Genomic DNA, 72,089 nt, shown 5'->3' on the forward strand with positions numbered 1-72,089 from the left:
AATATAATATCTCTTAATTTTATTAAAATTTAACAAAACCCTAATTTGGCCAAAAATCCCTAATTTCATATTTGTCCTAAATTAAACCATAAATTTCCAAAATATTACCCTAACCCCAATTTTCCTAACCCTAGCCGCCTTACCTCCTTCAGCCACCAAAGTCCCTTCTCTTCTCCCAAACACAGCAACAATTCATGGGAAAAAAAAAAGAAATAAAGATAGAAAGGGATGAGAGGAGAGGGGAGCCGCGGAAAGGGAGAAGGGGGAAGAGAGGGAGACAGCGCCGGTGGTGGGCACCACTGCCACCGTCGCTGCCGATGCGCCGTCAGGAGGAAGATCCGAGGGAGAGAGAGAGCGTGGAGTTGAGGGAGCAGAGAAGCGTGCCGCCACCTCCAGACGCTGTTGCCACCGCCGTTCACGAAGAGGGAAGAGATAGTTCGCGGGTGAGAGAGGGAGCGTCGCGCCAGCCACTGACCTCGCGTTCGTCGTCATCTTTGCGGGACTCATGCCGCCGCTGTCACCTCGCCGTGAAGTCCGTCGCGGCGTCGCCGTCAGGAGTCCGAATCCGAGGGAGGAGAAGGGCTGTCGTCATTTTGTGCCGCCGCGTCCTACCACCGCTGCTGCTGGGCCGCCGTCACTATGAGGAACAGAACGCACGAGACAGAGGATAGGGAGCTTCGTGGAAGCTCCGCCACTGCCAACGCCGTTGCCAAAATTGGGCTAGATTCACCGGTAACTCTACTTCCTTTTTTTGAAAATCTGTTCTGCTCCTAGTTTGTGCCACTATTCTGATTATTGTTGGTGTCTCCGTTGCCTTAATCACATGGAGTGAGGCTAATGCCGCTAGGACGCGTGTCTAGGTCTGATTTTTGTTCTTCTGCCGCTGAGAGCCAACACCAGAGCTATTCCTAATGATTCTGTCACTGTAATTGCAATTTATATTAACACGGCTGTTGTAAGAGGCGTCGCGACTATTGCTGTTCCGTGGAGCTTATTGTTATCACTGTCGCCGTGAATTGAAAGAAAAGGAAATTATCATGATAAGTTACGTGGATTCAGCTAACTGAGGTAGGGGTTTTCTTAAAATTTACTTTATCTTACAGAGTTGTTATAAATAGATATTAATGTGAGAAACATATGTCTGTGATTATGATTGTCTTATAAATGTGGTTGTTTGCTGGACTGAATGACTGATTGCTCAATTGTTTGAGTAGTTTGTGATTGCTGAAAAGAAATTAGTTTGAAAGGTTATTTAGTTGATTATTATGAAAAGTGGCTTTCTTGGTTTTGAAGCTATTTTTGATAATACAAATGAATCGGCTCTAAAAATAATTTGAAATATGAAGCTGAATTAATTTTGGAAACGGTTTAATTTTTAGTTAGTCTGATTTTATAAATGATTTAGTATATGAGTTGGTTTGATTTTAAAGAGAATTATTATTGGCACTGATTCGCTTTGAGAACAGTTTGATATTGGAACTGGTTGAATTTTGGAAATGAATGAGATTGGGAAATGGTTGAGAAAAGATTTGAGAAATGTTTGGATGGGACCCGAAAAGGGTGGCAGAATCCGAGTTTTAGAGGAGATGCTGCCGAAATTTTATAAAATTAGAAGTTCCATTTAAAGTAGTTATTTTACAAGGTTTAATTTTAAGCGTTATATGATTTAAGATTACTTTATTTATTAAAGGAAAAGTTATGTTTTGGATTGGGAATTGTTAATGGATGGAATAGAAAGAAGGATGGTGATTTTCTTTGAAATTTGGTTTTGAAATGAACTTGGAAAAGAGATTTGGATCGATGAATGATTATGATGTTGAGATGTGAACTTTGAATTATCCACATGGCTTATGAATTTGAGATATCTGAGATACGAGGTTCCCTGGATTAAGTGCCGTGGCTTGCCACCACGTGTACCAGGTTGAAAACTCGACACTCTGTTGACCCTACGATGTAAGTGAGTGACCGGGCACTATATAAATTCCCGGGAATGTTACCCCCATTGAGTAATATTGATTATTTGAGAAAAAGCTATGCATAGACTCTTGGGGATGCACGTCGGGGGACAGTCTAAGTACAATTCAGACTTGTCGGGTTGGCTGGATAACCGACAGATGAGCCTCATCAGCCATAGGACAGGCATGCATCATATGCATTTGTATGCTTTGCTTGAGTTTGAACTTGTTTTGGTTTGCCTAATTGCTAAACTGTTCTTAACTGCTACTTGAACTATTTGCTGTAACTGCTGCCTACTTGTGCTTTCCTTGTCTGTCTTGCCTGTGTTTGTCCTGGCGTGCTACATTTGAGAATGAACCTTGATGCTGAATTAATGACTGTGTTGTTTGATTGTGTGGTTGATTTCTGATTGAGATTTGCTTATGAGAAACGAAAGACCTTGAATTTCTAAAAATGTTAAACACTGCTTCTTTGAAAAGGTTTTGAACGATTAGCTATATGATTTTAGAAGTATTCATATGACAATGATAGTCACAGAATTTGAAAACAGTTTTTTTATTGAATATCTTCTTATGACAACTTTGAAACTCCGTGGTGAGACCGTGTGGTTAGGTTCTCACCCCCCTACAGCTTTACCTTTTCAGGAACCGGATGAAGAAGCGTTAAGAAGGGTTATATTGCGTTTGGTTGATATGTTGTTGTATTAATTAGATTATTTTCTTCCCTCGTCTTTGTTATTACAAGTTTGTAAGAGGGATAGGAATTTTATGTTTTATATGTATAATATATTATGAGTTATTATGTAAGGAGTCTTGTATATGAATCTATGCCTGTTTGTAGTTTTCTTAAGGTAAAGTGTTTATTTTCGGTTTTAAAGGAAATCAGCGGTACAGAATCGAGTCACAGGCTCCTATTTTAGTATTTAGTATGTAAAGTAGTCGTAATACTCCTTGCTATCAGAGTGGCACAGCCGGAAGCGTGACTTCTGATAGTGAGGGTGTTACATTATGGTATCAGAGCGGTTTTTCCTGTAGAGCCTGAGGAATGAACCGACTATGCTTCAATTGCATACTCTGAGAGTCTGTCATGTAGTAGGTCTTGTTTGAATAACGAGAATTAGAGCTTTATGCACATGACGGTCTATTAATTAATGCCATTAGTCTCGCATTGCATAATTTCTGGTATTAAGTTTGGCCGGCTTAATACTAGTAAACTATGTATATGGAAGCACCAATGGGTTATGATAGACAATATGCGAGTCATAGATAACGCGAGTTGCGGGTTTTGGGAGCGTTAGAAATTAATTCTTGAAGTTAGTTGACATGTGATCCTTATCTGTGATAGGTGTTAGTTTTACCTTTATCATTTGCATTGGAAATCCTTGATTCAATGCTTTTCTTGAGATACGGTTTGATTCTCTGTTAAATTATATTTCTGACTATCCCCTGGATTCTTGATGTTATGGTTCTCAATTTTACGTTCTCTTATAAGAACCTTGTACTCTAATTTAATTGGAATTTGCTTCGATCAATATATTATCTTTCTTCTTCTTGTTCCTAGCAAAATTTTTGGATTTAGATTCTCTCTATGACTTGATATCTTGCCTCTATGCTTTGCACCGTATGCGTATTCTTCCCTTAACATGTGCCTACTTATTCCATAGATTCTTAACATCACAGTTTTAGGTTCTGCATTCTTCTACTTAAATGAGGTAATTTATCGATGAAATCTGAACCTGTTTTGCCGTAATACATCCTATCTTATAGAGCCCTCTTGTAATTTTTGTTTTGGGTCTTCAAAGTAATTTTGGTTCGATTCTCCTCTTGAATATTTTTCAAAATTCTTGAAAGAATATTTTTGCTCATAGCTTAATTAAGTTTATTTTATAAATTTTTCATATTTTGTTTTAATTCGAGTTGTTTTAATGTAAAACCTTATTTAAACATTTCATGTCTCTTTTGAGAAAGTGAATTCGTTTCTTTTTGAGATTATTCATTCTTTGTTAACGCTACCAATGACTTTTAGTATTATTTTCGACTTAGTTCAAATCCAGTTTAAATAAATGCACCGTTCTTCCTCTTGATCGTTCCTATCGAAGTTCTTAAATTCAAGTTTCTTTTTAAGATTAGAATTTGATTTCTACCAAGATTTTCAGTAAAATGTTTTATCCTTAGCCTAACTAATTTTTATTTCATAAATCTTGCATAATCTAGCTCGACTTGAATTTGTTTTAAACAAGATGCAATATTTATGTTTTAATTGACTTTCTTGAATTCTGTAAACAATTACCCTATTCTACCCTATGGTTTCTATTGAAGGTCTTTGAAATCAAAATTCTTTTCTATTTATACTTCGATTTTTTCTGTCCGGCACACTTTATGATTTTTGACCATTCTTGTTTGTTGGTGACTCAAACCATTTCTTCAAATACTTGTAAACATTGTCTTAAATCATTTGCAAACTTTGTATGTCCTTTATTCGGCCTAAATTTGTTTCGGCTAAATATGTTAACTTTTCTTATGATTCCTATTGAAGTTCTTTGATTCAGATCTCCTAGAAAAAAAATAATGTAAATTGACTCTCCTTCTGGAATATTTCATTGTTATTGCGCATTCTTGTTAAATTGCGATTCTATTCATCCTTTTGACTTCATGCGAGCGTTGCCCTTGTCATTTGATTTGCTCTTCCTAGGTATTTTATCCCTTTAAGTAAACTCGAGTGCTTTGGTGTCATGTGCGACCCCTAGACATGAGTAACAATACGCTAGTTTTTTTAGTACACAGCTTGTTGATGCAGGAAGTAAATTTGGTGAGTTTGAAAATATCGCAGGTTATGGCATTTAATTTTGCACTGGTGTGTGTTTGAGCATGAGTCAGGTTGCTAAGTTTTCGAACTAAGGTCGATTGTTTAGATTGCCGCATAACAATGAATGAGTTTAAAACCCTTATTGAGATTGAACTAGACTTGGAATACTGGGGATTGGTTATGGCTTCCACTTCTTGAAACTCTCCCATTCCGTTTTTAAACTTGGAAAAAAAAATGTTTTGATGAAGTATAACTGGACCTTCTTTTGACTATATGTCAGTTTTATGCATGCGTTTGGTTAGTGAAGCGCTTAAATATTTTTACTCATACCTTTTCAAACTTTACATAATCTCTTACAACCTGAAATTGTATTCGAGTAATGTCACATCTATGTTTTCGTTATTCTTTTACAAATATATTGTTGTATACTTTTTTTTTGAAATGTAAAATGATTCTCTTAAGTTCCGATTTTTGTAAACGATGCATTGGAAAGAGTTTCATTCATACTCGAATCTTGTGAATTGTCTTTGGCCTTAAATTTTCTTTTCTATAAACCTCATACTCCTTGACTCAGCTTGAATTCATATCAAACCGTTGTATTGTTTTCTAATCCTCAAGGTTGTCTCTTAAATTCTTGTGAACATCATCCTTGTCACCTGACCTCATCTCATGTCTTGTAACCTTCTAAATAACTCGGGAATTGCTTTAGAGTCACATATGACCTTTGGGCATAGCGAATGAAACGTTAGTCTCCTTAGAATGCTGCTCGTGAGCGTAAAAAGATGAAGCAGTAAGTGTGTGACGTTATAAGGGGTTGTAGTAGTTTTGTTTCCATGTGAAAATTTGTGGGTGATAGGTTTATGACCAACCTTTTTTTGGGTTGTGAAGTGATTGATGAAGTTGCAAATTGAAGTTCTGAAGTGGATACGACATTGGTGAGCGAACGTTTTACCCATTGTTTAAATACCAGTTTGCTTTGTAGCCATTTTGCCACATTAACTATAACTTTGCTTTGTGAACGCCTATCTTGTATCTCCTGCCTTATACCATACTTTACCCTTATATTTAAATTTTATAGTTATTCAGTATTTGAACATCTATATGTATAAATATGCTAAACTTTCTTGCTTATCTAAAACGCATTTAGAAAGTAAAGTACTGTTGCTTCAGACCACACTTTTCCCTTACACCTAAGTTTTACAAATTATTCGATATTTGGAAAATTAATACATAAATCTGCCAAGATCTCTGTTTTTTTTTTAAATATTCAAAACTATTTTAGAATGTTAGGTATTAAGTTAATTTTCGAGGACGAAAATTTTTATAAGTGGGGTAGGATGTAAGACCTCTAAATTTTTAAAAGTTATTAATTAATTATTTACGATGCATTATATTTATTTAAGACTGTATTTTGGAGATTTTTATATAAAAGTTGAATAAACTCTTATTTTTTTTTATTTTATTTAGAGTTCTTATAATTGAAAAAATAGTGAATATTTTATATGCCTTGATTTTAAATATTTATATTTTTAACCTTATCTATAAATGAAGGAGAATTAGTTTATTTGTCTCCAATTTTATCGGATTAGCATTTAATCGAAACTAATTTATAAATTTATAATTGAAAGGTATTTTAAAGATAGATATTTTATATTTAATTTAATATAATATCTCTTAATTTTATTAAAATTTAACAAAACCCTAATTTGGCCAAAAATCCCTAATTTCATATTTGTCCTAAATTAAACCATAAATTTCCAAAATATTACCCTAACCCCAATTTTCCTAACCCTAGCCGCCTTACCTCCTTCAGCCACCAAAGTCCCTTCTCTTCTCCCAAACACAGCAACAATTCATGGGAAAAAAAAAAGAAATAAAGATAGAAAGGGATGAGAGGAGAGGGGAGCCGCGGAAAGGGAGAAGGGGGAAGAGAGGGAGACAGCGCCGGTGGTGGGCACCACTGCCACCGTCGCTGCCGATGCGCCGTCAGGAGGAAGATCCGAGGGAGAGAGAGAGCGTGGAGTTGAGGGAGCAGAGAAGCGTGCCGCCACCTCCAGACGCTGTTGCCACCGCCGTTCACGAAGAGGGAAGAGATAGTTCGCGGGTGAGAGAGGGAGCGTCACGCCAGCCACTGACCTCGCGTTCGTCGTCATCTTTGCGGGACTCATGCCGCCGCCGTCACCTCGCCGTGAAGTCCGTCGCGGCGTCGCCGTCAGGAGTCCGAATCCGAGGGAGGAGAAGGGCTGTCGTCATTCTGTGCCGCCGCGTCCTACCACCGCTGCTGCTGGGCCGCCGTCACTATGAGGAACAGAACGCACGAGACAGAGGATAGGGAGCTTCGTAGAAGCTCCGCCACTGCCAACGCCGTTGCCAAAATTGGGCTAGATTCACCGGTAACTCTACTTCCTTTTTTTGAAAATCTGTTCTGCTCCTAGTTTGTGCCACTATTCTGATTGCTCAATTGTTTGAGTAGTTTGTGATTGCTGAAAAGAAATTAGTTTGAAAGGTTATTTAGTTGATTATTATGAAAAGTGGCTTTCTTGGTTTTGAAGCTATTTTTGATAATACAAATGAATCGGCTCTAAAAATAATTTGAAATATGAAGCTGAATTAATTTTGGAAACGGTTTAATTTTTAGTTAGTCTGATTTTATAAATGATTTAGTATATGAGTTGGTTTGATTTTAAAGAGAATTATTATTGGCACTGATTCGCTTTGAGAACAGTTTGATATTGGAACTGGTTGAATTTTGGAAATGAATGAGATTGGGAAATGGTTGAGAAAAGATTTGAGAAATGTTTGGATGGGACCCGAAAAGGGTGGCAGAATCCGAGTTTTAGAGGAGATGCTGCCGAAATTTTATAAAATTAGAAGTTCCATTTAAAGTAGTTATTTTACAAGGTTTAATTTTAAGCGTTATATGATTTAAGATTACTTTATTTATTAAGGAAAAGTTATGTTTTGGATTGGGAATTGTTAATGGATGGAATAGAAAGAAGGATGGTGATTTTCTTTGAAATTTGGTTTTGAAATGAACTTGGAAAAGAGATTTGGATCGATGAATGATTATGATGTTGAGATGTGAACTTTGAATTATCCACATGGCTTATGAATTTGAGATATCTGAGATACGAGGTTCCCTGGATTAAGTGCCGTGGCTTGCCACCACGTGTACCAGGTTGAAAACTCGACACTCTGTTGACCCTACGATGTAAATGAGTGACCGGTCACTATATAAATTCCCGGGAATGTTACCCCCATTGAGTAATATTGATTATTTGAGAAAAAGCTATACATAGACTCTTGGGGATGCACGTCGGGGGACAGTCTAAGTACAATTCAGACTTGTCGGGTTGGCTGGATAACCGACAGATGAGCCTCATCAGCCATAGGACAGGCATGCATCATATGCATTTGTATGCTTTGCTTGAGTTTGAACTTGTTTTGGTTTGCCTAATTGCTAAACTGTTCTTAACTGCTACTTGAACTATTTGCTGTAACTGCTGCCTACTTGTGCTTTCCTTGTCTGTCTTGCCTGTGTTTGTCCTGGCGTGCTACATTTGAGAATGAACCTTGATGCTGAATTAATGACTGTGTTGTTTGATTGTGTGGTTGATTTCTGATTGAGATTTGCTTATGAGAAACGAAAGACCTTGAATTTCTAAAAATGTTAAACACTGCTTCTTTGAAAAGGTTTTGAACGATTAGCTATATGATTTTAGAAGTATTCATATGACAATGATAGTCACAGAATTTGAAAACAGTTTTTTTATTGAATATCTTCTTATGACAACTTTGAAACTCCGTGGTGAGACCGTGTGGTTAGGTTCTCACCCCCCTACAGCTTTACCTTTTCAGGAACCGGATGAAGAAGCGTTAAGAAGGGTTATATTGCGTTTGGTTGATATGTTGTTGTATTAATTAGATTATTTTCTTCCCTCGTCTTTGTTATTACAAGTTTGTAAGAGGGATAGGAATTTTATGTTTTATATGTATAATATATTATGAGTTATTATGTAAGGAGTCTTGTATATGAATCTATGCCTGTTTGTAGTTTTCTTAAGGTAAAGTGTTTATTTTCGGTTTTAAAGGAAATCAGCGGTACAGAATCGAGTCACAGGCTCCTATTTTAGTATTTAGTATGTAAAGTAGTCGTAATACTCCTTGCTATCAGAGTGGCACAGCCGGAAGCGTGACTTCTGATAGTGAGGGTGTTACATATTGCCTTCTCTTTTGGCTGATTTGAGATACCCACTTTTATGGAGGGTTTATGTTGATTTCATCAATTTTGATGATGTATTTTGTTGATTGTTGAGATACCCTAGTGTCACTAGGAAGACTGTTTGTGTACCCATTATTTTGATAGTAAAATATTTTACTGGACTAGATCCCGTGGGTTTTTTGTCCCTCTTTTGAGAGTTTTTCCACGTTAAAATTTTAGTGTCTGATCATTTAGTTTTGTTCATTATATTTGGTGCTTGGAGTATCTTTGGTATTGCCTATTTAATCGTACAGGTTGTGAGAAAATTATTTTTGGTGCTTCCGCTGTTAGACAAGTTCTTGTTTGAACTTTTATTGAGTTTTTTCAATAATGATAAAGGTAACAATGATTAAAAATTGGTAAACAAAAATAATTGTGTGAAGGAATAGTGGAATGAAGCAAAATTGATGAAAGAAGAAGAAGATTCAAAGAAGAGCAGAGAAAAAAGAGAGAGATTTAAGAATTTCAGAGGAATTAATTAGTTCTATTATTGAGAATCGTTAGGGGCTTATTAGTCCCTATTTTGTAAATTATTTTCACTTAGTATTCACTCTTGACATGTCATTTAGTTATCGTTTTGCAACTGATTGCAAGTAGAGGTGTTCGCGATGCGGTTTGGATCGATTTTGAGTCAAAAACTCATTTGATCCAAATATTAGTTTTACTTGCGGTGCGGTTTGGATTGGATGCTTTTTAAAAAAAAATCGATCCGATCCGATCCAATTTCAAGCGATTTGGATTGGATTGGATTTGCGGTTTTGTAAATTAAAAAAATTAAATACATATAACAAGTCTCAACATTAAATTTTAAATAATCAATAATAACATAACAAATCTCAACAATATCTTAAAAAACCAACGATAACATAACAATGAAAATAAAATTTTAGGTTAGTTAAAATAAATAAATAAATAACATTTTGAATATAAAATATTTATTAAATAATAATAATGCATGAATAATATAAAAATGTATAATAAATTGAACATGTTATAAGTATAATTGTAAATAAAATAATAAAATAATAATATTATAACACATTGTGCAATTTGGATTGGATTGAATCGGTTATAAAAGTAGATTCGAAATCCGATCCGATCTAGCGGTTTATAAAAAATAAAATCCAATCAAATCTGAATTAATGCGGTTTTAGTCGGTTTTCAGTTTGAATTGGATTGAATGAGCGGTTTAATTTGAATCGATTTGAATTTGTTGCAGGGACTTATTAATCCAATTTATTGGATGGACGAGGATCATCAAAATATTTTGAGATGATCAATGGACACAGATAAATAATCAGCAAACAAAATGAATATTTACTTATTTTTTTAAAAAAGAATTACAAACGTTAGAAAATAAAAATATATTTTTTTATTTATAAATGAATAAATAAGATTTATTTTTTCGACGAGTAACCTTAATAATTGAAGGTTCACCTACCGTGAGAATAGAAACAAGAGAGCCAACATTTTGAGAGTAGATTAGAGTAGCAAAATAAATACAAAACAGAACAAGCTAAGCACAACTCAAGAACGAAACACAACCCCCATAGTTGCAATTAATCCCTTCATAGCTAGAAATAATATAGTCTAAATCTTGGATGGCACTTTTAAATTCAAAAAGATATAGCAAATCTAATGTTTATAAGAAGAAAATTCACATCATATTTTTGTTGGTGGAAACCACATATATCCTTTTTGGCAGACGACTGAAAGTGAACCGAGTTGAGTTGAGTTAGATCAAGTTCAAGTTTAACTCATGAAAATTAAGCTTAGCTCATGACTCGACTCGTTAACAATTGAGCCTATTTGGTAAGCTCAAGTTCGTCTCAACGAAAGTTTACGAGTTGGCTCAAGCTCATGAGCTCAAATAATAGGAACATAATCTATAATTGTATATGAATAAATTATAACTTATATATATTAAAAAATATTAAAAAATTAATATATTGTCTATCTATTAATTATAAATTTTTATTTATATCTTATATCAAAATTATATATAAAAAATAACTATAAAAGTTTAAACAATTAAAAACATTAATATATATATAAATTGTATATTACTATTTTATATATATATATATGTATGTATATCTTATATGCATTTAATCTAAACTTTTAATATTATATATATAATTGAGCCAGTTCACGAGCTAATGAGCTGAGTTTATCTAAGTTCAAGCTCGACGCATTTAATTTATGAGCTCAAATCCAAGTTCAAGTTCGGCTCACCAACTGACGAGTTTAGCTTATCGAGCTATTAACGAGTCGAGCTCAAACTAGCTCATAAGCTGACTTGACTCACTTCCAGTCCTAAGCAGAGGTAATGAGTAAAAACCTAGAATACGTGACTCTACCGCTTATGAAAAAAAATATATTTGATGTGAAAATTCACATGCAGTTATTTTCATATAAGGTTGATATTTAAGAATCGTCAGATAATTTGATAAATTTGACTTAATTATTATCTAACGATTTTTAACTATCAACTTTATATAAATGATACTGACTGTGAGTCTTTACCTTATTAAAAAGAATTGGTAGATACTTTAGTGATAGGCACTGGTACATGCAAATGCAATTAGGAAGGAAGTGGTTATAATGTTAAATGTAGAAATCAAATGCGAATATTAATATTAGCAAATTAACCGAGAGTCTGCATCGTACAATAAACTTTAGCAAAGTAATGAGGTCTTGGGTGTTATCGGATTTGAAACCTCCTCTCCTAAATCATTCTTTGTGAATGTGTTCATATCAGGGAGTATCCCAAACATGAGTTTTTCTTTGTGTCAATTTTTTGGCATTTGGTGTGTCTTCCAAACATGGTATGAAGATCCAAATATCTAGACCAAAGAAAAAGAAAAAGAAAAAAAGAAATGGATCAACACATTCAGGCCAACCTTTTTTTTTTAAAAAAAAAAATATCAAAATATGAATCCATGTGATCCTTGGTAGTGCTACCAGCCTAACATTGTTTTTTCTCATGGTATCTTTCAATTTGACATGTCAAAGACCTAATCCATCACAAATAAAAATTTTATTTAAAAAGTTATTGCTGGCCAATAAATTATTACATGCATAATACAATATTCAAATTTCTTGACACTTGCTTAAAAAGACAAATAAACTAACTGTTCCATCAAATTAAGTTGGTTAACATCCTGACATTTAGTTAAAGGAATAATGTGCAAGAGATTGTGATGTAGGCTTTTTTTTTAGATCTGATATTGTAGACATGTAAAATCTAATGTGTTGTGACTAGTGGGCTGTGAACATGGACCACATAGCCCAAAAGATTATCCGAACCAAATTAGACGCTATGGACACGGCCCAAAAAGTGGATGCTAACAGCCAAATACCACAAAAAAAAAGAGCAGTTAACACCACCAGATACCAGCATCAACGTACCACTCCGAACTCTTCGGAAAGTTGAATTAGACTTAATTTCAAGTGATTTTTCAACAATACAAACGGAATTTCAAGAGTAAATCATGTATCTTAGTCCTTGAAATTGTGGGACCAAATCAATTAGTCTTTGAAACTGAAAAATGCTTAATGTAGTTCCGGAAGTTGCAAAACGTATATCCTGTTAGTCCCTCTTCTTGTACCGTCTTTACCCCATTAGTCTGATGCTGAGTGGTTGAGTGTCATGGTGACACACTGTTTGTATGAAATTATGGTCAAATCGTCGTCTAGGATTGATTTATCAAATCTCTAGGATTGATTTATCAAATCTCTTTTTTTTTCGCCCCCATTATGCCCCCAGCCGGACAGGCTCAGTCAAAACAGTTCCATATATGCCAATTTCGTATACCAATTAAGCTACAACTTCATAGTGTCCACATCAGATAAACTATTAGAATTTAGAATGGTCCACATCAATATAAAACTAACGGGCTGAATACAATAGATATTAGATAGAAAGACTATCAAATGTCCAAAAAAAAAGAAAAAAAAGAAAAAAGAAAGACTATGGAAATTCACATTTTGTAATTTTGGAAAGACTATCCAAACTGACTTAACCATGCAGCCTCATTCACTAAAATAAGCATTTACCGAACTTTGCATGAGGAAGTAGGAATAGTTATATTTTCTGTGGGGCAAGATACATTAACAGATTTTGATATAAAGCCTAATGGATACTACCTAATCATGTGTATAAAATATTTCACCCAAATCGATGGGGACTTATCCTTTTGCAATTTTTGTTTAGGATGGCCCGAGGGGGCTTGTCAAGGTTTTCTGGAAAGAAAGACAAAAAAAAAGAAAAAAAGAAAAAAAGAAAAAAAAAAGAAATAGACAACAGATTATCTGACTTGGCTAACCAAACAAACCACTATCAATTATCAAGCTGTGCATGAGTCTGCTTAAGTCCATTGTAATAGTAGTTCATCAATTTCCATTTTAAGTTCAGTTCCTCTTTATTGTTGAACTCAGGAAATCCCAAGTCATAGAGCAGTGATATGCATATAGCAGGGGAAATCCAGCAACCATTAAATTCAAAAAGCTCACATTTAGTCAACGAAAGTGCGATCTCTACCTTGCATCAGTCAACTAAACCCTAAACTCTACATTTAGTCATTCCACCAGATGCACAGATTCACATGTTTATAACTTTTCCAAAATAGTAGTTGGTTAAATCAAGCATTTTCACTGATGCGCTAATAGATGATTAGATGTATATATAAAACTTTTAGCTTTGACAATATATACAAATTAAATCCAACTATTTAAACCTTATATAATGCACTCAAGATGGGTTTCTCAGTCATATATACAAATTAAATCCAACTATTTAAACCTTATATAATGCACTCAAGATGGGTTTTTCAGTCATATATAAAACATGTAAAATTCACATCTACTACACACATCATGCTAAAAGTGCAAACAAAGACCTATCACAAGTTGAAGAGGAACAAAATTTCATCATCACAGAAAGTAACCAAGCTGGTGATTCACCCATTATAATGGCAAGCATCTCATATCAAACAAAAAAGACAAATGAACCAGATGCAACAATATACTCAAACATTCTCCTCTACTCTACACCAGCTATATACTTTTAGCATTCGAAAATGTGATAAATCAAACAAGCAAATAAACAGTAATTAGTCAACCAAATATATATCATATATTAGTATTATTATTATCATCATCATCATCATCATCATCATCATCATCATCATCATATAGTAACGATAACGAAGCACCACATAAAACATTAGAAAAGTATCACAATAAACCATAGGTGCATTTCAAATTCCAACTCCGAGATCACACATATATATACAGATACACATAAATATGCTGAGAATCTGGGATAATAAAGTTAATTATCCATCAAATTTGAAACCTTTTTTTGTTTTTCTTGAGTACCTGAAAAACATCAATAATCTCCTCGGTAATCATAATCGTCCCTTGTAGCCATGCTTGAACTCTCAACCCTCTCAGCAATCTTGTCCTCCTCATACTTCATACCTTCTTCCAAAGCAAGCCCACCCAACGCTCCAGCAACAGCACCCACCGCAACCCCAGCACCAAGGCCCATCTTCCCAACACCACCACCACCCCCCTTGGGCTTATGCTCATAAGAGGAAGAGTAATCAAGCGGGGCAGAAGGCCCACTAGGCCCAGCATAGCCCACGGGCCGATCAATAAACGGCCTCGAAGGATACGGCGGAACCGCACCGGAGTAACCCGGGTAGTACCCAGAGTACAAATCACTATAAGAACTACCGTAAGAGGCAGAACCGTACGCAGTGTAAGGAGGAGAAGAAGGAGAAGGTGAAGGCGAGAATCCTCTGTAGTCACGCGCAGCTGGGTTAGGTACGTAACAGAACATCGGAGAATTGCTGTTATTAGGGTTAGGGTTTGGGTAGTCAGGAATTGTCTGCGATGGCGGCGGCGGCGGTAGAGGAGTTCGGCCAAGGAGTCCCAATTTGAGGTGGATCTTGCCCTGGGGGCGGCCGGAGGGTCTTGAGAGGGTGAATTTGCGGATGCGGGTGGGGTCGGAGGTTTCGTCAATGTCTTTGAGGGGGATTTTGAGGGAACCTACAAGGGGGTTAGGGGTATCAGAAGGGCGAGAGTGGAATACTTCGAGGGTGAGGAAAGTGTCGTGGAGGGGTGGGTAGGAAGGCGGAAGAGGGAGGGTGAAGCGCTCGTTCCAGATGGGTTTTGTGGAGCCGGAATCGTCGGATTTAGTGGCCAATCGGCGATCAGGGTCGACCCAGAACACGACGTAGGGTTTGAGAACGCCGTTCTTCCAGTTCACGTTTTTGAGGTGCTTGGCTGAGACGATCGTGAGGTCCAGGTCAGCCGATTTCGACGGAGGAGGCCGTGATGACGCCATTCGAGAAAAGGGGGAAAAGGGAGCTTTTTTTAGGGATTTTAGAAAATGCCGAGGCTTGTGTCGTGGTTTAGCTGTTTAAGTAAGGATAACGAGAAATTCGACTCTGCCTAACTTCCTCCTCTCCTACTCAAATTCCACTAAGTACTGTAGAGTCGACAAGGCCTGAATGCGAAGACTTACTAGGAAAAAAAAACAAAAAAACAAAAAACACACGCAGCAGTAGAACTAGAAACTAGAAACTAAAAAGCGAATTTTATAAATAGAGAATTATATGGTACAGATCTAAATCTGTACAGATTTAAAGATTTAAAGATGTGGCAAAATCTAAATTACACATCTAAAGCTACACTTTTCACTTAAAATCGTAATTCTTCACAAAGAAAAGCGTCACCTAATGGAAAAAAAAGTAAATTAGAAGATTTAAGAGAAGAAATAATTAAGTTATCAAAATTAATAGATCAAAAATTAATGATTTTAACTAATGTTAATTGTAATGACACCGAATTTTTAAAATTAATACAAAATGATTTTTCTCAAAATCTTTATTTTACTATAAATTTTATTGAAGGACTTCAAAAACCTGAAAAAACTTATTTTTCACACGGAATTTCTAAAAAATGTTACCATGGAAATGATTCCCCACATCTTTATCATACCTTCAACCCACAATTAAATTCTATAGTAGATATGCTTGAAGAAATATTAGTATCCATAAAATTTCAAAGAAATAAGGAAAAAGAGAATCCCAAAGAAGAAAAATTTCAAAATATAATCAACATAACAGACTTAAAAGTAAAACCACCATTGAAATTATGAATATTGAAGAAAAATTATAAGAAGTTACAATGCTTTTTAAACAATTAAAAATGGCTCAAGAAAATAATATTATGGAACATGGTTTTCAAATAGAAGAAGAATTAGTAAATTCTGAAAACATAGAAAATGAAGAACACATTCTAGATTATTCAAGTGACGAAGAACCAGCAATTCCAATACAAGTAAAAAATGAAGCTGGAACATCTAAGGATAATCAATCTCAATTTAAATGGGAAACAGGTTTTGATAATTATGCTTTTAAAAAAGGTTTTATAAATAAATATTCAAAATATACAAAAATACCATCAAAATACATCCCAAAAATCCAAGAAATGGAAAGAGATAGAATGCTCGATTTGGACTGTAAAAAGAATGAAAAAGAAATTTTTGAAAACTGGTTGAATTCCTTCTTATTAGAAACCTTTACTAATCCAAAACTTAGTGAATTGTCTGGAAGAGACATTTGGAATTACATAGGGTTTCATACTAAAGGACTTATAAGAGATTATATGACATCAATAGAAAACCAAATAATAGAAGAATTAGAAACAAAAACATCAGCTTATGATAAGATATTATATATAATGATGATTCTATATAAAGAATTTTTTGGAAAAAATATTATAGATCATAGACAAGAAGTCTATAATAAATAATATCAAGAAGCAAAAAATCATTTAGCTAATATTCAGATATATGATTTATGTAATGTGGAGTCTTATATATGTGAATATAGAATACATTATTACAAATTAAAAGAAGAAGATAAAAATCATTATCTTAGTATGTATATAACAAAACTTCCATATCCTGCTAATGAATTTATAATGGGAAGATTTATAAGAGAAATAAATAGAGGAACAATTGAAAATAATTTTGGTGGAGCAACATCTGCAATAAGAGAGGAAATAAAAGAACGTTGTATGCAAGAAGCAACTCAAAAAAGATTTGCAAATATAATTAAAATTTGCTGTCAGGATAATGAGGAGATACCTCAAAAATATGGTCTTAATAAAAATTTTCAAAGAAAAAGAAAATATCAATTTAGAAAAAAAAAATACTATCCAAACTGGAGAAAAAAGAGATATTTTAGAAAGGAAAATAACAATAAAAATAAAAGATAAAGAAATAACTATTGCCCGAATAAAAAGGAAAATTGTAAATGTTGGTATTGCCAAGAAGAAGGACACTATGCAAATGAATGCCCGAAAAAGAAGGATAAAAAGGATCTTACTAAACAAATAGAAATTGCTAAGTCTTGTTTCATGGAACCATTAGAAGAATCTGATGACAACTTAGACTATATTTTTGAATATGTCTCGGAAACAGACTCAAAGACTGAGTAATAATGCTACATTTATTACTATAAAAATAACAGAAAAGTTTATAAATGCTTTCATAGATTCTGGAGCAACACAATGCTTTGCTAGTTCAAATATAAAACTTGATTGGAAAAAATTAAAGAAACCATTAAGAGTTAGAATAGCTGACAAATCAATACATAAAATTGACCAAAAAGCAGAGATGGTTGAAATTTTTATTCAAAATTATAGGTTCATTATTCCATCAATATATATGTTAGATTCTGGAATGGATTTTATCATAGGAAATAACTTTTTAAAGCTATATCATCCGTTCATTCAAGAATTAACATATATAGTTTTAAAAGCTCCACACGATTCTTCAATAAATCAAAAATCAAAACGAATAAAAATACCGACTACTACTATAGATAAGATCTTAAAATTTAAAATATTCTCTATATTAGAGACATGTTATTTAAATCTATACTTTCAGATAAATATCCCAAAAAATAATCTTGAAATAAAGATAGAAGAACTTTTGGATGAAATTTGTGCTGAAAATCCTTTAGATATTAAAAATACAAATAACGAATTAGTAAGTATTAAATTAAAAGATCCTACAAAAGAGATAAATGTTCCAAATAAAATTTCTTATTCCGCAAGAGATAGAGAAGAATTTTCATTAGAATGTAGAGATCTTTTGGAAAAAGGAATTATAAGATTAAGTAAAAGTCCTCATGCGGCTCCAGTCTTTTATGTCGAAAACAATAATGAAATTAAAAGGGGAAAACGAAGAATGGTTATTAACTATAAGAAGATAAATGAAGCAACTATTGGTGATGCTCACAAACTTCCAAGAAAAAATTCTATTTTAGAAAAAATCAAAGGAGCAACTTGGTTTTCATCTCTTGATGCAAAATCAGGGTATTGGCAACTTCGTTTAGACGAAGAAACAAAGAAATTAACTGCTTTTACTTGCCCAACAAAAGAATCAACAAGTGTGTTGCTCTATGAATGGAATGTATTACCATTCGGATTAAAACAAGCCCCAGGTATTTATCAAAGATTTATGGAAGAAAATCTAAAAGAGTTAAATGAATTTGTTTTAGTGTACATTGATGATATACTAATTTTTACAAAACAGGATAAAGAAGATCATCTTCAAAAATTATTAATAGTTTTAGAAAGATGTAAAGAAAAAGGATTAGTTCTTAGCAAAAAGAAAGCAAGAATAGCAAAACAAGAAATAGAGTTTCTTGGGTTAATTCTATCCACTCAAGGAAAGCTAAAACTGCAGCCAAATGTCCTAGAAAAGATAAATTTATTTCCTAATAAAATAGAAGATAGAAAACAATTACAAAGATTTTTAGGGTGTATAAATTATATTTCTGATCAAGGATTTTTAAAGAACATAACAGAATACACTAAAAGCTTATTTCCAAAAATAAGTACTAAAAAAGAATGAAAATGGGATGAAAAAGACAGTATGCAAATTCAAAGGATTATAGAATTATGTGAAAAACTTCCAGAACTTTATATTCCAGAAGAAAATGACTACTTAATAGTAGAAACAGATGCTTCAGACATAACTTGGTCAGGATGTCTAAAAGCTAAGAAAGCTATAAAAAGTTTGGAACAAGAAAAAGAATCACTAGATTCTAAATATTCCTCAAAGGAATTACTTTGCAGGTATATTTCAGGAACTTTTACTCCAACAGAATAGAGATATACCACTCATGAAAAGGAAACTCTAGCAGCCATTAAATCTCTTAAGAAATGGAAAATTGATTTACTGCCCAGAGAATTTACATTAAGGACAGATTCAAGTTACCTAACAGGTTTCATACGATATAATTTAAAAGTTGATTATAATCATGGACGATTGGTAAGATGGTAATTATTTTTGTTACAATATCCAATAAAAATTGAATATATTAAGGGTGACAAAAATATTATTGCAGATACATTAACAAGAGAATGGAGTTCGTCTGCAACGCATTAGATCAAGAAATTCAGAAATACGAACAAGAACTCGAAAAATGCAAGCATTGTCAGCAAATAAGGATACAGATCCAATCCCTCAAGAAGGCCATCGAAGCAATGAAATCAACACAACATCCAAAACCATCAGAGTTCAGCCAGCTAAGCGTGGTGGACAAATCAGGTGAAGAAAAAATTCCAGAAAATAAAACAATTGCTTAAATTATCAAAAAATCCACCCAAGATAAAAAATATTATGTAATTTATAATGACCCCATGAAAGGAGTATATGATGCTTGGGAAAAAGCAGCACCATTTACACATCAATCAAGGATAATTCATAAAGGAGGATTTTTAACACTGGAAGAAGCAAAGGAATCTTTCAGGGAATATGAAGCTCTTCATCCAGAGCAAACCCTAAAAAGAGCAGATAAAGCTCCAATTCAAACCCAGAGAACAGGAATAATAAGAAACATTCCTACAAGGGCTGAAATCAAGGAAAAGAAAAGGGTCTGTAGATCAAATCTCAGAGAAACCCTTAACATAGTTCTAAATTGGACTGAAGAAAAAAGGGCAATCTTGGGATATTATCCTATTGCCAAAGAACAGTTAACAAAGCTGGTTATATTTCCAGAAGCTTCCCCATCTGACACCTATCAGTTTTTTCAATATGGATTAATTGATACAATTTTAATTTTTAATGATTTGAAAATTATTAGTGAGTTTCCTGCAGGATTCGTTGATGCAGTAAAGAGATTTAAAAATATGATTGACAACGTAAATCCAAGGGATATATCTCTAAAATTTACGAACAGTCAACCTATTTTTAATGAAGAAGAAGAATGCTTGGTTCCAGCACACCAAGTAATATTCATGTCCGTCTTCCCAGAAAATTTTCAACCAATTGATCAAGTTCAAGATTTAACAATCTACAGTCATGAAGGAAGACTAGCCAGCACACTAGCAAGGGTCTTCGAAAGAACTCAAAAGATAACAAGGGAATCTCACACAAGAATCAATTATAAAAGCAGAAATACTTTGCTTGTGTCCAGTAAAAGGAATGAAATTGAAGAGAGAGAGATGAGACTCTTAGTGGAATTTGAATCAGCATTCTACAACTTATCTGGACTCTTAGAAAAGCTCCCTGAAGGGATAAAAAGGAATCTCTGCTATTTGATAAAAGACAGAGAAGACCACAAGTACCAGCTATGTGTCTCAGAGTTATCTGAAGAAAGCAATAATGAAACGGAATCAACCCACATGATAAAGGAAGAAGACAACGCATCTGGAGGTCACATGATGAAAGAGGAGGACAGCACATCTGAAGCATCTCTCAACATTATTGCATAGTGAGGTAAGCGCTTAGGTCATAGAGCACCAACAATGTAGCTGGTGCAAGATAATAAACAGTGACGTAAGCAATGACGTCATAAGAAGGGTAAGGATGGGAATTGTCCATCAGACCCAACCATTATAAATTGGTTGCTTAGGCAATTGTAGAAATCATCAAACAATAGAAAGCAGGAGGCTAAGAGTACTCATATGCTAGGAGAGCAAGGAGGAAGCAGCCGAGGCGATTCTATAGTTTGAAGAAGAATTTCCTTAGGAAAAACCAATTCTAAACTCCCCTCTGGAGTTAGTATCTACAATCTCCCCTCTGGAGATAAAAACATCTTATGTAAAATATTCTAAATAAAGGAAGTTTTTCTTCAGAAAGGTACGCCTTTATCTTAATCTCATAGTCATGAATTATTTAGAAAGTTTAGAATTAACGGAAGAATCTGATTATTATAGATTATCTGCCTTATTAGATAATGAAAAACAGGCTGTTCTAAAAACAGAATTAAATCTCAAATCAAATGAAAATTTTAATAAACAAAATCTTTTAAAATAAGTTTTTAATAGAAAAAAATATAATATACTATGAAAAAATTCAACTTGAAGCCCCTATAAAGATAAAATCTGCTAATGGAGAACTTGAAATAGCTTTGATAAATGATGAAGAATTGAGTAAACAGATTGAGAAAATTAAGGATCAACAAAAAAGATCTAAAATTGGATGGATTCATATTAGTACTATACAAGTCTTAATCAAATCTACATATATGAAAGGAATTAATTCACCAATAAGCTTAGCAATCTGTGACAAAAGAATTACTGATGACCCAATAAATCAAATAATTGGAATTGTTCATGGAAACTTGGCAAACGTAAATGTTAAATTCAATGCCCATCTTGGATATGCTATACCTTTATCAACTGAAAATCTTGGAAGATCTATAAGTTTGGCTTATAAATTTCACAGAAAGAATTTAATGGAACAAGACGATGAACCATTTTCAATTACATATGCAATAAATTATGTTTTAACAAATAGCCATCATAGTATAATATTTAAAAACAGAGAAAGAATTTATGTCGATGAATTATTTCAGAAAATTGTAAAAACATAAATACCAAAATATAAAGCTATTGAAAACCCAGTTCTTTTACTAAAAGAACCATCAGGAAAATTAGTTTCATCAAATTTTCAAATAAGAGAATCCAAAATTAATAGCCCTTTAAGTTTATCTAAGTTAAAGATTAAAGAAGAAAATTTTGAAATAAAAGAATTAACAAAAAAGGTCAAAAAATTAAATAAAACCCTAAACACTAAGTTATGACAATAAATAAAGAGAAAATATATGTAACCTATCAAGACAAGAAACAAGAGCTCTTTGAAAGAGAAAATCGGTTGAATTATTTACAGTTTTCTGAAATAAATCAAAGAGCATTTGAAGCTCTAAAAATAATCTATGACAAATTGAAAGGAGAAGTTAAAGAGTTAGAAAAATTAATAGAATCTCTAGAAAATAGTGATGAATCGATGATAGAATTTGCAGAAATTCTAAGATAAATAATGAAGTATACAAAGATTGAAAGACCAGAAAACAAAATAAAAAGAAAAAAGACGAAAAAATAAAATAAAGGAGTATAAAAGGGAATTAAATAATCTTCAGTTCGAAATTAATGACCTTATAATAAAAAGGATAGAAATAAGAACAAATATAAATAAGTTGGAGCTAAACTTAAAAAATTTATAAATGCCTGAAACACCATATTATGACTTAAAAGAATTAAACTGTTGAAAGAAAAAATGGAGAATGAAGTTGACAAATTAAAAAGACATTTAGAAACAACAGAAAGTGTAGAAATAAAAGAAATTTTGGAGGATTTGAAAAATTATATTAAAGAAAAAGACAAACAGATAAAAGATTTTATATACAATAATCAAAGCAAAAAAAAAAACATTATAAACTAAAACAACATTGAAAAACTATAAAAATGAAATCAGAATTAATAATAGTAGAAATGCTCAATATTTTTGATTATGAAACTACAAATTATAAAGTATCACCAACCAAATCTATACAAATTATAAACTTATTCGAAGTAAAATATGAAGAGTTAATTTTAAAAATTGGTAAAAATTGGTATAAGAGCCAAGTTAACAATTAAGGGTAATACTTTTTCTTTAACCAACACTTTTAGTGATATACTTTTAAATCAATGAAAAATAAAAATCTGTAAATCTGTACCAAAACACATCTGTACACTAAATGGACCCATGGTATATACCTATGATCTATCCCTAATATGTTCTAACACACCCTCCAAGAAGAGAGGTATGGAAACGGCAATCTTCCCTGTGGTACCCTTTTATCTATGAGCATACCAAGGCGAATAGCAGTGGCATATTCCCCCTCAACCAAGGGCATAATAGTCCATACACATAGTCCCTCTTAACAACGTTAACGTCATTTCCCTTTCCCAAACGCAACGTTGACAGAAACAAAATCGATCATGTGCAAACTTTGAAAAACCCCACCGTCACAAAAACAAATGCACTGGTAGGCGCAGTTTCTTGCTTCTCCCACTTTCTCTCTCGAATTTCATCTTTCTCTCTTCACCCAAACATGTCTGAAGCTTTGATCAATGGCTTGGCTGGTGCTGGTGGAGGGATCATAGCTCAGCTCATCACATACCCTCTTCAAACTGTACCAACTTCCTTCCAACAAATTTTCACTCTTTTCTCAATTGGGTGTTCCATTTTGTTAAAAAAATTGGAAATTTTTAACTTCTTATATGGTGATCTGTATACGCAGGTAAACACTCGTCAGCAAACAGAGCGTGATCCGAAGAAGGATAAGACCAAAAGCATAGGAACTCTCCAGCAAATGTGCCAGGTTCTTTTTCTTATTGTTTTTTGAATCAGGGATCATGTGATTGGCTAGCTGAATTTTGTTTGTTTTGGTTATTGATGTAAGAAAAGTCCAAACTGTTTGTTGGGTTTTGGAATAAAATAAAGATGTGATCTAAGCCTAATGTTATGTACTTGTGTCGTTTTATAACTCGTAAGTTCTTTATATTTTGGATTTAAATTTGAGGTTATCAAATTTCTAGAGTTGAGTTTTACAGTTTAATGTTATAAGCTCTAGGATTTTTGGTGAACACTTGAATATGATAAAGATAAACTTGTTTGATATTATGACAAAATAAATTATGCAGTCATCTAGTAATGTATGACCAAGTCTTTGATTCTTACCACAATTACCTTGAATGGCACGGGAAAGAAAGAAATGCACATGATTTTTGGTAGTTTAAAACATTTTACAGTAACCATGTATCAAAATTTAATTTCTTTTTAATTTTTTAATTCATATTTTAATTATAAGTGATAATAGTTATTGAAAAATATTGTAGGTTGTGAAACATGAGGGGTGGGAGCGGTTGTATGGAGGTTTGATGCCATCTCTAGTGGGTACAGCTGCATCTCAGGTTTGTGAATGCTGCACTTTGTGCCAGAAGCTTCTTCATAACTTTGTGATCTTATATTTTAATGTTGAAGCAGTGGGAAAACTATAACTGTACATCACTTGTTTCTGATTTGTGTATCGAAGTTTTAATGACATCATCGCAATGTACACTTTATTACCATAGCTACCAGTGTTAAGAGTTTCAAGTAAAGCTTGAAGACTGTTCTTGTTGAAATTGAATAAGCTTAATGAGAGAATGACTTGGAAATAGCAAGAAGCTAGTTTCTTATTCACCTGAATCACCTCTGAGATAATACTTTGATAAAGACTTCTTTGTTTAATGTTGTATGATTTATAGTGTAACTTTTTTCTATAAAAAATGGTTAATATTTTCCAGCAATATATTTTCTGGACACCTGTTCAAGGTTTTGATTTAGATTTCCCCATTTTTTAATTATGACGACAATTTTATGATACAGGGTGTTTATTATTATTTCTATCAAATATTCAGGAACAAAGCCGAAGTGGCTGCACTAGAACAGAAAAGGCTAGGCATTGGCGATGGATCAGTTGGGATGTTCTCCTCACTTATTGTTGCTGCTTTCTCTGGGTAATTTTAATTTACTTTGCCAAAAGATCTCCTATGAAAATTGGTCAAATGGAATAACAGATTATGTAATCAATTCATTCCTCTTGTAGGTGTGTTAATGTGCTATTGACAAATCCCATATGGGTAGTTGTTACGCGCATGCAGGTAATTCACTAGTCGATAGTCAATTCCATTCACTTTTCTCATTGCATCCCCTTTCCTTGTTCTCTTTGCTTTCCTTTTCCTGTCTCTTTGTTGTTCTGATTAAGCGCTGAACGTCAAATTGAAACATGATACTATTTTACTTCTGTAAGAAGGATAATGTTTCTTTCTTTGATTTTAGAATTTGCTTAATTGAAAATAGAATGATTCATGAACCTTTATGCTTGTCTCTTTACTTCCTTTCTTACTCACAAAAATATTTTTTGCATGTAGACGCACAGAAAAGAGTCAAGCAGAACTCCGCCTGGTGATGTGTTGTTAAATGCTACTGAACAAGCATTACTTCCCGCAGTTGAGCCTCTTGCTTATGGAACTAGTGATGTGGTAGGTAAAGTCCATCTTTATGGATAGCCTCTCTTCTTATCTTTTATCCTTATTATATAAGTACCAATCACATGGCGTTGTTTGATCCATGTAACTGAACTCACTTAGTGAGATAAGACTTTGTTGTTATATAAGTACAACTCAGATGATGCCTTCGGTAGCTATTTAGGGAAGTTATGTAAATTGATTGTTATTCTGTGTTAAGCTATCCATATGCAAGAAACTTTCTGGCAAACTAATCCCATAGTTTGAAACTTTAGATTAGTATGGTAAATTTCGTTTGATACTTGCTCCAAGTAAAAGAAATTATCTGAAACTTTTTGTTTCATAATTATAATGGTTTTCCTCTATCATTTAGCGAGTTTCAGTGCAGTACTAAAGTCTGTCTTCGTGTCTCATGAACTGAGATGATCCTTTAGATTTTGCAATAATTTTGATCTGACTAAGATCATAAACTTTCATGTAGTGCTTCCTTTTATGTGTATTATACCATTATGGTAATGTAATTCATATTTCCAGATTCAAGAAGTCTACGGTGAAGCCGGAGTTTGGGGGTTTTGGAAAGGTGTATTACCGACATTGATCATGGTACGTTGGAAATGAATCCATTTCTCACTATGGGAGTTTTACTGAATTGGTTGTTTTGTATCTCAGGTAAGCAACCCTTCTATACAGTTCATGCTGTATGAAACCATGTTGCTGAAGTTAAAAAGAAGTCGTAGCCAAAGTAAGAAGCGCAACAATGGAGTATCTGCATTGGAGGTATTTTTCTCATTTAAATTCACTAAGGGAAAATGGTATGTGAATGATGTCATTGACAGTTATGTTTTTTATTAGTTGTTTCAAACATTGTTGGACTAAGTTTACCGAATGTAACTAGGTATTTCTTCTTGGAGCTTTGGCTAAGCTTGGAGCTACTATTGTGACATATCCTCTTCTAGTTGTGAAGGTATATCCCAGCTTTCGCTATATATCATGGTATTATAATCTTAGCAGAATAAAAACAATAACAAGAAATTAAATATAATATTAATTAGAAACATAAACAAGGGTTGAAACTAGAATGGGCGATGGACGTTTTTTCTGGCAGATAATGCCAACATAAACAATCACCCGTGATTCTTAATAGTGGTGTCTGATTTCGGTTAAATTATACGATAATTGTTCTTATACTCACTACTAGTCAATGTCTTACTTATTCTTAAATTCATTGCATGATCATATATTTTGTATCGTTCTTGTTTGTGTCCATGGTGACGGTATGTATAAGAATAATGAGGAAAGCTGAGAAGAATAAAAGAGGATTTGCATCTAAAATGCTTCTTTTCGATATTTCTCATTTGTTATTCTCTATTGCAGGCAAGGCTGCAAGCTAGACAGGTCCGAAATGGAGACAAGAGACACCATTATAAAGGTTTAAAGTCATGACTATCGCATTTTTACTCTTTGTTTCGCACCGTGCCTGAGCTGTTTCAGCCAGTTTAAGTTAAATCAGATGGAAAACACACCCGGATTTGTGTTTTTGTTTACTTGCTTATCTATTTTATTGAACTCCTCTTAATTTGCATGTTCTTGAAACTCAGGTACATTGGATGCCATTATCAAGATGATCCAGTATGAAGGGTTTTACGGATTTTACAAAGGCATGGGAACTAAGATTGTTCAAAGTGTGCTAGCTGCTGCTGTTTTGTTCATGGTGAAGGAAGAACTAGTTAAACAAATTCGTTTCTTGCTCACTAAGAATGCCTCCAACTCTGTAAAACCAAAGCTTGTTTGATTGGAGATCACTACTAATTTCATTTTTTTATCTAGGTTGAATATTCTATTCAGTTGTCATATTCATTCAAAAATGATAGGAAATATTAAATATCTTATGGCATTGGAAAGCTTGTAAGTTGTAACTTATTGAACAGGAGATTAAAATGTGGCATGTTTAAAAATTACATGCCAGAATATTACTTGCCTATTAAGAACACGTAGAATTGTAGATTATGCAGAACAGGAATTTGGAAAATTTGTAAGCTACTTCTAAGCAGAAAACATTGCAGCTCAGGGAGTGGTGTTGGTGAAAGGAAATAGATTTTTTCCATTTTTTTTAACACTTAAGAGAATAAAGTGTGATTTCTCACCTTTAATTCTATAAGTGGGACAAAAAATAAATAGAAGAGAGAGAGTAATAAAGAGTGAGATTAAACAGTGAACACTATTCAGATTTTTTTCCATTAGAGAAGACTCACTCCTTTGGTGAAATGATGGATATGATTGGTTTTTTTGTTATAGCAAGCACCTACTCAACAACCATCAAAATTTCCTTCTATAAAAAATTTAAAAAAAATAAAAATAAACCCATCAAAATTTTCTATACTTTGGATATGCCTTTTTGTGCTGTGTAACGTTATTCTTTTATAATACACTAATGAATTATTGGCTCTTTGAAAAAATAATTGTAATGAACTTATAGATCCTTGAAAAATAATATCAAATAATTAACTGAATTTATACTCCTTAAGAAATTGAGATGTTGGACACGATTGATTCTTCTGTCAAATCTACTATTGCAACTTTTTTCCATCGCTTTGTATTTTTTCCAATAGGATCCGTAAGTTCAAAACAATTTTTTTTCAAGAATTTACTTACTGCTTTATCTTTTTATGGATCTATAAGGCTGTTGCAATATTTCTCAAGGACCTCCTTGTTTTATTGATTTTTTATTTAAAAAAGAATCATGTGAAAATATTTAAACCTGAGATTCTTATTTTTATCTAATCAAGTGAATTACTATTTTTTTTACTGAACATAGGAGACTCAAACTCACGACCCTTTTGATGAGTATAGGAAAATTATGCCATTTGAGCTCTAATTCATTGGCGAGTGAATTACTATTTTAACATTTAAAGAATTCAAATTTTGATAAAATATTCATGAATATAAGAAAGAAAACCCAAAACCCTTGAAAAATCACAAAGTTTGACAAAATTTACTAAACGTCCTCCTTTGTCCCAAAAGGCCAAAAGCCAAAATCCCAAAATTTAGACAAAATACAATCTGGTGAAACTTGGCAAACTTTTGAGCCAGTGTGTTTTTTTGCCCCTTCATTTATGAACTTTTTATTGCAATAAAATATTTTAAATGCTAAATAATAGTTTAATTTAGATAAATACTAATGTATTTTTGAAAAAATAAAAATAAAAAGTGCAGTACATTTTAGAAAATAACAAACTATTAGAATTAATTTTCTATTAATTTTAATTTTTTGTCTTTCTTTTTTGTAAAAAATATAGTATTCCATTTAAAATTTTTTAAAACAGATTTAATTTAATTAATACTTTTTTAAATCTTAATCATTTTATAAAAAATATATTAAATAGAGAATTAAATTTGGTCAAATTAATAAGAAGCGTAATTCTCTTTACTTACTCAAAAGACAATAATAAAGTCCCCATATTGTCTATTTTCTATTAATTGTAATTTTTAATTAAGACCCAAAAAATCATTAAGAAAATAAATAAATAGAAAATGAAACCAGGCGCAGCTTTAGCGAGTGGTAGTAGCCACTAGACACTACAAGCAACACTTCTAAGTTATTACAGAACCCTCAAAACTGAAGAGTGTTGAATTTGAAACTTGAAAACGCTGAGATTCATCGTCTCCGGGTCAAGCCAAGTCTTCGATACACAACCCAACAAAACAATTCAGATTCGAACAAAAAATGGCCTCTAAATCTGCCAAGAAAGCCAATCTCTTAGATCACCACTCCATCAAGCACATCCTTGACGAGTCCGTTTCCGAGGTACTCACTCACTCTTCAACCCTAATCCCCTTTCGATCTTCTCTAATTTCGACCATTTTATTCTCGTTTCAAATTGAAATTGTTTCAATTGGTTAATTGAGCCTCAATACCTCGAATTTCTTAGGTTGTGACGAGTCGTGGATACGTGGAAGACGTGAGATTGAGCAACGTGAGGCTCCTAGTTGGAACCATAATCATCGTCATTGCTCTCTTCGCTCAGTTTTATAAGAAGAAGTTCCCTGAGAACAGGGATTTCCTCATTGCCTGCATCGGATTATATCCTTTTTTTGTGTAAACAACAAAAATTATGCATATATCTGTTTGATGAAATTACTGTGAGGGAAAATTTAGCTTCGTTTTGGTTTAGGGTTTGATCTGCACAGTCAAATTGATGATGAAATTTCCAAGTTTAGGGCATTTGGATTTGGTTATTTTTTTTTTATCTTGGTCGGGTTGAGGTAATGGCTAATGAAATATATGGGATTGATCTTTTTTAATGGCGTGGGATGCAGGAATTGTTTCAATCTGGAAGTTTCTTAGGTTCCTCTTTAGATGACTTTGATACTTTATTACGGGAGAAAAGGAAATTTCTTTTTGTTGGTGTGTGTATTATGTATATTTACTTCTAATTCATTCAACGCCAGTGTAGTTGTTTGATCTTTAACTCCTGTGCACGTATGTAGTCTTCAATGGGTTGTTGCAGCTGATCATATACACCAAGGAGAAGGATGCCATTCTGTTTACCTATCCTCCAGCTGTAAGTGTCTGTTAACCTGTATATAAGATCATGTTTTTGATTTTGTTGCTTTGTGTGTATGTGGAGGATAGGTGTTGTGCTTTATTGAGACTGGCTTAGAATACATAAAACTCATACTGCTTTAGTATTTCACTCCTTTGTATAATGTTTATTGCGGTCTTCTAGAATGTGTGCCAATTTTTTATGACCCATTGATTTCAGTTTATGAAGGTTATACATACACTTGATTGTACATCTTTTAGATTTATGTTCAAATGGAATAGATGAAAGTTGTTGAAATTCTGTAGCTCCTTGTTTTGAGATTTGATTAAACATTTGTTGTGTTGTTTTTTCTGTGTCATTGTGTGTGAGAGAATCAAAGAAGGACCTTTTTTGGGGAGGGGTTTAGCTATTTTCTTCTTAATTATGTTCTGATAAAGCAATAATGTTGATTGTTCATTCTGGTTTGGTATACTATGATACACACCATGTCATGCTCATTACACACACACACACACACACACACACACACACACATTCCCCACCCCCATGTACTAGTCTCTTTAAATGGTTGATATGCACCTTTGATTATGCATTGTAATGATTGATCTTTCTACTTCTGCGTAACTGGGTGGCATTAATGTGTCTTTGGTTTGGAACTTGGAAATTTAACCCCTGGATAGTACCTATATCATTGTTGTTCTAAACTTGGAATACAAATTATATGGATTTTAAGTTGATATGACTGTGCTAAGCTGTTTGGGTTTTAGTTGCTTTCAGTCTTAAAATGAATATTGAATTTGATTTATTCGTTTGTCATAAGTGATTTAAAGGGGGTTAACCATGATATCTGATTAGAAGTTTAAACAACTCTTTAAAATGATGCAAGCTGGTGGTTGCTGGAATGCTCGGTCAAATATATTTTTCATTCATCTAGACAATCTTGATCTGTCTTTAAATGCTGTTAACAAATCAAGTACATCCTTGGTACTTTTTAGCAGAAGCCTAGGACATCTTCAACTTGAATTATGAATTTATTATCTTGTATTCCAACATGGATGCAATTCCTCTTTTACAGGGGTCCTTTACCAGTACCGGTTTGGTAGTTTCCTCCAAGTTGCCTCGATTTTCGGACATGTACACCCTCACCATAGCAAGTGCAGATCCAAAATCAGTTTCTGCACAGGAACCAGTCCATTTGACCAAGAGTGTTACTCAGTGGTCTCTCTCTCCCCCCTTAACTTAGTAGGCATTGACAGCATCTATTGCCTTGCTTTCTGCAGATTAAGATGCATTTATTATTTCTTTTGCTTTAATTGCAGGTTCACGAAGGATGGAGTCTTGGTTGAGGGCCTCTTCTGGAAGGATGTTGAATCTTTAATAGACCAATATACCAAAGAACCAAAGAAGAGCAAGTAATTCGAGTTCGTTATGGAGGAGGGTAAAAGAAAAAACCATATCTGGATCTGGTTTATAATTCTATACATTTTTAATATTTAGGATGGAAATGAGGGGATAAAACAGTCACCAGCTTTAGAACACATTCATTCCCATATTGCATCTGGTTATCTGGTAGAGGGAGATTGAACTTAGATTTTTATTTATTTTCCTAAAATCCATTTACTTTTAGCTCTTTGGACAAAGATACTCCTCACCTTGGATCAATAAAGTTAAAAGTGCGACCCATCTTCATTTTATTGATCCAACATCCAAGGGTAATGCCTGTTGTTTTACCCTCCAAAGTAATAACCTTATTTCAATTATTCAAATCTATTTTCTTGATTGGACATGAACAACTATTTCTATCTAGGGTTCCGATTATAGTGCTTGCCCAATTGCATGTTAAACACAACTTTTATGTTCTTTTGAGTAACTGATGAAGGACCACAACCCAAAGGAGAAGAAAATGCAAGTTATATGCCTATAAAGAGTTTACTAACACTCATGGTATGCCCACTATCCCGCAGCAAACAACCCTTAACAGCTATTAAATGGAGTGGATCCTTGCTTCGTGGGTCCACATCCAAAACTCAGCAACAAAATAACGCCGTTGGATAATACTTCCTAAAATCATGTTTCATTTTTCAATAACGCATACTAATGATGTGGTATGGTATTAGGTTATCCCTTTTCCTCTAATTCGATCAAAAGTGATGCCATTACTGCTTCCCAATCCAAACAAACGTAATGACTCGGGATTCTTTACTCAAATAAATTCTATTCAAATTATGTTGCTTTACAAGTTGAGGGCTGGAGGACACTAGATAGAGCTAAACCTTTTTCTTAAGGGAAAAGAATAGGAATAACATAAACATAGTTTAATGCAAGTAGAATATTCAATGATAATATATTTGTAAGATAATATAACAATTTTCTTATAATGCAAAATGCCATGTAATATAAGTAGTAGACTAGTAGTCGAGTCCTCGAGGGACCTACCAAGAAATATGTCTGTGAAAGCGGGGCCCTTATACGGAGATAAAGAAAAAACAACTGAGAGTGAGAACCACAACAATTATTGAACCCAACAACGGTGGACCCCCCTAATCCCTTGTCACTCCACCCATCATCCAAAACTAAATTCTTCCTAATCAATGATAAATTATCCCAGACTCTTTGTAGATTAGATTTGGTTGATTAGTTTATGCGTCTATATAAGAATCTAATTTTTATTTTTGGTCAGATGGTTCGGACAATCTCTAATCTTAGATATCACAACATATTTATACTATATATTTATCTACATAATACTAAAAGATTTATATTTAATATTTGGTGTATTTGTCAAATTTTAAATTCGAATATAATATATTAAGAGACATATGATTTTACCAATTAAGTTAAGTTTTAGCTGCAAAAATTTAATATTTGAATTTTACTATATACATACGATACATTCATAAATGCTTTTAAAATGAGAAGATTTTGTCTTATCAATTTTTTATTTTAGAATAACTTATATAAAAAGACATATATTTGACTATTAATTTTTTGTTTTTTTAAATGATTCATTTGCCACAAAATTATCGTAATACTTCGATAAACGATCTTATTAAAAAGAATAGAACATCTCTCTTATTTTTAAAACTAATGGTAATGAGCATAAAAATAGAACACAATAATAAGGAAATTTTAATAATTAAAATTACTTTTTAAATAATCTGTCTAAACAATAACTTATATATCTTAAAATATTAAAAGTATAACACTATAACGCATATATACGCAAGGTGAGGATAACTGTATTTTTCTTGGTCGTTGTTGTTAAATTACAAAATTAAAATTAAAATATATACAAAAAGAATCTCCTCCTATGAAAGGCAGTGAGCCCTACCTGCAACAGGGTGCCCATCAGTATCATCGTCTTTACTCGACGCTGTCGTTTTCAGAAACCTAATCACGGACTCAGAGTCGGCCAAGATCCTACGTGGCACCGCCTTTCTTCCACAAACAGGACCACAGTGCTGACGTGGATCTAGTGAACCCCACCAACTTACATCTTCCGGATCTCAAGACGAGTCTCCAAAACCCCATTTTACAATTCGATTTGACGTCCGCATACGTCACCCACACGCGCCTACTACTATTTATGGAACAACCCTGCGTTTTCACACCCCTCTATTTTGATTCCTATCATTGCATACCACCACCACAGCCAGCTGCTCAGGAGATATTATCTCTCTCTCTAGAAACCGTTTTCTTCCTCCCCTCACTTTCTCTCTCTAAAATCGGTTACCAATTGCAATCGGCCAGTTCAGGCATTCAATTCCGATCTCGCACCGGAAGCTAGGGTTTCCGTTTTCGGATTTCTATCTGCTTTTGCTTCTCCGATTTGATTTCATATTTTCGTTGAAGTTTTGTTATGTCGAACAGAAGAGGACGAGATTCGCTTAACGGCGGCTTGGATCCATCGTCTAACGGCGGCTTGGATCTATCGTCTAACGGCGATGATTTCGACGATTCTTCGTCCGTTAATAGTGGATCCATCTCGAGTCAGTCTTTTTCGGAAGAGAACGGCGGTTCGAGAAGCGATTCTGGTCTCACCGAGAGGCTGGCGGAGATTCTCGTCGAGGAAGGTGACGGCGATCTGTTGATTCAGCAGAGCAACCGTGAGGATCGATTGCTGCAGTGGCTGCAGGCTCTTGACATGCAAGTCATGGGAGCGTGCCGCGCCGACGAGAGGATGAAGCCTTTGCTGAAGATGAACGCTGCGTGTGGTGTCGCCGAAGATCATCTGCTGACTCAATTGAGTCAGGTATGCTTTGTTCTCGATGATTTTGTTGATATTTTTTAGCACCGTTTGATGAGTGGTGTATCCTTCATTGTATGGTTGTGACGATTGTGATAATTGTCTTAGTGGTAATGCTTTCTTTTATGTTTCACTGAGGATTTAATTTATTTCTTTCTATTTTCTTCTTGTTGCAGCATTTTGAGCCATCGGAGGTTGGAATGCTAGCCAGATGCTTCTGCGTGCCACTTGTTTCGGTCCGCGTTGGGAAGATTAACAAGGAAGGCACACGATTATGTCCAACTGCTATTAGGTATTGTCATTTTAAAGTTTTGCGGAACCCTAACTATTTTTTCCCCCCATTGACGGGCAAATATTTTTCAAACTTCTATTGTGCATCTTTTTTCCTCTCCATTTTCCTACAAAACTTGTTTATATAATGCAATCCATTGGATAAGATAAGGCGCAAACGCCTAACTATAAATCCTGCGTTTATTGTTGAGTAAAGTAGTTTGAATTTGTGTTTGTTTTCCATCTCTGTCTCCCCCTCTTTTTTTTTTCCCTCTCCCGTTTATTAGGTTGTTAAGTGTCTACAATTCATCTTTTTCTTTCCTTAATAATTTTTTTCAGATAAACAAATTTGGTGTTTGTTCGTCTCTGTATGCTTAAAGGTTGTGTTTATGTTGTTCTTCTTATTTGTCATGCATGTGTCTCTGCATTTCCTTATAGATCATTGCAACATTGTTTTTTTTTTTTTTTGGTAACTGTTAGGTGTTCTATTTCTTGGTGACCAGTTTCAGTCTCATTGTAGTGAGGCTGTTTTACATGTACATTTCTTGACCTTTATCAAGTGAGGCTAGTTTATTTCATCAGTTCCAACTTCTACATAATCGAAAGTATAGTGTGTCTAATTGACTGATTGATTAGCACACATACATCTTTGACTTATCTGCCTCTACTCCAGTGAAGTTGAAACGTTTTTTCTATCCTGAAAATAAAATGGTTCAGCTGCCGTTTCTTTTAAGTCTTTCTAATGGGCAAGCTCTTGCTCCCATTTCTTTTAGGCTGGTCTACCCTTGCCTCTGTGGGAGCCATGTTGATGTGGCTTACCATCACTGCCCAAGGATAATCTAATTTGTGCCATGTGTTTAATGACAACTACAAAGTTCACAGACACATCCATTTATGGAAGCCAATGGGCAGAGTTCAGTTGTCAAACCTTCTGGTTGTGGGAGAAAAAGTGTTCATAAATGCATAGAATATTTTAGTGCTCTAAATATACTCAAGTCTTTGTAAATATGTGCAGTGGACTTCTGTACCGCGGCCTGAATATGGTGGCTTGATAGCACAAATCTTAATTTAACATACCTTGTATTTTAAAACCTATGGCTGTTAGTTGACTTATACTGGCACAGCCATTGATATAATTGTGCAGACATAAGTTTTTTTTAACTGTTCTGATTTTGTTGTTTGATTATTCTCTAATGTGATAATCTTCATGTGCATATTTAAATTCTCATTTATTTAGCTGTCTGATCCATTACAATATAATTAGTTTCTTTTGCTGTTGATACTCGTTGACATGGCTATTATAAAAATTGAAGTAGCATTCAAGTGTATTCTATACATGATTGATAACTTATCTGTTGTGTAGCAATCTAGCTTCCTGTAATATCTGTCTATCTGTTGGCAATAGTTGAAAATATTTGTTTGAGATGCTGTCTTTTCTTATATAAAATTTGCTCGTGAATATAGTTTTGCTAAAGTTTGCTTGATGTTTGGCGGTAAATGCTGGAGTCTATAGTCTAGTTTATTGATGGTAATATGTTCATTCTTCCAAGTAAAAATGTCTTTTGACTTGTAGGTAACTGGGCGTATTTATGATCTCTGAAATAAGAGGAAGTAAAGGTAGTTTCATGATCCTATATTATATATGTTGCTGCTGTTTAGCTTTCCAGACCTATAGGTTTGAATAACTTATGTGGGGATAAAGCAGACCAGTTAGATCACACTATTTTAGACCTATGATGTTTACTTGTCTATTAGTATGCTTAGCTTTGTTGTGAATTGATATTGTATTCTATGTTTACAGTGAGATGCTAAACATGTTCTCTTTTGTTTTTCTTTTCCTTTTTTCAAATTTTGCTTCTGTTGACTGCATATGCATAGAATTTCTTTTGATAATTATCTGAATTGACCATAGTTGATATGAATTTTATTTAGTATTTCTGATATATATATTCATACCATGTTTGATCAACTTATTCATGAAATAGAAAGTTATATTCTGTGTTAGGTTTATTTATAGTGGTGGGAAGGGTTCAGGGTGCTTGTAAGTTAGTATGATTTTACTTCTAACAAAAATGCCTAATTATGTGCATTTAATTGTAAATACTTCTCAGAGAAGAAGATGCCAAGGTTTTTCACCAACTATGAATTTGTCCCCAGTGTTTGATTGGCTATTGAAAACAATGTTGAATAGAACAACTTCGATGAATTTGTTTGGTGTATATTCTTGATACCATAAAAAGTAAGAACTAGAATTTCCATGTCTACTGATGCAGACCATTATCTTGCTATGTGGTCTAAAACTCATGTTAACTGAAATAAGGTCTTCTTTTTCATTCAAATAACTAATAATAGTAATATAATAATAATTCCCAAACTAAGCTTGTAACTGTTGGAGATTCTGAATCCCAACATATTTGAGAAAGGGTGATACAATTGCCTGTTTGTTTAATTTCTTCACAGTTATCTTCTCAACTATCGACTAATAGGTCATCATGCTATATTCTTCTCAGGGGCAACCTGACACTTGTATTACTGCCAAGTTCTGATCTTCGCCTTTCCTTCATTGGGGATGATGGCAAAGTAGAGCGAATATTTACATTTTCCAATGAATTGCATTGCTCTGCAGTTCTTGTTGATGAAATCTCATCCGACCCTTCTGGTCGATCCTTCATTGTAAGAACTCCAGATGGTAGAACATTTTACTTCTGGTGCTCAGAGAAGTCTAAGCTTTTGGGAGTTGAGTTACTTGGAAAGGTAATTTTTGGCATGTATCTGTTTTGTGTTGTACATGGCATGAGACTAGATATAAAATTAATTCGGCGTACTTCCTATCTTCTGTTTTTTGGTGGTGTTCTAAAGATGTTTATTTCCTGCAATATATCAGATGAAGGATCTGCTAAAGAGGAAACCATCCATCGCTGAGTTGAGTGGCATTAGCAAGTCTCGGCTTGATTGCTTTGCAACTCAGCTTCGTGCATATCTTGTGGGGTCTGCAGAAAGTTCAATGTGTGCTTCCCCATGTGCTAACTCCACATCCAGCTGTAATTCAGCTGTTGAAAATTCACCCATCTCGACAAAATTTCCTCGATCTCGAAATGTTGGAGGTCAGGCAGGGAAGGGAGATAGCGCCGTTTATCAGAATATACTTAGTCCAAGGTCTAGTTCTTTCAAAGAGGCACCCCCAAGGATGTCTCCCCACAGGATTGCTGCCAGGGAGAAAATTAAACGCCGAGGTGACAGCCATCAGTCATTTGTTGATAACTCGATAAATGATTCAACAAACAACTTGGATTTATCATCAACTTTGGATCATAACAAGGTTTCTGAAGTTGCGCATAGTTTAGCATATCCTTCCTCAAATTTTCTTGAATCACTAGGGAAGCTTGCTACTCCATCTAATGTTAGCATAGCAGGGAGAATCCCTCCCCTTGTGTCACCCCTTCTTTCTCCCTATTATTGCTGGTGTCCAGCTGGGATTTCAAGTATTCCATCACTTGGATCACTTCCACAATCCTCCGACTCATCTATTGACTCACCTTGTCCTTCAGGTGCCTCTCTGTTACCCAACACCCTGCCAGCCACCCTGTTGGAGCCTGTACAGCCTCTTGATATTAGTGCAACCATGGATTTTCCTCCATTTCTGCCTGATCCGTTGGTTAGAATGTCATTACCAACGTCTCAGCAGATTCCTACTTTCACACCGTTGATGTGTGATCCAATTGTACATGTTCCAGTAATTGATGTTTGCTCTTCAGGTCAGGGCTATCTTGTGAGTGCTGGCCCTGCTATGTCAACTAGCATCCCTCCATTGCATCCAAAGCTCGTGAACCCACTGATTCCTGAATCTGATTCTGTGGTGAAGGGTGCGAGAGAAACTCTAAGGTTGCTGATTAGTGGTTCAAACCAGAGTAACCAACAGGTTATTGGGGATCCTCTTCCAGCAATTTTAACTAATCCCAATGAAAAACCGAACAACCTACTTGTTGCCGGAAGCCGTGGTCTTTATACTGGTACCAGCGACATTGGTGTTATTGCAAACAGCATTGCTGCCATGGGATTAGCATCACTTACCGGAGTGTCCAAGGCAGTTGGGGAGAGTGCGTCAGATTTATGTAGCAAATACGGTATTTCCGATTTAGAGGTGAAGAATCCTAATGATGCAGGTGGTGGTTTTTCAGATGAAGAGGTGCCTTCTTTTGAACCGAAGCAGGAATAGTGATTTAGATGCAACGATGTTTTCCTTGTAGATGTTGTCCATCAAATGTAGATAGTACCGTAGCCCTTCGGGATAGGTTTAAGTCCGTAATTTCACCATTGTTCAGCCTTGTTCCACCTGTTAGTCATGGCTTTATTAATTCTCTTAATTTGCAACCTGGGGAATGAGATTTTGCTTATACTGTATATGCGAGCCTTCCGTTCATGGCTTAATGCATTTTAGAGTTAGTGATTTAATTTAATGGAATGCGGTGGTATGCAAATTGCTTGTACCCGCGACTTCCCCAATGGTTTTGGGGGGCTGGGGTGCGAGTATTCTCCGATCTAGGCTTGATGCACGCTAAATATATTATTCGTAAAATTAAATGTTAAGTAGTCTTAAAATCTTGAGAAATATTGTAATCTTGATGGTTAAATAAACACGGGGTGAGGTGCAAAACACAACCTGCTTCTGCAAGAATTATGATCTCCGGCGGCACTAGCAAATGTTGGTTGTTCAGTACAATTGGAGTTCTTAATTATAGATAATTTGATTTGACAATAGAGTTTATGTTTAAACAGATAGAAAAAGATTGTGGGCGCAAATAACTTTGTTAACAGGATGTGTAATTTAGAGTTGGCAACATGTACCTTACTCTGGGTATTTCTGATTGGATAGGATTGTTTATCCGGCACTCTGAATAGAGTAGAGAGGGTATTGAACCCATGACTACTTGTAAAAATTCAAATTAACCTAAGCTAATCATTTAAATCATTAATTTAGTAAGTTTGTATTTTTATAAAGTTTACTTAAAATAAAAATAGAACTTAAAAATAAAATTTATATATCACAATTTGTCAACTTCACAAACTAGCAACGCTGCAACTCTAAGTTTTTCTTCCTTCTTTCATTGCCGTAACTCCTGCGGGCATTGCTTCAACTCCCAGCATCGCTGCAACGTTCTCACTACTCTTCCTGTTCATTGTGCCGTTATTTTTTGCCGCGTCATTTTCTCTGTTTATGATATTTATTTTCCTCTCAACCACTGTTCCGTAATACGTATGAAATATGACATGATTGAATTTTATATTTGAAAAAATTTAATTTTTGTGTGGATAGGGTACTGTTAAAAACTTTAAAGGGTGAGTAAGATTATGGTTGATATATTGTTAACTCGAGTTAGAGTACAGTTTAAACGCTACCCTACCCATTACTAGTCCTAATTTATGCATACCAAACGAAAATCAACTTATCTAATCATCCCGAAACTTGCAACAACTTGGTTTTCACCAGACATCACACCGAATCAACATCAAACTAAGCCTTTGCCTTTCTCCAAATACAGATCTCCCCAGCTGCAACTTCACTCAATTGAGACCAAAATTTATCTCTAAACATAGGAGGAGATCGATGATGCAATACACGGGGCAGGGACGAATAGAATACATGTTCTGCCAAGCATGGTCATTGAAGAAAATCTCATGCCCTAAGCTGTTCAAGCTGTGATGTTGATGGTTTGATGAATCAGAAGGGATTAAGAGAGGGAGAGAGATAGGTTCTTCTCATTATTGGAGAGAATGAAAAATCCCCCTTAGAAAATATTTGTTGAGTTATTACACTTTATATACTATGTACTTTTTTTTTATGTACTCTCACTAAAAAATAATTACAATGGTAAACCTATTATTGATAAAGAAATAATCTAGGTAACACCCTCCCGCAAGCTAGAATTGTGTAAATCTAACAATCCTAGCTTGGAAACATTGGCAAGAAAAGGACCCGGTGGCAGAGCTTTGGTAAGAAAATCAGCAAGTTGATCCTTGGAACGAACTGGCATAAGATGAATGAGACCAGACAAATGCTTTTCACGAACAATGTGGCAGTCCACTTCAATGTGTTTAGTTCTTTCATGAAAAATGGGATTATTGGCAATGTGAATGGCTGACTGGTTGTCACAGAATAGAGTGATAGACTTTTGAAGCGGCAAGCCAATGAAATCCATTAAGAAAGATAACTAACTAGCTTCACAAGTGGCAACAGCAAGAGACCTATATTCAGCTTCTGCAGAGGACTTGGCAACTGTGGTTTGCTTTTTACTCTTCCAGCTAATGAGCGAGTTCCCAAGCATGAAGCAATAACCGGAAATGGAGCGACGAGTATCGGCACAGGTAGCCCAGTCAGCATCGGCAAATCCAGTGAGATGCAGATTAGAAGTAGAGGAGAAGAAGAGACCAGTTGCAGGTCGGCCTTTTAAATATCGGAGTACACGAAAAGCAGCCTGTAGGTGAGAAGTTGTTGCACAGTCCAAAAATTGGCTCAAACGTCCCACAGCATAAGAGATATCGGGTCTAGTATTTGTGAGGTAAAGGAGTCGGCCGATGAGCTGCCTATAAACAGTGTTGTCTGTTAAAATGGTACCTGATTCCTTTGAAAGTTTCTGACTATAATCAAATGGAGTAGAGAGAGGCTTGCAATCAAGATAACCAAAATCTCTGAGAAGGTCCATGGTGTACTTCCGCTGATAAATGTGAATTCCAGAGTTAGAGCGTGCTACTTCCATTCCTAAGAAGTATTTGAGATCACCAAGATCCTTTATTTTGAATTTGTCATCCAAATCTTGCTTGATGGAATTGATTTCACCAATGTCATTCCCGGTTAAAACCAAGTCATCAACATATACTAGAATGGCAGTGAAGCTTTGAGATTGTTTCTTAATGAAGAGTGAATGATCATCAAAAAACTGCTTATAACCAGCATCCACAAGAGTCTGAGTGAGCTTAATGTTCTATTGCCTGCTTGCTTGCTTAAGCCCATATAGAGATTTTTGCAATTTACAAACCAAACCTGGTTGTGACACAGCCAAACCGGGTGGTATCTTCATATAAACTTCTTTGTCCAAATCTCCATGAAGGAAGGCAGTGTTGACATCCAGCTGTTTCAAATGCCATTTCTTTGCCGCTGCTAATGCTAACATTACTCGTAGGGTAGTCATTTTGACAACTGGACTAAAAGTATCACCATAATCTACTCCTTGCACTTGAGTGAATCCTTTTGCAACTAGCCTTGCTTTGTGCCTTTCTATGGTGCCATCGGGATTGAATTTTACCCGAAAAACCCATTTGCAACCCACAACCTTCTTGTCTTTTGGGAGTTCAGTGAGACACCAAGTTCTGTTCTGATCTAGAGCTGTCAATTCATCTTGTATTGCCTTTCTCCAACATTCATGTGCAGCCGCTTCCTCATAAGTGCTAGGTTCTTGATTTGAGATGATGGCTAGAGAAAGTGACTTATATTTCGGGGTTAGTTTATCATATGACAAGTGTTGTGAGATAGGATATAAAGAGTTAGAGTTGGAAACATTGCTAGAGTGAGCTGTGTGGGTTGTCAAACAATGATAGTCCTTCAAATAAGCAGGCGGTTTCTTGACTCTTTCAGACTTTCTAGTAATGCAGTCATGTGTGATGTCAGAGTGTTGTGATGCAGGTGCATTATCAGTGTGTGGTGTGGTAATGGGTGCAATGGTGTGTGAGAAAATTGGTGAGTGCATTGAGCTTGAGAAATGTTCATTTGAATCTATGAGTGTGGTATGTGTGGGTGATTGCAAATGATGTGTGGATGGTGTATCATATTGAAAAAGATCAATGCATTGTGGAGTACGAATGGACACTTCAGAAATGTCAGTGCTAGTGGAATGTAAAAATGGAAAATGAGTTTCATAAAAAATTACATTTCTGGATATGAAAATTTCCTTTGATTTTAAATCAATAAGTCGAAAACCCTTTGTTCCTAATTTAAAACCAAGAAAAGCTGTTTTTCTGGCTCTTGGGTCTAATTTTGTTCTTGAATTTGTTAATGTGGAGGCATATGCAAGAGAACCAAATACTCTTAAATATGAAAGGTCAGGTAAGTTGCCATACAAAAGCTTATAAGGACTAGCATTATTCAGGTTAGTGCTGGGCAGCCTATTAATTAGGTGAATGGCGTGAGCAACTGCGTATTGCCAAAAACAATGTGGAATTCCTGATTGAAATAGCAGTGCTCTAGCAACACCTAAAATATGCTGGTGTTTTCTCTCTACAATCCCGTTTTGCTCTGGTGTTTCTACACAAGAAGTTTGGTGTAAAATTCCAGTTGATGCAAAAAAGGATTTTAGAGTGAATTCTGGCCCATTGTCGGTCCTTATACACTTAACTTGTTTTTCAAAATGTACTCTGACAAAATTCACAAAATTAATAACCAATTGTGATGCTTCAGATTTGGTTTTCATAAAAAAAATCCAAGTGAATTTGCTCTTGTCATCCACCACAGTCAAAAAATACCTATGTCCTTCATTGGAAGGGACAGAAATAGGACCCCAGATATCCATATGAACTAAATCAAAATAATCTTTTATTTTAGTTGTACTAAGATTAAAAGATAATTTCTTTTGTTTTGCAAAATGACATGAATCACAAGGAAAATTTGAAGCAATACTATCTATAAAAGGATAATACTTCTTCAGAAAAATCAATTTATGCATGGGTATGTGTCCTAATCTAAGATGCCAAATGTTGTTGTGCTCACTGTGTGAAGGTGTGGTGGGATGAGTAATAGTAGTAGTTACCGTCAATGAAGCTTGCTTTGTTGGAAGAGGGGGAAAATGAGAGAATTCTGGTTCTCTACTCATTGTATATAACCCTTCTATACACTCAGCAATGCCAATCATTTTTTATGTGGATCTATCTTGTATCTCACAACACTTATCATTGATTAACAATTGACAATGTAAGTTTGAGGTTAACTTTGACACAGATATCAATTTAAAATCAAAAGAAGGAATGTATAAAACATTTTTGAGAAAAAAATTTTTAGAGAATGTGATTGTGCCAATGATGGTGCTAACAGTTTTGGTTCCATTTGGCAATATCACATTGATTGGATCAATATTTTGAAAACTTGCAAAATCTTTTAAGTCAAAAGTCACATGATCTGTTGCACCGGAATCAATGATCCATAGTGCAGATTTTGGAGTGATAATGCTCATAATTCTCGCATTAAAATGTAATGCAATGGTTTTACCTGGAGTGGAAGTGTGAATGGAATTAGTCAAAATTTGATTTGCATTATGAGGTTGTTGCTGCACACTTTTGTCTTTGATCAACTCTAACAAGGCAAATCTTTGCTCTGGAGTGAATCCAGATCTTGATATTCCAATGTTCTCTTTGAGACAATTGAGCTGGAATTGTTTGTCACTGAGTATATCATCATGCCCCTCAGTGATCACGTGATTGATGGTGGTGTTATGTTGCTGTCATTGGTAGAAGTGGGAGGAGTACCCATGCTTCTTATAGCATACATCTTCTGTGTGGCCTTGCTTGTTGCAATGAGAGCAAGCCAATGTAGCTCCACGACCTCTGCAATGGGAGGATCTGTTCGCCATATTTGCCATTTTGAGAAATCAATGAATCACAGAGTAATAGGGATTCAGATCTTCTTCCTTCCAACTCGTTGATCGGAACAGCTATGTTCACCAAGAAAGAATCTTGCGAAATAGCCTCTCATCAAACTCTATTGGATGAGTTTGAAGGAAGAGGTAAGAATGGGGGAAAGAAAATGTCGAAAGAAAAATTAGGGATAGAAAGAGAATGGCAAAATTGGATTGATCTCAATTCACAACTTTTTCTTTTTTTTTTATTCACAGCTTGGTTGCTCTCCACGCTCACCGCACCATGAAGAAAATCTCATGCCCTAAGCTGTTCAAGCTGTGATGTTGATGGTTTGATGAATCAGAAGGGATTAAGAGAGGGAGAGAGATAGGTTCTTCTCATTATTGGAGAGAATGAAAAATCCCCCTTAGAAAATATTTGTTGAGTTATTACACTTTATATACTATGTACTTTTTTTTATGTACTCTCACTAAAAAATAATTATAATGGTAAACTTATTATTGATAAAGAAATAATCTAGATAACAGTCATCATCATTGAACACACATGGATGCATGGGACGATATCAAACATGACAATTGACAATAGATACCAAGTTGCCAACAAAATTAATAGCCTATAAGCTTGCTTTATGGCCCGTAATATATTCATTAGCATTCATGTGTGGGAATTTTTTCAATCTAAAAATTATGTATGTTAAATCATTAAGAAAGAAAAATATTAGATGCGAAAGTGTATTTGAATTTATAAATATAAATCACGATCGGAAGAGTTTGAATTTTGTGGTTCTTTCGATCTTCCTCAACCAGAACCTATCCCTAGCGACTGAATTGTGACTCTTTTGATGGAGAAAGAGCGACAAAGCGGTTTTGGTATATTGGAAACCGAAAGGCCTATTTATATTTAAGCATGGTACCATTAAACTCTAAAGTCCAAATAAAATAGTATCTAAAGTCCAAAAGGTAATATATTTAAAATCCAAAAGATAATTATCTAAAGAACAAAAGATAATATCTGGTTTTATTTTCATTTAATTTCAAATCAAAAGTAATAATGATTTATTCAATTTAGCATTTATAACAATAAATAAGATCACTATTATAAAAGTCATTTAATTTAAAATAGCATAATTTGTAATTATAATTAATATATATATTGCATACAAACAAATTAGGAAATTATTGTTATTTATTTTTATAATTACGTCAACCTATTTTAAAAAATTCATAAATTTAGTTGACATTATGATAACTTTACTTAATTTTTCTGAGTTATAAAAATAGAAGTTACTTCCTTTCATTTATTTTTTGAGGAGAAGAAACAAAGAATAAGACACAGTAAAAAAAAGTTCTTAATAAATGTAACAAGCTATATGAGTTGATAGAACCAATTCTATTAGTACCATAAAGACTCAGCATTCAAGATTATTAATTGTATAATTGAGGGGAAAGTAATCACTATCCGGATATCACAAATAAACAGATGTAAGTATAAAATATTGATAAATTAAAACAGAGCGAGTACACACAAGATACTGGTTTCTTTTATTATTTATTTATTTATTTTGGTTTAAGTTTAGCTAGTTGAATCAACGGGTTAAACCTAATATTTACTTGGTTTGAAGCCAATTGTATTGCGAATCTGGCTATGCTTCAACACTGATGTTCAGATCAATGATGCTTTTTTTCTATACTGGGAATAAGATGAAAACCAGCGAAAGAAAATGGATTATGGATAGAGGTCAAAGTAATGATAATTTATGTCATGTAATGTAAGGAAAAACTTTTTGAAAAGAACATAATTCTTTTCTTATTCATCTTAAGATAGTGTGTGTAGGACATTATTATTCCTGTGAAAAAAATATATATTAAAGCGAAGTAGGGAACATTTTTATATAATATATATATCTATATAATATAATGCATAGAAAAGCACCATTATAAAGCTTCCCTTTCTTTCTTGCTGCTTTTGAGCTTTGTCCCTTCCTGAACTGATGAGAAAATTAAACTTGGTAGTTTATATATATTTCTTTAGGGTTCTTGCTTGGTCAGAAAGCTTTAAGCACACTTAGTATACTTTAATAATTGATCATTGGCTTCTTTTGATACACCTTGTCAAGTAGTTAAATATAAGAGATATATATACACCGAGTAGCTTTTATTTTGGGATTTTTTTTAATCAAGTTACTGGAAACTGCTTTTTATCTTCTTTGTTTAAGATATATATACTTTAATCTAGTAGTTCTTTTTAATCTCTATTGTATCTTAAAACCTGTTTTGTTTCTATATAAATATTTTAAATACAACCTTAGGTTACACACACAGAGTACTGTACCATGGTCGTCCAAAAAAAAAAAAAAAAAAGAAAACCGTATCTTCTCTTTAATTCAGTAATATTAGAATAACTCACAACTTCTACCTACACCAACACCCGTGTCACTTACCTTTTTAGCCTAAAGCCTGGACTGGAAAAAAAATATATAATAAAATTATTCAAAAAGAGATATACATGTAAGCCCTTTAATTATAAGGTTCTATACTACAGACAACAAAGGTTATATAATGTATAACGATATGATTGATTGAATTTTAATATTGCAATGGCTCTATCAAAATTGCACCCAAATGATTTTGTCGTTGACAAAAATACACTCGAATTTTGTTATTAATAAAAATACTCTTAAATAATTTTAAAATACGATAAAAATATTCAACAGTAAATATATATTTTAAAAAATGTCTTAGAAATTGAATTTTGATACGATTTTTTGTAAGTATGATTAGAAAAATGAGATATTTTTATCTTTAAAATTTGGTGATTTTTAGTTTATTTTTTGTGATTTTTTGTCAACAACTAATAATACTTTTAAAAAAACACAAAAAAAATATATACTTAACAAAAAATTACCAAATTTTAAGAATAATAATATCTCATTTTTCTAACTATGTTTATAAAAAATTGAATCAAAATTTAATTTTTAAAGTATTTTTTGAGAAAAACATATTTAATATTAAATAATTTTATTATGTTTTTAAATTATTTGAGGACATTTTGTGTATAATAAAATTCAAATACATTTTTATCAGCAATAAAATTATTCGAACGTATTTTTAGTAGTTTACCCTTAAAAATTCCAATAATTATGGGACAAAAGAGATATAGAAGTATATCTCATGTGCTTGCATTGCAAACAAGTCATGTATGTCTTCTGTAACAATGACGAATAATCAAGGCTCCGAATAATTGAAAAATATTCCTTCTCTTTCACAATATATATTTGTTCCTTAAAAAATAAAAATTAAGAATTGACATAAAATAATTAATTAAAATATTCCTAGTCATAATTAATTTACAATGTACATGTATTATTTGTTATTTGTATCTGATACTGTGTGGGAGATAGTAAAAGTAAACAATGTTTAATAATAATATTGGTAACATTGATGTTAAGAATAATTGACACCCAATTTCCCAACATCTTATATCTGGCTACAGATCAATGGAATTTGCCATGCATGAATTATAAAGTAAGATATCATGGACATCTATAATATATGTACGTGTTTTCCCATACTAGGTCTCCAAGTGTTGAAGTGTGTTCCATAAATTATTGATGCTTTCTTTCTTCATCAAATCAAAGTTAATATACTTGATCCTACAAAAGTGGAGCATGCCACAACTTTACGTACCTTTCCTATTGCTGCTACTTATATATATATATATATATGTCAAAACTTCATTGCTTAAAGCAGAATCTTCACCTTGATTTGTTGATGTCACAATGAAAATTTTGAATACTATATAGTGGATTACTGATTAGGCAAAGCGTCATATATCTAAACTTTAATTAACTCCTAAGGAACAAAATTGTCTTATACATATTACAGCTTCCTACACATTTTATTATGCATCAATAATATTCATACAATGAGTACGAAAATTTTAATAAATTAGTCCCGCATCGAAAAAAAAATTATAAAATAAAAGATTCGTTAACTTAAAATTTTGAATTGTATGTAACATCTTTTTATTTTACATTCTCTCGTTTTGGTTCTTGTTCGACGTTTATTTCTTCCATGGTCTAGAGTTTTCTACGTGGCCCAACAATATTTTTGATTTGCTGTTTTTTAACACCTTGTTAAAACCTAGGGCATAATGCATCTTTAATCTGAATGGCTTAGCTCAATTGATTGATGGCAACATATACATAAGCTTTCAATATCAAATAATGGAAGCTATTAAAAGAAATAAAGATTGTATATATTATATAACCACCTTCCAACCGGCAAGCATTTATTGTCCATGTTCACTCCATTTTGCTTTTGATTTTTTGCTTTCTATACTTCTCCTGAAAAAGCGAAATTTGATGGTTCAATATTTGTGTTGCATATCATGCATAACAAAAAATAAAAAGGAAGAGATGAAGAGTAGAACTACTTGCTTTAATTAGAAAAGTTTGGTAGTGTACATTATACGATGAGATCTTTTGGAATATTTTTACAGTGATGAATCCAAAAAATTTTAAAAGTATGGACAAAAATAATGTTATTGAGCATTGTTAATTATATTAAAAATATAATAAATCAGAAATACAAAAATTAAAAAGAGTTAATAAATACTTTTATTTTTAAAATACTATTTATTATATATAATTTATATAAAAAAATTATTTTTAAAATTTGAACTTAAAACATCTTAATTAAATTATAAATAATTTGTCATCCTAATAAATTTTACTTTTATTTACTTCCATACACATTTAATAATAAAAAAATGAATTAATTAGCATGTTAGCGCTTATTAATACACTAGTATTTATAATTTGAAATTAAAATTATATATAAATACCAATAAAAAAACTAAACCTGTATATAAAAAATATGTTTATATAAAATAATAAAAACTTAATTTATAATTATTTTTATCTCTTTCTTCTTAAAATAATTAAATTTTTTATATATTTTTTAATTTAATTCTGATACACTATCAGATTAAAGATTTTATGCATCTATTTAATTATATATTATAATAAAAAAATAACTTTTTACATTCATTACATAAATAATTATCTAAAAGAATAAATATAAGTAAATAATTATGTAAAAAAGTATATATTTTAATATATCAAAATTAACTTTTATACTTTTAAACAATTATTCTACAATTTATTATAGTTTTTAAATATTAATTATCACCCATTGAATTAGAAAATTTATTTGTTATAATATTTATGATATAAAATAATTTTTAATCTAAAATAGTTGTTACAAGTAATATTATTTAAGAGATAAAATTAAAAGTATTATATAATTTTAAAATAAAAAATATTAATTAATAGATAGATACTATTTTTTTATTTCAACTATTTTTAAAGACAAAATAGATATTGACAATTTTATTTATATTTATAAAACTGAGATTTATTTTAGTAATTAACTAATTAATTAATTTTAAAAATTATATTAACACTGTTTATTAATTTTTTAATGAGTTAATTTATTTATTTATTTTTAATTTTTATATTAAATCAAATTTAACAAAATAAATATTACATATTAAATTTAATAAAAATTATTTTTAACATAAATTTTAAGACTAAATTTTGTAAATTTTTATGAGAGCAAAAAGTATAGTTATATTGAAAGCAAATATATATATATATATATATATATATATATATATATATATATATATATAATTTTTCTTTTTAATTTAGTGGGGCAAGTGCCCCTTTCCCATGCACCTGGCACCGTCCCTATATTCATATATACTAGTAATATCATGGCATGCTAACATGACTTATCAATGTTACATGTTATATATAAATTAAATCATTTTGTAAGGCATGGTATTTAATAATCTAAATCAACATTTTTAAAGTGACAATGTATTGTAAGGGAGGAATATTATTGTTTATGTCCTGATCCAACACTAAGGTCCAGGTTTGAATACGCTAAAAAGGCTCCATCTATAAGGATCAACTTTCACACGCAATCGACCTCTTCACAGGAGGTCGGATTCGACACAAGCTCCATCCTAAGAAAATCGGGAGCGAGGGTTAGTTGGCAGATAACACTTGTTCAAATAAGTAACTGCCCCTAAAATCTCTCAACCCACTTCCAGGAGCCGTATCTCAACTTCCTTAAGATAAAGGGACGGTTATCTTCCTTAAAAGGTAGAATTACTTCAACTGTGGTTATTGGTTCACCACTATAAATACACTGACACCTCTCAAGTATCTCTAAGTTCCAATACTCTATAAACCTGTAAAGTCCTTTGCTGAGTTAGGCATCGGAGTGTCCTTGTAGGTACCATCCCCCCATTCTTTCATACACACAAGTCGGACGGCAGCTCCCTGACGCGAATCAAGTTGGAGACCTCTTCCAACAGACGATTGGGCCATCCTTACCAGTCCAGCCCATTCATCTTCGATTACCCATCGTAACATTGGCGACGTTGCCGGGGACCGAACCAGAGATCAACTAACGATGGCGGACAATTCACCCGAAGATGGCCACACTGCGTCTGATTCCGAACAAGAGAATTAGACATGGGGAATAACGACGCTGATATAGCCACCCATCAAGGGGTAAATAATCAGCATGGAGAAGGGACCTCTGGGTTGAAAGACTCGAAGGCAAACTTTTCTGAAGGGCGCGGGTCAGGAAAGGATGGACAGCCCAATGCAATTGTTCATGGGACTGTTCCACGGCCACCAAGGGCGCCTGGAGCAGCTGGAACAAGAGCTAGAGCTAGAGCGACGAAAGGAGTTTGAAGAAAAGCTCCTAAAGTTGGAATCTACCCTCAAGGGACGGAGCTCTCGTAGTGACCGAGAAGATTCTCCCCTGGGAGGAACAGATCCGTTCAGTGAAGAGATAACGAGGGCAAAAGTTCCAAGGAACTTCAAAAGTCCCGACGTGGACCTCTATGACGGAACTACAGACCCGAAGCATCACTTGAGCAATTTCAAAAGTCGGATGTACTTGTCTGACGCAACTGATGCTACTCGCTGCAAGGCTTTCCCAACAACTCTCACCAAGGCAGCGATGAAGTGGTTTGATAGCCTTCCTCTGAGGTCGGTCACAAGCTTCGACGACTTGTCCTAAAAGTTCCTTACGCGCTTCTCTATCCAAAGGGACAAGGTAAAGCACGCACCGAGCCTCTTAGGTGTTAAGCAAGAGGTCGGAGAACCTCTAAGAGACTACATGGAAAGGTTCAACAAAGCATGTTTGGAAATTCAAGACCTGCCCACAGAGGCAGTGATTATGGGCCTAGTAAATGAACTCCGAGAAGGTCCCTTCTCCCAGTCCATATCAAAAAGGTATCCGACCTCTTTAAGTGATGTACAGGAAAGAGCGGAGAAGTACATCAATATGGAGGAAAACGTCAGGCTTCGAGAACCAGGCTGGTGGTGCGGTATTTTATAACCCACAAATTAACCGGCAAGTGCACCGGGTCGTACCAAGTAATATCTTACGTGAGTAAGGGTCGATCCCACGAGGATTAATGGACTAAGCAATAATGGTTAAGTGATTGGCTTAGTTAGACAAATAGAAAAGAGTGTTTTGGTATTCAAAGAGCATTAAACAGTAAATTAAGAATTCCAGAAAGCAAGCAGTAATGAGTTGGGAATAAAATATAGAGAAAACAGTTAAAGTTTCAGAGTTATCTATTTTCCGGATTTACTTTTCTTACTAACTATTTTAATTATGTAGGATTTAATTTATGGCAAACTGTATGTGACTACACCCTAATTCCTTAGACCTTTCTAGTCTCCTTTAAAATTCATTAACTGCCAATTCCTTGGTCAATTAATTCCAATTAGAGGGAGATAATCAATTTCTAATTTATATGCCACAAAAACTCTAATTACCCAAGAAATAAAAGGATTATATGTCACGTATCCTGTTAAATTCAGATAATTAAAATTTAGGAGAAGTTGTTTTCAAGCTGTTGTTCAAGTATAGAGCTTTTCCAAGTTATACAAGAACTCAATTAGAAAGAGGGTCATACTTTCGTTCCACCCAAATTCATAAAATAAAGAGCGAAAACAATTCTTAAATTATAAATCCATGCATAAATTAAAATAGAAAAAGTAATAAAATCAATCCATACAAATAGACAGAACTCCTAACCTTAACAATGAAGGATTAGTTGCTCATGGTTCAGAGAAGAAAACTAGGATTGTCAATTGGAATGGAATAATGTTGTGTTGGAATAACCCTGTTGGCATTCCTTTTATAATTAATCCTAATTAATTTAAAATCTATCTAAAACTAAAATAATATCTTTTCCTCAAAATAAGATTTGAATTTAAATTCAAATTAATTAACAAGTCTTCAGCTGATGGGTGGGGACCACTTATTTTGTCCATTCTGCAACTTCTAATCTATATTTTCTGGGCTAAAAACTGGGTCAAAACAGCCCAGAAATCGTCCCCCAGTGTTTTCTGTATTTTCTACACGTGGCGCATGTCACGCGTATGCGTCAATCACGCGTATGCGTCACTGGTCTTCTTTGCAATTCACGCGGACGCGTCGGTCATGCATTCGCGTTGCTAAGCAAATCTTCAATTCATGCGTACGCGTCAGTCACGTGTTTACGTCGCCATGGATACCTCCAAATCACGCGTACGCGTTAGTCATGCGTATGCGTCGCTCTTCGCTGCCATCTCATTTGATTCTTGTGCTGCAGAAACTCCATCAAATTCCATCGAGTGCTACCTAAAATAAACAAAATTGCAAAAGACTCAAAGGAGCATCCATATTGGCTAAAAGATAATTAATTCTTTATTAAACTCAAAAAATTAGATGAAAATTCACTAGAAAAAGATAGGAAAGATGCTCACGCATCAGCTGGCGACCCGGGGCCCCTCACTCATCAAAAGAAAAAGAAAGGGAGCCCAAGAAGAAGGAAGAGGTCGGCCCAAAAAGGCCTAGGAGATATCACTGTTATACTCTTCTCCGAGTTTCCCTGGTTGATGTGTACAGGAAAATTTGCCATACTGAAAGGTTACCTCCCCCCAGACCTATTAAAAACAAGAAGGGGGAAAGTCAAAGCGACTACTGCGAGTAGCATAAGATATATGGTCACTCCACCAATGAGTGTTTTGACCTAAAAAACGTGATAGAAAAGCTGGCCAGAGAAGGTCGGCTGAACAAATATCTCGTTAAAAGGTCGGATCACCACAGCAAGAGGAAGCGAGACGACGAGGATCGAAGAGACCCAACACCATGGACCTCAAAAAGACATATACATATGATCCCGGGGGGATTCGGTGGAGGCGGCCTCACTAAGTCATCTCGTAAAAGACATCTGAAAGAGGTCTACCAAGTTACGAGTGAAGCTCCCGACCTCCCTGACATCTCTTTTACTAAAGAAGATGGGCAAGGCATTATCCCTGGGCTCGATGACCCAGTAGTGATAACCATGGTACTTGCCAATGCCCATCTCCACAGAACCCTGGTGGATCAGGGAAGCTCAGCAGACATCCTGTTCAAACCAGCATTTGACAAGCTGGAATTGGACAAAAAAGAACTAAGAGCTTACCCCGATACTCTGTACGGGTTGGGAGACACCCCAATAAAGTCACTAGGATTTATACCCCTACACACGACTTTTGGAAAAGGGGTGAAATCCAAAACTCTGAGCATTGACTTTATAGTCGTCGATGTGGGATCCGCCTATAATGCTTTAATAGGCATGACCACCCTAAATCGGCTCGGAGCAGTGGTGTCTACTCCCCACCTATGCCTGACATTTCCAACGTCAGAGGAAATAGCAACCATCAGGAGAGATCAGAAGTTGGCAAGAAAGTGCTACAATGAAAGCCTGAACCTGAGAGGAAAGGGCAAGGAAGTCCATACCATAGAGCTCGGTGGAGTTAGAGGTAAAGAAGAGTTGCAGCCACAACCAGGGGGAAAACTGAAGAAGTCTAGGTCGAAAAAGAGGAAGGAAAAAACACCAATATAGGGGCCAGCTTAAGAGAAGACCTGAAGCAAAAGCTGATAAAGCTCCTACAAGACAATTCCGACCTCTTCGCCTGGAAAGCTTCTGACATGCCAGGGATAGATCCCGAACTCATGTCACACAAGCTCTCGGTATACCCTGGATCGTGACCTGTCCAGCAATGAAGACGGAAGTTTGGACCGGAACGAGCTCAAGTGGTAGAAGAGCAAGTACAAGCCCTCTTGGAAGCCGGCTTTATCAAAGGGGTCAAATATCCGCCATGGCTGGCCAACGTAGTGCTGTTCAAAAAGCAAAACGGCAAGTGGAGGATGTGCGTCAACTACACTGACCTGAACAAAGCATGTCCTAAAGACCCATACCCACTTCCCAGTATTGATACCCTAGTAGATTCTAGCTCAGGGTACCAATATTTGTCGTTTATGGATGCTTACTCGGTATATAATCAAATCCCGATGTACAAGCCGGATCAAGAAAAAACATCCTTCATCACGCCTAGAGCAAACTATTGCTACGTGGTCATGCCTTTTGGACTAAAAAATGCTGGAGTCACATACCAAAGGCTGATAAATAAGGTGTTTGCTCCTCACCTTGGGAATTTAATAGTAGTCTACGTGGATGACATGTTAGTAAAAACCAAGGAAGAGACCGACCTCTTGACAGATCTCTCACAAGTCTTCAACACCATAAGGATGCATGTGATGAGGTTGAATCCCGCAAAGTGCACCTTCGTGGTAGAGGCTGAAAAATTTCTGAGATTTATGCTGACACAAAGGGGGATTGAAGCAAACTCCGACAAGTGTAAAGCAATCCTAGGAATGAAGAGCCCGACTTACCTAAGGGAGTTCTAACAGCTGAATGGCCGCCTTGCTGCTCTCTCCAGGTTCTTGGCAAGATCAGCACTAAGATCCCTACCACTATTCTCTTTACTAAGGAAAGGATGCCAGTTCGAATGGACTCCTGAGTGCGAAGAAGCATTCCAGGAGTTCAAAAGGTTTCTAAGCCAACCTCCAATTCTGACCCGACCTGTAGTCGGGGAAGAACTCGTCATGTATTTGTCCGTAGCAGACAAAGATGTAGCATCAGCTCTAATACGGGAAGACGAGGTCGGGCAGCATCCTATATACTTCACTAGCAAAGTTCTACAAGGCCCCGAACTGAGGTATCAAAAACTAGAGAAATTTGCATACTTCTTAGTAGTAGCCTTACGAAGGCGACGACCTTACTTTCAAGCCCACACAGTAAGGGTGCGAACAAACCAGCCCAAGAAGCAAATCTTCCAGAAGACGGATGTTGCGGGCAAGATGGTTCAATGGGCAATAGAGCTCTCCGAGTTCAACCTGAAGTACGAAACTCGGACAGCCATCAAGCCCAATGCCTTACCGACTTCGTAGCAGAATATGCAAGGGATCCAGAAGAAAAATCTGATATATGGCAGCTATATGTAGACGGATCCTCAAACAAAGTAGGAAGCGGTGCAGGCATAATACTTGTCAACAAAGGGGGAACGCAAATAGAAGTCTCCCTCAAATTTGAATTTCCAGCTTCTAACAATCAGGCAGAATATGAATCATTGATTGCGGGATTAAAGCTAGCAGAAGAAGTCGGTGCAACAAAAGTACTGGTGTTCAGCGACTCTCAGGTGGTGACCTCCCAAATAAATGGAGAGTACCAGCCTAAAGACCCCAATATGAAGAGATACTTGGACAAAACCTTGGAGTACCTCAGGCGCTTTGCCGAAACCAAGGTCAAGCACATAACTCGGGATTTCAATAGCAGCGCGAACACCCTCTCCAATCTAGCAAGTACCAAGCTAGGAGGGAACAACAGAAGTCAGATCTAAGAGACTCTTCAAGAACCCTCTTTGGCAAAAACATAGGCCAAACAAGACATCTTCGAGGTCTCCAGATTAGATCTTGGTGGATGAACCCTTTAATCGAATACCTAAAATTCGGCATCCTACCTAAAGAAGAAAAAGAGGCCAAGAAAATTCAGAGGGAAGCACAAAGTTACACTTTGGTGAAAAATATCCTATACAAAAGGGGAATATCAACACCACTATTAAAGTGCGTCCCAACCTCAAAAACACCAGAAGTCTTAGAGGAGGTCCAAAGTGGTATTTGCGGGAACCACCTCGGAGCTAAGTCTTTAGCCAGGAAATTCCTCCGAGTTGGGTTCTACTGGCCGACCTTGCAGAAAGACTCTACAGAATTCGTGAAGAAGTGCCAGCCATGCCAAATGCATGCGAACTTCCACGTCGCTCCCCCCGAAAAGCTCATTTGTATAACCTCTCCCTGACCCTTCGCAAAATGGGGATTGGACTTGTTAGGGGCATTTCCCCAAGCGCCCAGACAAGTAAAATACCTAATAGTAGGGGTAGACTACTTCACGAAGTGGATCGAAGTAGAACTATTGGCCACCATCACTGCCCAGAAAAGTCGAAAGTTTCTCTACAAAAATATTATCACAAGGTATGGAGTACCTTACTCTATCACCACTGATAATGGCACTCAGTTCACCGACTCAACCTTCAGAAACCTAGTAGCCAGCATGAAGATCAAGTATCAGTTCACCTCGGTAGAGCACCCACAAGCAAATGGGCAAGCTGAGGCAGCCAACAAAATCATACTCGCAGGGTTGAAGAAAAAGTTGCAAGATGCAAAGGGAGCCTGAGTTGAAGAACTCCCACAAGTACTTTGGGCTTACAGGACTACACCTCAGTCTGCCACAGGGGAATCACCCTTCCGACTTGCTTATAGTGTAGAAGCCATGATGCCAGTTGAAATCAACAAGCAAAGTCCAAGGGTGAGCTTCTACGACGAGGTCGGAAACATACAAGGGCACAAGGAAGAACTTGAGCTACTCCCCAAAATCCGAGAACAAGCCCAGATAAGAGAAGCGGCATTGAAGCAAAGGATGACAAGCAGATACAACAAGAAGGTCATCCGAAGAAGCTTCGCCCCAGACGACCTTATCTTAATCAGAAATAACATTGGAGTCAACAAATTGCGGGATAGAAAGCTTGCCGCCAACTGGAAGAGACCATACAAAATTAGAGAGGTCTTAGGAAAAGGCTACTACAAGGTGACCGACTTGAACGGCACCGAGTTACCTAGGTCGTGGCATGCTTGTAATATAAAAAGGTACTATAGTTAAAAACGAACCCTACTCCCTCGTGTACTCTTTTGCCAACTTCATGGTTTTTTTCCAAAGAAAGGATTTTCCTGCAAGGGGATTTTTAACGAGGCATCAAAGTGGGGACTGAGGGGGAACAAATTGTCAAAACCCTTAGTAGCAAAAAGTACCTTTGCAAATAAATAAAGATCTTTTTTTCGTATCTCTTTATAAATTCCTTTTTTACATTATTATTACTCTTTCTACGAAACCACTGACTTAACCTCAACAAAACGTGAAAATCCCATGAACCGACTTAGATGGTCGTTAGGATAAAACGACGAGGTACAAGTCGGTGTAAAGAGGTTATAAAAGTAGATCATGAAAGAACTCGGAAACTAGACGGTTCACAAGTCGGAAAACCCGAGAAGAAATGAAATGCATCGCAAAAATAATCTAAGTCACGAAAACTCAATAAAAAGGAAAATTGAGTATAAGGGATATCAAAAAGAGATAAGAAAATCCATCAAAAAATCAAAGGCAAAGCTGACCCAAGTTTTTGAGAAAAATAACTCAGACAAAAAATAGTCAAGCCAAGATAAAAGATTTTCAAAAAAAGCAAAAAGGTTTTTCAAAAATGCCTAAAAGCATCCACACACAAATAGCCTAAAACCCTTATCCAAAAAAAGGTATTTTTAATATTTGGTTTACGGCCACAAAGGGCCATAAAATGTTAAGTAAGAACCACCACCAAACTAAACATGAAATTGTTTAAAAAAGGGGCCCACATGCCAGGCCCTAAAATAGCCAAAAACAATCAAATGGTAGAAGGGTTGGAATCGCCAGAAGGAAGAGAGGTCGGATCAACTGCAGGGGAAGCCGGGTCAACAGCAAGAGAGGTCGGATGGGAAGAAGTCGGAGCGGCGGCAGAAGAAGACGGGACAGTCTCATCGAGACCTTGAGAAGGAAACCCTGAAGAACTCGACTCCTCACGAGTTGGAGAGTCCACTAGCCTCTGCCCCCTAGTCTTCAATTCACAATCCGTCTCAGGCCAGGGAGGAGAAACGATTGCCCCATCAACAACTATCTTATCAGGATCAATAGGAGAAAGGTCCAAGGCAGGAGCAATAACTCCGACTTGTTCCTTGAAAATCCTCCACACCTCCTTCGAGCTATCCACTATGGAGTTCTCCAGATCCTGATAAGCCTCCCGGCCTTTCCTCAGATCCCCCTTCAGGTCTAGATTCTCCCCCAAAAAGCCTCATATAACTCTGCTTCGCCTTCTCTTTGAGGCCCTCTGCCATATCACACTGACCCATCAGCTTCTTTTCCCTCCCCTGAAGACGGGACTTCTCCTCCTTCAACTCCTCCACCTCCTCCTTGAGCCTCTTCTTGGTAAAGAAAAATCCTCCCATCCAACTCCTCAACCTTCTGGGATGAACCCAAGGAGTTGAGGGGAGTCTTTTCCAAAATATCAAGAAGCTTGGTGCATACTCCAACCGCCCTAACACTCCCCTGAACCATGGTGTTAAGATGGTTTCGAACAGAAACATCATCCATACTAATGGTAGTATGAGGAAAGATGTGATTCCGAACAAATTTAGGACCATCAAAACCAGGCTCCCCTGAAGAACCAGACCCTGAAGTCTTACGTTTCTTCTTCTCGGGTTCAGAAGCAGGTCGGGCGGGTGAAAAGGGAGGAGGAAGAGAAGAGGCAGAAGATACCATTATAGGTCGGGAAGAGGTCCCCAAGTCACGAGGAGGAGGGAAAACACCAGTAGCTCGGGCAGCATCAACTCGGACCCTAGACCTCCTTCTAGCCTTCTGGACCCTCTGATAAGACTCGTTGGATCCCTTCTTAGCCATTTCTAAAAACAACCAAAAACAAAAGAGTTAGTCAACAAATCAGAAAAGACAACTCGAAAACTTTAAATCAGGATCAACAAGTCAGGAATTATCTACGATTAACAACAAATCTACCTATCTGGGTCCGAACAAAGCCCGAAGACCCCTACAGGAATTTCTTTGTGTCCAAATTAGGGGCTCTTCTCCAAATTTCTCGGAAGAACCCCACAACATCCTTCTCAGCCTCATCCAAATCATCTAGGCCATACTTCTCCACAGGAAAGGCCTCCAACCAATATAGGAAAAAGCAGGGAGAAGAATTTTGGTCCAGAAAAAAAGGGTGATGGCCCTCCACAGCTTGGATTTTGAAGAAAAAGTTCTTAAAATCGTGAAAAGATTCTTCGAAAATGGAGAAAACTTTCCGACCTTGAATGGCCCGGAAAGAAATCCACTGTTGCTTATTATTTAGCCCACTAAAGGGCTTGGTCATATGAAAGAGATAGAAAAATATCTTTAAAGAGATCGGAAAATCTAGTTCTCGACTAACAAGTTGATAAATTTTCAGAAAACCCTAAGAGTTGGGATGGAGTTGAGAAGGAGCAACTCGACAATGGTTCAGAACATCAATCTCAAAATCATAAAAAGGCAGAAAACCTCCCAGACAGGTAAAGAGGCTCTCATACATAAAAAAGAAGTGAGGGTCAGCCTCTGCAGCCTTTCCAAAACAAATCCGGTCTTCAGGACCCGGGACAACCAACTCATACTTAGGCTCGTCGACCTCGTCACTACAGATCCTATGGTGGGTGGGGAGGTCAGTAATATAATCTATATCCACTAAGGGCTCTTCCCCTAGGACAGTAACGTCTACCCATTCAGACACCAAAGAAGACATCTTTTCTTTAAAAAGTGGTGGAAAAAGGCAACGAAGACCTACAGAGCAAAAAACGAAAAGAAAAAATCAAGCAAGATCCCTAAAAGGCAAAAACGGCCCCTCAAAGGAGTAGAATCATCAGAGCTGCCAACAAACTCGTTACAAACTCCTCTAAATAACAAAACAGGGCATTCAATAATAAAAGAAGAAGGAAAAAGAACTTACCTTTGTTTACAAGAGAGAATCCAGCGTAGTAACGGCTAAAGCACTCACAAGAAGGAAGAAGCGCTCACGAGAAGGAGGAAGTTTTTTCTCTTTTGAACAGAGAGCATGTAGAAAAGTTTTCAGAAAGGAAACAAAGAAAGAGAGGGAAAAAGTATTTATAAACATCCCAGGGACAAAGAGGTAAAAACGAGGCGATCATTAAATAAAACGCGCCATTACCAATGTAATTGCTCCCCACACATAATTACGCAATCCCTAAGCGAACGCGACGTTTGATTAGACGCGACTGTTGGAAAACTTGAATCACGTTGGTTTCGAAAAATCACGTCGGCTACAAACCCGAGTTCAAATACACGAGTCCAACTCATCAACGAAGATATCAGACTCAAGTAGGGGCACTGTTCATGCCCTGGCCCAACACTAAGGCCTAGGTTTGAATACGCCAAAAGGCCCAATCCATAAGGATTAACCTTCACACGCAACCGACCTCTTCACAAGAGGTTGGATTCGACATAAGCTCCATACTAAGGAAGTCGGGAGCGAGGGTTAGCTGGCAGATAATACTTATTCAAATAAGTAACTGCCCCTAGAATCTCTCAACCCACTTCCAGGAGCCATATCTCAACTTTCCTAAAATAAAAGGACGGTTATCCTCCTTAAAAGGTGAAACTATTTCAACGGTGGTTATTGGTTCACCACTATAAATACACTGACACCCCTCAGGTATCTCTAAGTTCCAATACTCTATAAACCTGTAAAGTCCTTTGCTGACTTAGGCATCGGAGTGTCCTTGCAGGTACCACCCCCCATTCTTTCATACATACAAGTTGGACGACAGCTCTCTGACGCGAATCAAGTCAGAGATCTCCTCCAACAGACGATTAGGCCAATTTTACCAGTTCAGCCCATTCATCTCCGATTATCCATCGTAACAATTATATTATATTATATGTACCATTTATACTACATTTACCACTCTTGATATTAAAATAATTAATAAGTGTTGAGAGAAAAAAAAATTTATATTTTATGAATAAAAAAATGTGTATTTAATAATATATAAAAGAATTATACAAATATAATTTCTTATTTTAAAGCTGGTACTATACCTTAGAAAGTAAAGGTCATTATGAACTCTCATATACTTCTAACTAATAGCTTTTGCATTTCAAGCGAACACAGTAAGAAATGCATTGGAATATTGTGAGATTTTCTTTAGAAAAAAAAATTAGAAACTAATTCGTTTAGCAAACAATTTAACTTTTTTTTTTACTTATTGTTTACATTATTTAAAAAAAATGTTATTTTTTTATATTTTTTTCTATTTTAATAGGTCCGAAATGCAGCTCATTGCTCATATTATTCGCACCGTATTGTTTATCTAGCAGAAATCTTAACTAAATATTGATTAGAAAAATTATTTTCCTAACCGATTTTTTTATCCTTGGTTGCGGCGGTTTCAAAATGTTTTTGTTCCATGCTACATCATTTCTCAGTGAAGAGTAGCCGGGACATGGACAAAATTAAAGAAACATCTTATGAAGAACAAAAGATTGATAAAAGAAAATAATAAAAATAAAATAAAATTATATTGCTTTGACTAGGTATCATCATCAATTTTCTGTTAATAGTTTATTCCCGTAGCAAATTAAATGATTGCTCTTGCAATAACATTATACTTATTATATTTCATAATACGAAAGTCTAAGATTCAATAATTTTTGTATTTTATGATCAGCGTTTAACTATAAAAAAAATAAATAATCTCTCATTATTAGATTAAATCTCATACCATTAAAAATATTATTAATAATCAATTAATAATTATAAAATACAAAAGTTACTGTTGCTAACACTCCTCTTTTATAATACTCTTGAATTCTAATGTATGTATGGACAAAAGCAAAAAAACAAATCCAGATTCCTCAAAAAGATTTTACACCAGAAATTGAACAAGTAAGCTTTATTAATTCCTACACCACATAAGAGGGGACACATAGTTAAGATGTCTTAATCAGATTAAAAGGATCGTTTTGAATTTTGACGTATTTCTTTCTTCTTCTTCTTCTCTCTTAACGTATCATTGCAACTTTATGGTATATTCTAGTATCAATATATCTTATTTTGATATTTAAATTTTCAAAAGTATAAATTTAATTTTTACACCCCCGTTTTGCTAAAACATCAACTTGTTTTTAAACAAAAAAATAGTGAATAAGTAAGAATTGAATGTTTGAGTTGTTATTGTAAAAAGAAAAAAAAAAAGAAAAAAGAGAAAGACTAGTTAAATGTTAACCGGAAAAAAATAGGTTCCAATGCAATCTTTTTCCATTAACTAAGAACATAAATTATCATAAGTTAAAACAACCTATAACATATAACTTTTTTAAATAAATTAGTATTTAAAATTTTTAAGGAATAAAATAAATGCATTTATAATTTTAGAGATCAAAATTAAACCTTTTTTTTTCCAAGAAGTTATATATATAATAAGAAATTGGTGTCCTCTAAGTGGAGGACCACTTAGTCACTAGTGAGGTCTTTGTCTCCATGAAACGGCACCTAGTAGTTGGTGAAGCATTATTAACCTAATATGCTAAGGTGTATAGTCTAGAACCTCCTATGGACTATGGAGTAGAATATACACGAAGATCAATTTTATAGCGTCTATTATTTAGTGTTATTTTTAAATATTTAAAAAATATTTTTATAAATTAAATATTAATTTTTAATTTTTTTAACAAGTTAGATATTATTTTTTAAATATTATATTAATCACTATAGATAAAAATAAATATTATAGTCTTTAAATTAAGATATTGATTGAAATATGATGATTATTATGATGTCTGAAAAGTTATGTTTAATTTATTAAAAAAATTAAAAATTAATATTTAATTTAAAAAATATATAAATAAATAATTTTTAAAATTTAAAATTTATTATAAAAGATAATTTAAATAAAATTTAGACACTAACTTATAAATATTGTAAAATTAGTCTTAAAATATAATGGATTGACATATACAGTGTCCTATTTTTGACTTTTTTTGTCAAACAATTAACCCATACTTTTGGTTTATATCTATTATAATTTTAAAAAACTTTTAAATATATCGGTATACTAGGATATCAAGAACTTTAATCGTTGATTTTAATTATAAAAAATATATATTATATATAATTAAAATCAACGATTAAAATTTACTAAAACACGGATATACTAATATACTTAACAATTTTTCTATAATCTTATCATAAGATTAGAAATCACAGTGTAGGGAATCAGAGACAGAAGACAACCTCTTACACTATGTTTGTTTGAAGAAAAAATGAAAGGAAAGAAAATGGAAAAAAGAAAAGAGAAAAAAAATGATCATTTTTCATTGTTTGGTTATGAAGAGAGATTAGAGAAGGAAAAAAAAGATAAAAAAAAATTGGTAGGACCCACTGATTTTTTTCTCTCTAATATTGAAAAGAAAAGAAAGGAAAAATTTATTTTCTCTAACAACTTTTAATATTATCCCTTATCTTTTTCAATGTATTTTATAATACAAGGATAAAATTGTCTTTTTATAATATTTTTTTTTCTTATTTTCCTTTCATCCAAATACATCTAAAAAAAATAAAAATCCATTCAATTTCTTTCTTTTCTTTTCTTTTCTTTCTATTTCTTTCCTTTTAACCAAACATAGCCTTACTCCCTGTCGACCATCCCACACTCTCAAACTTCTTTCTATACCCATCTTTGTTTTTAACGGAAAATTTGAATAAACTTATAATTGGAGTTATCGATTTTACCTTTTAACTCGATTCAAATTGTATTATAAACATAGTTTTATTTTATTATCAATAAAAATGAGATACTAATAGACAAAGTTTTTAAAGTAATAAAAGGAGGAATTAATCTTGTCAATATTAATGAAATATATTTAAAATACGTTCAATATAATTTTCGAATGTATTATTTGCACTACGAACAAAATACATGTATTATATTTGTTACTTATCTGACCAGATATATGTATTAGTAATTTGTTTATGACAACGATAAATAATAAGAAAAAATGTAAATATTTAAAAAAACATATATCAATAAAAAATTATTATTTTTTTAAATAAAAAATCCTCTTTTGGTCTGATTTTTTTTTTTTTTACCGGAGAAATCTGTACGAGAGAATTTATGTTGTGGCCCAATGAGGTCCTCCAGCTAACAAAAGAATGGACCCAGCCATGGGCCCGCTACGTTGCAGAGATCTTAGCACATAATGACATAAATGTATCAAATTATCAAGACAATTTAAAAAAATATAGGAAAAATTTTAAATGTATCGGAGAACACCAATGTTCCAGTTATTTTAACCGTTGATTTCAATTAATATTATATATATATATATATATATATATATAATTCAAATTAACCGTTAAAATAACTGAAACACTGATATTCTTGATACACTTAAAACTCTTCCAAAAATATATATACACTAATGTTCCATCCAAGTTATATTAGCAATCAAATTCAACTTGTCATTTACATACGGGTACCATTCTTGTTGTCTCTTTTCTTTTTTTTTGTTCTTCTAAATTTGTGTACACAGATTTTTCTTTTTTCCTCTGCTTCCTCTTTTTTTTTTTATGCTGTGTCTTCTTTTTTTTTCTTTTTCGTTATCTTTCACTTTCATTATTTTCATCTTCAACAATTTTAAATTAAATGGAATGAAATGGAATCTAATGCAATTGAATAAAGTGATGATAAATAATTTTATCATTCTTTGCTAAAATTAGTGTTGTTTATGAATTTGAATTTGAATAGAATGCATGAGATTCTGAGTTAATAAAATACACAATTTTGGGTTTATTTGTTATTACACAATGATGTTGTTATAATAATATTTAGGTTCGTTTGCAGTTCAGGTGTGTTGTCGACGAATAATTTGTCTCAATAGTTGGGATGATTTTTAAGATAAACTAAATGGAATGGAATGAAATCTAATACAATTGAATAAAATGATAAAGAATAATTTCATTCTTCTTTGCTAAAAACAGACTCAATAATAAACAAAAAACATATCGAATTCATTTTTGGATCCAAATGAAACTCAATTAAACTAAGAAATGAACCGAAATTACTTAAAAAATAAAATTTTGATCAATGCATATCAGTAGCATCAAGTGAACCTCAATTAACACACAAATGAACCAAAATTAGTTCAAATTTAAATAAGACGTAAAAAAAACTCAATCATCAACAAAAACACATCAAATTTATTTCTGGATCCAAATAAACATCAATTAAACTAAGAAATGAACTAAAATTACTTAAGGAATAAAAAATTTAGTCAATACTTATCAGTAGCATCAAGTGAATCTCAATTAATACACAAATGAACTGAAATTAGTTCAGATTTGAACAAGCAGTAAAAAAGATTCAATTTTCAACAAAAACATATTGAATTCATTTCTGAATCCAAATAAACCTCAATTAAATTAAACTAAGAATGAACTGAAATTATTTAAGAAATAAAAAATTTGGTCAATACTTATTAGCAGCATCAAGTGAAAAAACATGAAAAAATCAAATAAAGAAGAAGAAATGCATAATAAAACATGAAAAAATCAAACAAAGAAGAAGAAGTGCATAATGTTGCATAATCACTTGACAGATTTGGATGTATTTTTGTTCATGATTCAATTTTGTTTCTGTGCTTGTTTTCGAACGCAATCATTAAGTAATTTCGGTTAATTCTAGATTTAAATAAGGTACACTTGGTCTGTACTTATTTTGAGATGAGTTTGTTTGTGTATCATCATCATTAAGTAATTTTGGTTCATTCAGAATTTAGTTCTCGGTTTATTCTGGATGTAATTTCAGTTCATTTTTGAGTGAATTTCTAATCATTCAATTTTGTTTGTGTGCCTGTTTTCGAACGCAATCATTAAGTAATTTCGATTCATTCTGGATTTAAATAAGGTGCACTTGGTCTGTGTTTGTTTTGAAACTAGTTTGTTTGTGTATTGTTATCATTAAGTAATTTCGGTTCATTCGAAATTTAATTTTTAGTTCATGTTAGATGTAATTTCGGTTCATTTCTGAGTGAATTAAGGTGCATTTAGTCTCGTTGTTCTGCACAATTCAAAATACATAATGCTGCAAAATCACCAAGGAGAGTAGGAAGAAAAGAAAAAAATGCAACAATAACAGTAGTAATAAAAGAATGACGATGAAAAAAAATACGCGAAGAAGAAAGAACAATAAGAAGAAGGAGGAGAAGAAGAAGAAGTAGGAGGACGAGGAACAAGAAGGAGGAGGGGGACACGAAAGAATGCGAAAAAGAGGAAGACGACGACGATGACAACAACGATAACGTACTCGCGCGTATAATCACACTTTTTTAATGAGAGTAGTTTTTGTTGTGTTAAGCCTACTTGATTAAACTTAAATGACAATAATACTTTAATGTGTAACAGATCTAAAATATATAACTATATACAATAAAATAAATATTTTTAATTATGTCTATTTTTACAAAAAATCACTCAAATTTTTTACCAAAAGTAAATGATAAAATTACCTCTAACCACACTTTTTATGATATAGCCAAGGGCATATTTTTATTTTTTGGTAAAAAAGTGGAACTTTCTTGTTCTTCAAAATTATTTTCTATATAGTTCATGGAAATGGTCTCGTTATTTAAACTTATTTTTTATTTAATATATCTCATATATTAATAAATATTTAAATTTATCTTTATTTTTATGTCTAATATAATTTTTAAAAATTTTAAAAATTATTTTATTAAATATAATTGTTAGTTTTTGTATTTATTAAAAATATATTTTTAATTTAATTTACCAAATATAAATATTATAACTTTTAAAAAATAAAATTAAAGTTTTAAGAAACCATCCATATAATGATATAATTCATTCAATGTATGGTTCCAATTAAACCAGCTGACCCTGATTACATTATATGCATGGGAGCTGTTCGAAATTACCTCGACCACTTCTTGAGAAGAAATAGCTTAATCACCCTGCTTAATTCATCAACATTTTTACATTACCATAATCAAGCTATGATTGAATATTTTAATGTATGTTCTTTTTTAATTAATCTCCAACACCGTTTCCTTATTAGCATTGCTAAGCTGAAAAAATTGGAGCAAAAATTTGCCTTTATTTGGTTTAGGCTTGAGTGTTCTTGCTGGCAAGAAATCTATCCCTTTATCATGAGCATCTGTATTTCAAATACATATCCAATATTTTCATGTCCCTTTATTCTCTTAATTAATAAAGTTTTTTTTCTCTATTTTACTGCATTGTTATGTTAAAGTTTAATTGGACAAATAAGAAAGGATAAAATCAGAACATTTTATATATTTTTTTCAAGGTAAAAACTTATGTGTACTGTATTTTTATATTAAATTATAATTAAAAATTATTAAATAATAATTTAATCAAATTTATTAAATCTAACAATTTTTAAATATTAACTTCACATAAAAACAAATGCATACGAATTCCGGTCTATCTCCAAAGTATATGCCAACTAACATAGAAAAGAACCAAATCCTACGCAACAGAAATAGAAACAAATCAATAAAGTTGAGCTCTCATGAACCGTCAAATAGCAAGTTGTAATTATTTAATGCAATAAAGGACTTTGGACTAATGATGATGATTAATCACTATTATTTTATCCCCTTGGAGGATCTTACTTATACAAACCCTTAGGTTCTCTTGTGGACCCTCTGGAACAATGAAACGTTACTTTAGTCTAGAATTCTAGAATCAAGCAATAATAACTTTTTGTACATAAAAGTTGAACTTCACTAATGTCCAAAGATTGTGATTATAAAATTTAGCATAATTGCCATAACTTTAAGAAAATATTATTAAACCAATATTAGAAAGAAAAAAAAAAGGGATTATGCGAGCTGCTTAAAGAGGTTGATGCCTCTTGTAAAAGATATATTATATAATTTATATTCCCCATAATTGATGATTTTCAAATTTCCCAATTGATTATATGATCTGGTTTGATGGATTGCTGATGATGTATAATTTTGGGAAGTCAAATTTAGAGCAGGTGATCACCTCATGATATTGTTTGAATTGATAGGAATGAGACACAAAAGGGAAAAAAATGGTTTTTATGATTATTAGGTGCAACATTGGTAAGTTGTAACAATATTCTAGAGCATGGTTTTTATGGCTCATGTTATCTTTGGTAAGGACGGCATGATATTGATCTTAATCAAAGTTAAAGACAACATGCGTACTTTTCAATTAATCATATCATCTTCTAGAAAGAGATCTTTGTTTTTTTTTTTTAATCAAAACATAGAAAGATTCGAACTCGTGATATCTTAAGTGAGTATAAAGAGACTATGTCATTTGAATTATAATTTATTGGCTTGTTAGTTAATAGATTACTATATATATATAACCGAATTTAAACTTCTGATACCTACTTAAATAGATGAATAAATAAACTATTCAATCAATTTAAATTGATTATGTACCCACGTATATAGAACAAAAAAATTGATAAATTTGATTTCAATTATTACTAAGACAATCACCATGCTATCTAAATAGAAGAAAAAGATGACAATTAAATTTGATGATAATTTTCAATTTATTTTGTTTGACAAAATATATTTAAATATTTTTTAATAATAATTAAAGATTCGACTAAATAAATAAATTTTTAGGAAATTATAATACCATTTTAGTATTTTAAAATTTATTTTGCTTAAAATTAAATTTTTTGAAGACTAGAATAATGGTAGCCATATATAACATGCATTTTTTGCATGCGGTTATTTATGTTTTTTGGGATACCCCATTATTTATAAATATAAAAAAAATATTATTTACATCTTAAAAATCAGATACCAAAAGTTTTTGGTATGTGTTATTTAATTTATTTTTATATTTTAACATATAAAATATAGTGGTTAATTTAGTAGTTATTTTTTATGTATAAAGCATATAATTTTCCTTTTTAACTACTACAAATTGTATATTCATCAGGTCCATAAAAATACAGTTAGTCCATTTAAAAGATTTATATGATTAATTACGAGAGCAAAAAAGCTTGGTAAACTCTTTAGGATGTTGTGAAATGTCAAGGTTGTTCAACACGAAACCTACCATCGGTTGGTCATATATATATATAGGATTTTTTATTTTTTAAATTAAATAAATATAATAATTATCAAAATAAATAATTTTAAAAATATTTATCAAAATAAATATCCTCCTCAACTATAAACGAGATAATTTTACATGTATTTCGTTAGTATAAACCAGTGTAAATGAGATATACGTATTTTTTAAAAAAAATAAAAATAATAAAAAATATTAATAATATCAATAATCCAAACTTTTAGCATGTAATTAGTACATAAAAAAGTCGGTAAAAGAGATTAAAATGGATATGTTTGATCAATTTTAGTCCATTTTAAATAATAGAGAATTAACACGTTTATTTGAAACCATTAAATTGCTTACTATTAATACGGTTACCTCTTTTTTAACTACCCACGGTTTAAAAATTTTAAATATAATTTAAATGCATGTGATTTGAGTCACCAAAAAAAAATGCATGTGATTTATTTAATGACCCAATTAATATATGTCACTACTCTATTATTGATATATAATATGAAATCTTTTTCACTTAAATTATATTCCAAATTTTTATGTACTGTGTGAATATAGAAGAAAGCAATTGTGCTGCCCACTATTAGTATTGATAATTAGTAGTTACAAATATAATTAACACATTTACTTTAAAAGCACGTTAACACATTCATAAGTGCATCGTTAAACTTTTAAACTGCCAACTATTAACACGGTTATCTTGAATTCACTCCTAACGGAATCATCAAACCAATCAATCTATCTCCATTCAGTTCTTTTTAAATTATATTTCAAATTTTGATATACTCTCATGTAACAAATAAAATTTGTATGTACTCCCATACAACAAGTAAAATTTCGTAAATTTAAAATTTAAAATTTCAAAAATTATATTTAATTATTTTGTTTAAAAATTTGAAATTTTATTTGTTATATGGAGTACATAAAAATTTAAAATATAATTTAAATAACCGTATTATTTAGTAGGCAATTTAAGAGATGGTTTGATTGGTTGGATGATTCCTACTAAGAGTTAATCTAATAGTGGACAAAGTAGTTTAAAAGTTTAACGATGCACTTATGTGTTTTCAAAGTAAACGTGTTAACGTGATAAATGGTCTATCTTCCCTCTTATTTAAAATGAACAGTTTATCTTTCCTATTATTTGAAGAGTAAAACTAGGGACCAAAAGCATATCAGCCAAAATTCAGCCAAATACCTTTGGATGAATTCAAAATTTCTACAAGTTAATATATATGGATGTTTCTTCTACTAAGTATCAGAATGTTTCTTTTTCATATTAAATGGATGTTCTTTTATATATTTTTCCAATTTGTGATTGTTGGAGGTGGATAGGTTAATGTGAGAGAAAAGAGGAAGGTTTTTATAGATTTTAATTAGGTTTACTTAATCAATTTAAACTTTTTAAAATTTTAAATTTAAAAAATTTAAAATTAATTAATTATTAATATAAATTAATGTAGTTTTGTTTAATTTTTGGCTGATAAACTTTTGGTTCCTTATACTTTTCCTTATTTGAAACATTCGAATTTGGTCAAATTAAAAGCATTAATATTTTTTATTATTTTAAAAAATTATATTAAATTATTTATAAATGCATATATCTCGTTTACAGTGTAAACGAGATAACATCTATCTCATTTACACTGTAAACGAGATATACAAAAATTGAAAAACTACGTATATCTCGTTTAGCAGTAGGTTAATCTTTTCATACTTTAAGCATTCACGTTTAGGATTTTGATTTGTTTAATTTTTGTTGATTGATATTGATGGTTTGAGTTAATTGTTCCTTCTCTATGTGTGTGGTTTAAGATCTGATTTATTGTATGTTTTTATGAAAGAGGATTGAAAGTTAAATAAATTAAACTTTGTGTTTAGATTTGTTCTTGCCCCCAAAAAACTCTGCTTGTGATAAGTCGTTTTAATTAATAACTCTGCTTGGCGACAATGTGTTTTGAAAGAGCAAGGGACTCCTACTGGGAGAAAAAGTCTAAGGTTGCTGGTTTTAAGGCAACTGCAAACCATTTGCGTGATTTGAATCCTGAGGATGCGCACGAAATTCTTAGGCAAGCTGCTGAAATTTTTGAAGCAATAGGAATAATTAATATTGCACCTCAATGTTTTTCAAATTTGGAGGATCATGAAAAAGCTGGTATAAATTTGAAGTTTAGCTTCTATATCTATGCTTGTCATATGTTATTAGGTACTTCTCCACATTTTTTTCTCTTCTCTTTTATTTTAGTTATTAGTTATTTCTATTCAACTGGGAAATGACATTCATTTTATTTTATTGTGTTGTCATCCCAGGAAAGCATTTCAAACAAAGAGGAATGGTTCTCCCATTTCAACCTCTTTCTATGGTTATGATCCTTTTGGTCTCAACAAGATGCCAAAGGACTTTGCCAAGTATGTCTTAACACTTTTTTTCAAACTTGATATATATCCTTTTGGTCACATTAGTTTACGAAGTGCTTTTAATACATTTATTATTTGAAGTATACTGGTTGATCCCTTTTTTATGTTAAATTGCTCTCTAGTATGCTTGACAAGTAAATTCACTTTATTGAATGAGATTGATCATATTTCTTGTTCCAGAATTGATTTTAAGTAGAAAATGAATGTATATATGCATGCATTAAGAGATGAACAAAGAACTATATCTCTGTTCTCTTCTTATTTAAGTGAATACTCATTAGCTCAAGAGCTTGTGTTGGAAAATTTACTCGTAATTAATGAGACTGACCTTATATTTATGCAGTATAATTGAATGATTTTGCAGGATTCTGACTGAAGTTAAAAACCTTGCTGCTAATTGTA

The 72,089-nt window shown here is 33.7% G+C and overlaps 4 protein-coding genes across 7 annotated transcripts; 3 read left to right on the forward strand and 1 right to left on the reverse strand.

Annotated features, from left to right (window-relative positions):
• Positions 1 to 12,416: 12,416 nt before the first annotated feature.
• Positions 12,417 to 15,597, reverse strand: LOC112702431 (uncharacterized). 4 transcript variants are annotated; one of them, XM_072199108.1, is made up of 2 exons: positions 14,405 to 15,597; positions 12,417 to 12,685 (listed from the first exon to the last, which is right to left on the reverse strand). In XM_072199108.1, the coding sequence occupies exon 1, from the start codon at positions 15,375 to 15,377 to the stop codon at positions 14,415 to 14,417; it is 963 nt and encodes a 320-aa protein (XP_072055209.1). In that variant the 5' UTR covers positions 15,378 to 15,597; the 3' UTR covers positions 12,417 to 12,685; positions 14,405 to 14,414. The 4 variants fall into 4 exon arrangements, with proteins under 4 accessions (XP_072055209.1, XP_072055207.1, XP_072055206.1 ...); XM_072199106.1 differs by having other exon boundaries at positions 12,417 to 12,847; XM_072199105.1 differs by having other exon boundaries at positions 12,417 to 12,853.
• A 7,544-nt stretch (positions 15,598 to 23,141) lies between these two features.
• On the forward strand, positions 23,142 to 27,460 carry LOC112702432 (peroxisomal nicotinamide adenine dinucleotide carrier). Its single transcript, XM_025753447.3, has 11 exons — positions 23,142 to 23,514; positions 23,623 to 23,703; positions 24,221 to 24,295; positions 24,753 to 24,883; positions 24,973 to 25,027; positions 25,298 to 25,408; positions 25,928 to 25,996; positions 26,063 to 26,170; positions 26,289 to 26,357; positions 26,768 to 26,822; positions 26,992 to 27,460. The coding sequence occupies exons 1-11, from the start codon at positions 23,434 to 23,436 to the stop codon at positions 27,183 to 27,185; spliced, it is 1,029 nt and encodes a 342-aa protein (XP_025609232.1). The 5' UTR covers positions 23,142 to 23,433; the 3' UTR covers positions 27,186 to 27,460.
• Positions 27,461 to 28,872: 1,412 nt separating this feature from the next.
• LOC112702433 (signal peptidase complex subunit 2) lies at positions 28,873 to 31,730 on the forward strand. Its single transcript, XM_025753448.2, has 5 exons — positions 28,873 to 29,198; positions 29,323 to 29,474; positions 29,874 to 29,955; positions 31,013 to 31,155; positions 31,257 to 31,730. Exons 1-5 carry the CDS (start codon positions 29,118 to 29,120, stop codon positions 31,351 to 31,353), a joined length of 555 nt encoding a protein of 184 aa, XP_025609233.1. The 5' UTR covers positions 28,873 to 29,117; the 3' UTR covers positions 31,354 to 31,730.
• A 1,758-nt stretch (positions 31,731 to 33,488) lies between these two features.
• Positions 33,489 to 38,854, forward strand: LOC112702434 (uncharacterized). The gene is made up of 4 exons (XM_025753449.3): positions 33,489 to 34,189; positions 34,360 to 34,475; positions 36,964 to 37,207; positions 37,338 to 38,854. The coding sequence occupies exons 1-4, from the start codon at positions 33,797 to 33,799 to the stop codon at positions 38,667 to 38,669; spliced, it is 2,085 nt and encodes a 694-aa protein (XP_025609234.1). The 5' UTR covers positions 33,489 to 33,796; the 3' UTR covers positions 38,670 to 38,854.
• Positions 38,855 to 72,089: the final 33,235 nt, after the last annotated feature.

Source organism: Arachis hypogaea, chromosome 7 (genome assembly GCF_003086295.3).
Source record: "Arachis hypogaea cultivar Tifrunner chromosome 7, arahy.Tifrunner.gnm2.J5K5, whole genome shotgun sequence".
Taxonomy (NCBI): domain Eukaryota; kingdom Viridiplantae; phylum Streptophyta; class Magnoliopsida; order Fabales; family Fabaceae; genus Arachis; species Arachis hypogaea.

Bases quoted from the DNA above. Each gene is read 5' to 3' on its own strand.
- LOC112702433 (XM_025753448.2), top strand. From the start codon at position 29,118: ATGGCCTCTAAATCTGCCAAGAAAGCCAATCTCTTAGATCACCACTCC. The intron at 29,199-29,322 runs GTACTCACTCAC...CGAATTTCTTAG, and splicing joins TTGACGAGTCCGTTTCCGAG to GTTGTGACGAGTCGTGGATA. The intron at 31,156-31,256 runs GTCTCTCTCTCC...CTTTAATTGCAG, and splicing joins ACCAAGAGTGTTACTCAGTG to GTTCACGAAGGATGGAGTCT.
- LOC112702434 (XM_025753449.3), top strand. From the start codon at position 33,797: ATGTCGAACAGAAGAGGACGAGATTCGCTTAACGGCGGCTTGGATCCA. The intron at 34,476-36,963 runs GTATTGTCATTT...TATTCTTCTCAG, and splicing joins TTATGTCCAACTGCTATTAG to GGGCAACCTGACACTTGTAT. The intron at 37,208-37,337 runs GTAATTTTTGGC...GCAATATATCAG, and splicing joins GAGTTGAGTTACTTGGAAAG to ATGAAGGATCTGCTAAAGAG.
- LOC112702432 (XM_025753447.3), top strand. From the start codon at position 23,434: ATGTCTGAAGCTTTGATCAATGGCTTGGCTGGTGCTGGTGGAGGGATC. The intron at 23,515-23,622 runs GTACCAACTTCC...CTGTATACGCAG, and splicing joins TCACATACCCTCTTCAAACT to GTAAACACTCGTCAGCAAAC. The intron at 25,997-26,062 runs GTACGTTGGAAA...TTTGTATCTCAG, and splicing joins TATTACCGACATTGATCATG to GTAAGCAACCCTTCTATACA.
- LOC112702431 (XM_072199108.1), bottom strand. From the start codon at position 15,377: ATGGCGTCATCACGGCCTCCTCCGTCGAAATCGGCTGACCTGGACCTC.